This window comes from Heterocephalus glaber, unplaced genomic scaffold (assembly GCF_053883595.1).
Source record: "Heterocephalus glaber isolate CG9 unplaced genomic scaffold, H.glaber_assembly_v1.0 deba00001547, whole genome shotgun sequence".
Lineage (NCBI taxonomy): Eukaryota > Metazoa > Chordata > Mammalia > Rodentia > Bathyergidae > Heterocephalus > Heterocephalus glaber.
In genome coordinates this window covers 2,453,563-2,525,651 of record NW_028258340.1, presented here as the reverse complement: position 1 = coordinate 2,525,651, position 72,089 = coordinate 2,453,563, and the positions used below count along the sequence as shown (strand labels likewise).

General features: G+C 37.3%; 1 long non-coding RNA gene and 1 pseudogene across 2 annotated transcripts; one reads left to right on the top strand and one right to left on the bottom strand.

The window, feature by feature from the left end:
• Nucleotides 1-32,043: 32,043 nt before the first annotated feature.
• Nucleotides 32,044-33,155, bottom strand: LOC101708214 (RNA polymerase II subunit A C-terminal domain phosphatase SSU72 pseudogene; annotated as a pseudogene).
• Nucleotides 33,156-33,234: 79 nt separating this feature from the next.
• LOC110347055 (uncharacterized) lies at nucleotides 33,235-47,627 on the top strand. 2 transcript variants are annotated; one of them, XR_002391409.2, is made up of 3 exons: nucleotides 33,235-33,300; nucleotides 41,052-41,104; nucleotides 47,406-47,627. It is a non-coding gene; the product is annotated as an uncharacterized LOC110347055 (long non-coding RNA). The 2 variants fall into 2 exon arrangements; XR_015442457.1 differs by lacking the exon at nucleotides 47,406-47,627 and adding an exon at nucleotides 41,256-41,345.
• Nucleotides 47,628-72,089: the final 24,462 nt, after the last annotated feature.

The window sequence follows — 72,089 nt, the reverse complement described above, 5'->3', positions numbered from 1 at the left end:
GAAGAGGAAAGAAAAGAAAAAGAAAAAGAAAAAGTGCCCTTTAAAAAAATCTGGGGTCTGTGAAGCCACACCAGATAATCTAATAATATGATATATGCTGGTGATTTTGGTTCACACAGTATCAGCTTGTCACATGGGTGGACAACCCGGTCCATGTGCTGGAGCCCCAGTAGTTCTGTGAGTCCTACTAGCTAATTATCCAATCTGAGGCTGGTCTTAGGGACCTGCAAATTAGCAACTGGTGTCAGAAATGTGTGGTCTCAGGAACCCTTCTCTAATTTTCCTCTCCTCTAGCTAAACTAAAACACTGCAACATGGGGAAATTGGTGAAGTCCCCTCCTGTCATAGGTTGGGTTCCCTAGGCAACAAATTTTGAAGCTCTGAGATCTGTGTGCCGGCAGTTTAGTGGGGAAATGCTCTAGGAACAATCCTTGTGAGGGAGCAAGAGCAGCAAAATTGAACAGAGTTGAACTGTGAGTCAATTATAATAGGAGCCAGTCCCATGAGAAGCTCTGGAGCTGGAATGGCCCTTTGGAGTTGTTGAGAATTGAGGCAGGTGGACTGGGCCTTTATATGAACACTCTCCTCTCTCTTCATCCCCAACCAATCCATTATAAGACATAGGTTATACCCAGGGGGTGTGTATGATCTTTGTGGAGGCAGAAACTATCAGTTTAAGAGAAGGGCCTGGGGAGGGACACAGCTGCATCAGCAGCAGCCAACACTTCTATCAGCTGGGGAAATGAGCACCTCAGGCATGAAAAGAGGATCTGAATGTTGCACCAGATTATTCATTACACTCCCTTTTTAATTTTCTTTAGGTTCTACTGTGTGACTGTCAGGGCTAGAGCCAACTTAACTGGCTTTTACTTTGTGAGATAAAGGTCATAAAACATGGCATATGTGACTGTCTGATTTGGAAGACCTCATGTAAAATTATATGTCTCTACAAAATGAAATACTCAAGGAAAGACTGTTTCAATTTGCCTCTCTACCCTTAGCTGGCAGACAGGAAAAAGATGATGGAAGTCTGTGGAGAGTGAAAGCAATAAACACCAATTCTAGTTGAAGCACAATTGCACATGAATATAGGACATCACTAAAACTGTCATGTGTGTTTGTGGGGAAAATAGTCCGTCATTTTAGAAAAGTTCACATGCATCAGATGCTGTCCATGCCCTATCTGTATCACCTCTGCCCATGCTGGAAATTATCGCCAGAACGTTTTCTCCATATAGTTTGCTGTGCCTTTCTATCTGAGGGTGTGTGTTCTCTACTTTGACCATCACCTTAGAAATCTAGAAGTACTAGTTTTGATGCCTTGGGAGTGATCCTCAATTGATGTGGGATAGAAATTGGTGAATACATACTCCAGCTTCCTTCAGAGTGGTTTTTTTTTTTTTTTTCAGCACTGGGGGTTGAACCCAGGACTTTCACAGTGAGCTACATCTCAGCCCTTTTTATATTTTTTACTTTGAGACAAAGTGTCACTAGGTTGCTAAATTGCCCTGGCTGGGCTTGAACTTGTGATCCTCCTGCCTTAGCCTCCCAGAGTGCTGGGATTAGAGGCATGCACCACAATACCTGGTTGTGTTTTGTATTTTACTTCTATTGGATACTACTTTTCTAAATAGGCTCTCAGAAAATCCCCAGGATTTAAGTTTAGCTGTCCAGAGGTGTAACAAGCTCATTAGCAAAGTTTTTGTTGATATCCTCCTTTCCCTGTCTCATTTCCTTTCTCATTGTTTATTCTGGGATCAACTCCTGTTGTAGTTTGGATCTGAAATGTTCCCCAGAGGCCCATAAGGCTTGGTCGCTAGCCTGTGGCACTATTGGGAAGAGATGGAACTTTCAAGAGTTGGGGACAAGTGGGAGAAGATTAGGTCATTTGAGGCAAACCCTTAAAGGGTATATTGGCACACAGGCCCTTTCTGTCTCTCTCTTTTCTTCAGGGCCACCACAAGATGAGCAGATTTGCTTCGCCATGTACTCCCTGTGATAATGTTCTACCTTACACAGGCCCTAAAGCAGTGGAGCCAGCTGATCACCGACTGAAACTGTGATCCAAATTGTTTTTCTTCCTTTTAAGTTGATTATCTCAGGTATTTTTTCACAGTGATAGAAAGCTGACTAACACATTTTCCTAATAAAATACATGTGCCAAAACCCCTGATTGAAAGTTGGCCTCCATGGAAAGGTGGGAGTGAGATGAACACTGAAGACAAGTGAGCTACTCTTCTATAACAGGAACCTGGAAGATACTTGGTGTTACTAATGTTGCGATCCTCTCCCCCTCTTCCCATGAAAAACCTCTATGACTCCCTAATTCACGTACAATAAAGTCCATGAAACTCAGCATGGCAATGAGAATCATTATCATTTGCCCAGTATATCGCTCACCTGGAAAGTCTTGCTGGACTGTGCATCTTTACGTCTCCTTGTTCTTAGGCATCCTTTTCTCCAGTCCTGAAATTTTCTTCTCCTCTTTTTCCCTTTCTTTCTTCTGACAAACTCTTAATTATGTTTCAAAATGCAGCTCAGATGTTAATCATTATGTTAGATAATAATTTTTTTTTGTACTGGAGATCAAACTCAGGACCTTGTGCTTGCCAGGCAAGCACTGTGTCACTGAGCTACATCACCGGCCCTTAAGCATTATGTTAGATACTTCTAGAGTATCTAAGGTCCTGGTATTTTACCTCTTGATAATCCCACAATTCCCTAATCTATATGTTAAAGCATACCAAGCCATATTGTAACTATCGGTTTGAGTCTAACTCCTACATTCTACCTACTATATTCTCTTAATAACAGTGTGTCCAGTAACACAGAGAATGTCTTGCACATAAGTGCTGCTTAATGAAATGTGGACTGAAGTGTCGTGTCTGATAAGCCTTATAACAGGACTTCTAGAAGCTATAGCTGGAAGAGATGGTAGGATGTGGGGATGTGGAGGGGGCAGTGCATGGGGTGAAAATATTCACCACAATATAAATTTATGCTAATCTCAAAATCAACATAAATTTTGCATTTTATTCTAAAATCTATCTTTGTCTTTTAGTTATAAAAATATTTTAAACTAACATTAGGGAAACAGTACAATTTCCTTCATACTTACATCATTAACTAATGGGAAATATGCTACTGAGTTAATTCCAAAACAAAAACAAAAATAAAGAAAAACAAAAAACAGTGCTGAGCTGAAGTAAGCTGAAATTACCTTGAAGATTCAGTATTAGGCAAATCTGAAATGCCTAAACAGGTATAGTATGTTGAGAGCCTGGATGCACATAAGTAAATGGATATAAATGGTGACAGCTTCCTTTCTCTTTCTTCCCTCCCCTTTCCTTCCCTCCCTTTCCCTATGAGGGTATGTTTAGTATAGGACCTTATAGAACTGTGTTCCATATTCTTTCCTATCATCTTTTGTGCTATTGTTCTCATGTTCTCTATTGTAGATGGTATAAACATACAATGCAGTTTTTATTTTTCTTCAGATAGCCTTTTGAACAATTAAAAATAGAAAACAAAATTTTTTACTTTCATATGATTCATGCTCTTTGTGTATATTCAAATTGCTTTGTGTAGATTCATTTATTTGTATGGATTTGAGTTTCAGACTGATATCATATTGTTTTTTTCCTTATCATTTTTGTACAGTAGGTCTTCTTGTTATAAATTCCTTTAGATTTTGTTTGCCTGAAAATATCTTTTTGAAAGATATTGTTGCTGAGTTGACATTTTCCCTCTGACACTTTAAATGTCATTTCAGTTTTCTGACTTGAATGTTTTCTGATGAGAAGTCTGATGTACTTCTTTGTTTCTATGTATACAATACTCATCATTTCTTTCAAGACTCTACCTTTGTTTTCAGTAGTTTGAATGCAGCATGCTTAGGATTTGTTTCATTTTGCTGTTTCTTATTCTGCTTGGAGTTCTCTGAGTTCCATGAATCATTGTTTTTTATTAATAATTAATTTTGGAAAATTCTTGGCCATAATTTCTTTTGTCTCATTCTTTTTATCTCCTTTGGGATTCCTATTACATATATATTTCAATTACAATATCAAAAGTACATGATATTGCCCTATAGTTTGGGGATATTCTATTCATTTTCACTCTTTTTTTTCTTCTCTGTGGTTCAGTATAATTTCTGTTGCTGTATCTTCAAGTTCACTGATTCTTTCCTTGGCTGTGTCAATTGATGAGATGAAGCAAAAACATTCTTTATCTCTGCATTTTTTTCTTTGTTTCTAATATTTCAATTTTATTGTTTAACATACTTTTCTCTGCTGTATTACCCAACTGATTGTGAATGCTATCCACTTTCTTCCCTAAAATCTTTAACATGTATAGTTATTTTAAAATACTCAGTCAGATGATTTCAACATTTTTATCTTATCTGAATCTAGTTCTGGTGATTATTTAATCTTCTGGGTGTGTGTTACTTTATTCCTGACTTTTTGCATGCATTTCAATATTTCATGACACCTGGACATGTTATGTACAGACTGAAGTAGCTTTTCTGTGTGAACATGTGTGTGCTTTCGTTTTTCTATGCTGTTATCAAGTTCATGGCCTTGTATTAATCTAGTTAGGAGTTGGGTTTGGATTGTGCTTTGTTGTTGCTGTGCTTACCCTCAATGGACCACAGGCTTAAAATTCCTGTAGAGATAACTTGTTTGTAGGGTGGGAGGTGGGCATGGTTATTTACCAGAACAGTGTCTATCTGATTCTGTGCTTAAGTCTTTGTTCTGTTCCTCAAAAAGAGTTTCTGTACACTCTTGTTTCACCCATATACCTCTCTTGGCAGTGTTCTATTGCTAATTGTTATGAAAAGTTTCTTAGTTTTGTGGTAGGGCACATTATCTCTTATTCAGATGAAAGCTCTGTCTCAGGCATTCTTCATTTCTCTAGAGCTCATGGATGTGGCCTTCTCCATTCTTTTGCCACTCACCTGGCTTCAGTTTTGGGCTCAGTCCTTAACCCTGCCCTCCTCTTGGCAGTAGATTCCTTCCTCTTTCCTTCATTTTTAAAAATTTATTTATTTGTTTATGATAGTGGGGTTTGAACCTAGGGCCTTCACACTGAGCAATATCCTCAGCCCTTTTTATTTTTTTATTTTGAGACAGATGCTCACTAACTCACTAACTTGCTCAGGCTGGGCTCAAATTTGTGATCCTCCTGCCTCAGCCTCCCAGAGTGCTGGGATTACAGGTGTGCACCAGCAAGTCTTGCTTTCCTTCTTCACAAGTGACATCTCACCTCATTTGTTTGTCATATTTAAGCCACAAAGACATTTTTTACTCCCTTTCTTGTCTCTTATAGCCAATCAATTATTAAATCTTAATTCTCTCTATAATACCCAGTAGACTGTTGCCTCTTTTAATGTGAAGATCTGATCTGTTTAATTCATCTGTGTATCATCAGGATGTGCCTGAAAAATCACAGCTACTCATACATAATTTCTGAATGAAGGAGTAAGTGAATTTCTGACACTGTTACCACCCTATATTTCTGTAGCCACTACAATGGTTAGACCCTCTCATGCTTTTCCCCAGAATTTCCATGAGCTTGAGTGGCATTCCGGTTGTCACTCTCTCCTTCAATGTGCTTTGTAGCTTCATTTGGTAGCTACCTTAACCTTTTCCCTCTTGGTGTTCCTTCTTTCCTTCCTTACGTTTTTATTGTGAAATGTTTCAGAGTCTCAGTAAAGAGATATGCCCACCACTCAGATAGATGTTTCATATCTTATTATTTTGCCATATTTATTTTAGATTTTTGAAATCTAAAATAGATCTCATTGAAACAGCTCCCATTCTATCCCTTATGCTGTTCTCCTTCCCTTTCCAAAGGTGGCCACCATAATGAATTCAGTATTTATATTTTAATGGATTTTTTATAATATAGATGCTCCTCAGTGAGGCTGTATCCAGATAAAGACATTGCAAACTGAGAATATCATAAGTTTAAAATGCATTTAATGTACTCAATCCATCAAGCATCATGACTTATCAATACTGTTCAGTGACGGCAAACCTTTTAGAGCTTTCAATGATACAAACAGCCTGCTGTGGCACGTGTGGCATAGGTTCATCACCACTGCAGTGTAGGTTAATTCCTTTTGTGATCACGTGACTAACTAGGAGCTGTAGCTAGTCAGCATAGCAAGAGAAGATCAGACCACATATTGCTAGCCCAAGAAAAGACCAAAATTCAAAAATCAAATTATTGTTTTCTACTGGATGTGTATCTTTCATGCCATGATAAAGTTAAAAAATCATTTAAGTCAAGAATCATCTGTATATGAACCCACAGACATGTTTCAAACTGTTGTATTAATTATCATTTTCTGTGTATCTTTCTAGAACTTGCTTTTGCTACTCAACATGATGATTTTAGATTTATTCATGAGAATCCATGTAGCTGTACTTAAATTATTTTACCACAGTACAAGATTCCATTTAATGATTATAAAACAATTTCTCTCCTTTCCTTTGGTGGACAATTGTTTCCAATTTTTCAGTTGAAAAATTACTGAAAAAAATTTATTACATATGCTTCTTTGCACATAGTTTAGATTTTCAGTGGCATACTTATATGTAAATGGAATCGCTAGACTGAAGGATTTGCTTATTTTTCACCTGTAAATTGAACTCCTGAGAAATTATATTAGTTTTTATCCATCACTAGAATATATTTCGCCCTTGCACCATGTTCTCAAAAATTCAATATTCTCATAGAAAAAGGTTTTTCACATCTTATAGTCCTGAGAAGGCTATTGTTTATGCTATTTAATAGCTACTTTTTGATCACTAGTGAGGTTGATCATATTTTTCATATTTATTGGCAATTTAGGATTCCTCATCTGTGAATCTACTGTTTGCCTTCTGTCCATTTCTCCATTGGACTTGCCATTTTTTATAATTGATTTTTTATTTACAAGAATATTTATAGATTGTTGATAGTCCTAATTACTAGTAAGTGTTGTAAGTATATATCTTGTGTGACTTATATTTAGCTATCTTTGTGTGTCTTTTGACATAATGGTTTAAATATTAATGTAGACAAATTTATCTGTCTTTCCTTTATAACTTATGCTCTTTGGGTAATGCTAAAATAATTCTTCCTTATCCTAAGATCATGAAATTATATTTCTTTGTATCTTTTTGCAAGTTTTAAAGCTTTCCTTTTTCATATTTAGTTATTCAATCCACCTATAATTCATTTTATAGGTGACATATGAATATAATTTTTTTCAATTCTATGTGGATAACCAATTGTTCCACACCATTTATTTCTACCCTGTTCCTGCTGAACTGTAATGCTACGTTTGTCATAGAGCATATTTCTGCACTCAGCATGTGTCTATTTGTAGGCTAACTATTCAGCTGCATTGGTCTATTTGTCCATAGCTATACCAATGATAGTCTCAATCAATGTAGCTTTGTTAAAAACCTTGATATCTTGTAGGACAGATTCTTTCTTCAAATTGTCTTAGATATTCTTAGCCTTTGGCTTTTCCATGTAAATTTTAGAACCAGCTCAAGTTCCATTAAAGAAAACATGCTAAGACAGGTGTAGGATGCATGCCTGTAATCCCAGCTACTTGGGAGGCTGAGGCAAGAGGAGTATAAGTTTTATTTTAGCCTGGGCAATTTAGCAACTTAGCAATACTCTGTCTTAAAAAATAAATAAAAAGGTCTAGGAATGTAATTCAGTGGGAAGGCTCTGGGTTCAGTCCCCAGTACAGTAAATTTAAACCCTTCTTTGTATGTTTATTTAAGTTTGTTGTTGGCTGCATATAACAGAACTTATGTAATTTGTCAAATATCACTACTAAAAAAACTCAACCTACCACCCGACTGACCAGGCATAAAACTACGCTAAGATAATGAGATATTGAATATTTAGAGAAAGACTGACTTCTTTAAAATATCGCACCTTACAATTGAAAAACTGTCTCTTCATTTATTCTCATTTTCTTTTGTATCTTTCATAATGTTTAACAAGGGTAACCTTGCTGAATTTTCTTATTAATTCTAGTAGCATGTAAAGTATCTTGATTTTTTTGTGAAAAATAATCATATTTTCTGAAAACAAGGACATATTGATCTTTTTTCTTGTCAATTCACATATATGCATATATAATGCGTGATCAAAATATAATGAATGCTTAAATTTTTAAAAAATTATTAAAACAACAAAAAAAGGAAAAAAATTATTACAGTAAAAGCCATATTGTTATTAATTTCTCTAAAAGTACTCCTCACTTCAAACACACTTATCCTTCTTGCCACTTTCTGAAGCAGTTCTGGAAATCCTTTCAGAGATGTACTTATGGGATATGATCAAATATGCAGGAATGCTGCTGTTGAGTGCCATCCAATGGAAAGGCCAACTTTTAAAAACATTACGGTGTGTTCTCATCCATCTTACTCACTAGATATGGCACCCTGCAACTTCTGGCTCTTCCACAAAGTCAAATGACCATGAAAAGTAAATGTTTTGAATTGATTCAAGGAAATTGAGGCAGCCACAACAGGGCAACTAAAGACACTCATGAAAGAGGACTTGCAGAACTGCATAAGAAAGTAGCAAAGATGATGAGATGTGTATTTGAAGCAAGAGGAAGTATATAGAGGGAGATTGATGACAATTGTCTTTTATTGTAATTTTAAAAAATTTAAACATTCACTAGATTTTTCAATTATTCCTTGTATTATATCATCACAAGGAAACTTTCATGTAATCCTTTATAGTTACACCCTCCCCCCAACTCTAACCTCTAATAAACATTAGTTTCTTTTCCATGTCTATCAGCCTATCATTTTGAAAATCTGTGTGTGTGACATGCATCTCATATGGTGTACAACCTTTTGAAATGACTCTTTTTAAACTCAATATAAGGTCTTAAGGGTCACTGAAGTTGTTACATGCATGTATTAACAATTTGTTCTTTTTTCATTGCTGAGTAGTTTTCTGTTTCATGGATATATTACAGTAAGCTATGTATTTTGGGGCTTCAATGTCTCTTGTTTTATGTAATTATATCTGTTTTTAATAACTGAATTTAATCCATTTTATGCTATATTATGATTGTTAACATATTTTTACTTATTTCAGCCATCTATTTGTAACCATTTTATTTGGAAAAGTTTTTTTGTTTTTTTTTTTTACCGTGGTTTGACTTTTCATTGATCTCTCTTGCTTTCTCCTGGATTAACTTTATTATGTTTCTATTTTACCTCAGTTTTGTTGAAGTGATAGATTTTATTTGTCCTTTTAGGTAGTTATCTTTTTAAAAAATGTGCTTACTTGAATAGATTCTCCTCCCAAAATTCTAAAATTACTCAATAAGTCTCTCTTCCTTTTGAAAACAACATGGAACTTAGTACATGTTAGTTACTATTTGGAGCAGAGTGGTGTTCAAATACTGCCTGTCATTTATACATTGTATGGTTGTAAGTAAGGAATATGCTTACATTGTTGTATTTGAAAAGATGATGATAATGATAGTAATTATGATGGTGATTGTGATGATGACATTTAACTTACGGGATTTTTTGAGAATGAAAATGAATTATTACATGTAAAACTCTCACTGATATATATGTATGCAGTAAATACTATAAATATGAATCAATATTATGATAAATAATCACTTTCCTCTCTATCGCTACTATTACATTATCTAGAATTTTAGTTTTCTTTTGCTTAAGAAAAAACAACAAGTTTGAACAGTGCATTGTTTCTCTTGTGTGAGAAACCCAAAGTATAAATAAGGAGCAAAATGGAGGATAGATATTAGGAAGTAGCAAGAACTTTTCAAATGGGAAGGGGAATAAGAGATGAGGGAGGGAAGAGGGAAGGAAGGAAAAAGGGATTTAAAAGAAAAAAATTGAAGGAAAAAATGGAAATAGGGCTTTTATAAATGAGGAGAGGAAGAAGGGTTGAAGGGAGGAGAGGGAAAGGGGACAAAAAAGGGAATTAAGATGTGTTATGCACATGTACACATCCTGCATGATGAATGTGATCAATATATACTGCAAACAAGTGCTGATAAAAATTGCTATCAGTAATACAAAGTAAAAAAAAAAGTTATTTTTGCAGTAGCCAAAGTATTCTATCAATTTTGATACCCACCTTTGTTTCTTCCATTTTATGCATACTTGATTTTCTTTTCATTTTTGAGTAATAATTAGGCTGGATATCAAATCAAGATAGCTGGGTGTGGTGGCACATGCCTTGTATAATCCTGGCACATGGGAGGCTGAGGCAGGAAGATTTTGAGTTTCAGACCAATGGGGACTGCATATCAAGATATCTCAAAAGCAAAACAAAACAAAACAAAAAGGCCAATACTTATTTTAACTTAGTCCTTTAAAGATATCATTTTTTTTCTTGTTTGTTTGTTTTTTGGTACTGGGCATCGAACTCGGGACCTTGCACTTGCAAGGCAGGCAGCGGCACCTCTGAGCTAAATCCCTGGCCCAGTAATCATTTCTTTTTCTAAATACTTGCTCATTTTCCAATTTAGGATCTGTGTCTTTTTTTTTCCAGTTCTGGAAAGTTCGTAATTCTTAGATAATCAAAATATAACTTCTTGTGTAATTCTATTGTCTTCTTTGGGAACACCCATTAGTCTTATGTTGAACTCTTTCAGTCTATTTTTAATGCTTTTAAATGCATTTTAATTTTTAAAGATTATCTTTCTCTTTGTTGGTTTTTAGTGAATTTTTCTAATTCACTTATGCTTTGAAAATTTCAGTCTAGATTTTATATTTTCTATTGAGTATTTTTATTTCAATGATCATATCTGTAATATAATGGTTTTAAAAAATCTTTGCACTGAAACAGTGGCACACACCTGTAATCCCACCTACTTGGGAAGTTGAGGCAGAAGGATTACAAATTTGAAGCCAGTCTCTGCATCTTAGTGAGATCCTATCTCAAAATTTTAAAAGGGGGACTGGAAATATAGCTTGTTGGTAAAGAGCTCTGTTATTTGATCCCTAGTATGATGGGAACAAAGCTTGCCTGTTGCTTCATTTTTAGATTTTGCTTTATTACTATTTTTAATAGTACTTATTCATATTTTTGGCTCTTTGCATATCCAAAATCTGCTTATTTTGGTGTATTTATCATATTATTCTGTAAATTAAATTCTTTGTCATGAATTCTTTTTCCAATGGTTGGTTTTATTGATTGTCTTGGTATTGTATTTCTCCATGGGTTGGGGATGTTCTTCAGACTCATTTCTAGTGTTTCTAATTGGCTTTTAGTTTTGTTTGTTTTCTTTGTGTTGCATTTCCCCCCTTGTTTTGTCCCTCTGTGTTTGTTTCAGTGTTTCCAATTAAGCCTGGTGACACTCAGTCCAGAACCAAGTCTTTTATTGGCCTTTTGAGACTCCGGCCCCTGGTGATACCCTACATGTTGCATACACACAGCTACAAAGGTAGCAACCAACTTGGAGCTGAAGGGGCCACCCACCTACCTATCTCAGGCTGCCGTTTGTCATAGCCATAACTCCAACCAGTCTTGGTTCCCTCATCTCCTTCCAAGAACAGGACATTCATTCAGTCCTTCATTTCATGTGGTAAGTCAAGCTCCAGTTACCCAGATCCTTAAGAAAACATTCAATGCCCTTTACCTCACAGGAGCTGAACTCTAGGTTTCTCAGACTCAAAGCTCAGGCACCTGGCTTTCATTGCTATCACTGCTTTGTATTTTTATTCCACTTCTGATCTAGAGTGATACTCGTTTTGTTTTTGAGCCCAGGTACATGTATACTTTTGGTTCTGTTTTCATATTTCATCTTTTATTGAAATGTTCTTGGGGCAAGTGAGATAAACTACCTTTATTTAATTTTTCACTTAATATTTCTAAGAATCACATTAGTATTTCTGCTTAAAATCTTCAGTTTCCAGAAAATAAAACTTAGCTAGCACTTAAGACCTTCCAGGAATGCAAAGGTATGTTCCCTACCTTTCTGGTTTATGTTTTGTGTCATGCTATTGTCTTCTGTCTTTTCTTCTTATCTCCATCACTACATATCCAACTGTTCCTCACTCTTCAAGTTTATCTCAAATGCTACTTCCTTTTGGAAGCTACCCCTGGCTTTCCCACATGGATACAATGACTTCTAGCTGTGAATTCCAATAGTTTGCTTGTTAACACCTCTGTTCCAACTCATCAGTATCTACTCTCTCCTCTTACTGATCACTGCTTATTTTTAAAATCAGCCTTGATGTGCCATTTCCTATTGCCACAATTGTGCAATTGCCTGGCTATCTCTCTTCTTCTTTTTTTTTTTTTTCCAGTACTGAGAATTGAACCCAGGGCCTTTGCACCAGACTACATCCCCAGGCTTTTAAAATAATTTTGTGTTTAGAGACAAGGTCTTGCTAAATTGCCCAGGCTGCGTTCAAACTTGCATTCTTCCTGCCTCAGCCTCCCAGAGTGCTGGGATTAAGGTGTGTAACACCACGTCTGGCCAGCTTTCTCTCTTCCTTTTCCTATTTGTTCCCATCCTTAAATTAAGCCAGATAGTTTGAATTCGTGTACCTAGTCCTGAGGTCCTTTAAGTTGGTAACTTGACATCAAGTATACAGGACATAGAAATTACCTTCTTGGCAAGGCTCATTTTGACTATGTCTTGGAACTTATCACTTCTTGCATGATGTTAATTAGTGCACAATGTTTAGCATGTAGTCTGAATGTTTGTTGAATATGTCTGCTTGGGGAAGGGTCCCTTTTAAGGTTAATATCCTAACCTGGTAAGAAATGTATTTATTAGTCCATAACTGAGTTAGGGCATTTTGAAAAATATGAAAAAGAAAAAACATAAAATGTCAAGATTCTTTTTGTTTTGTTATTGGGAGGTGGTTTTGGGGAGTATTGAGCCCAGGGTCTCACACATACTAGACATGTGCTCTGTTGCTGAACTCTACCCCTAGTCCTTTAAAACTTTTATTTTGAGACAGTTTCTCACTAGTTGTCCTTGAACTTGCAGTTCTCTTGCCTCAGCCTCATGAGTTGCTGGGATCACAGGTATGTGCCACTACACCCAGCTAAAATCTTTTTATAGAGTAGGGTGCTGGTCTTCCTCCCTGCCTTTTTTCTTTTTACAACGGACCAACAATAGATTAAGCAGCAGCAGACTCTTCTGCACTATCAACTGATAGTAATTTTCTGAGACTTTAGTTTTTATCAATATCATGCTATAAAATGTAGTTCTTTTCTGTTGAATACACAGGCTTCTACTCTGGCCTTGAAAGACATCACAACAATAACTTCTTAGCTGGCTTAGTGCATTTAAGTATGTGTAACAGCACTAGGAAGAAATAATCTCTTGTGCTTTAAAATCCAGGCAAATGGAAAAATGTCTGTGGGGAATTAGATGAACAAATCACAGGTATAAAGAAAGGAGTCTTCTTATTTTTATTTTTAAAAACTGATTTGCCTAACATTCAATCCAGGATCTAGTAACTTCTCAGCTTCTTCATCATCAAGCTACTACATTTCTCACTTAAATTCCTGCACTCTCCTAGCTGGTCTCCTGGTTGCACCATTGCCTCTACCCCATTACAGCTTATAGTTGACACTGAAGTCAGATGATTTGGTAATGTCATTTCTCTGCTCAAAACCCTTCATTGGTTTCCCATTTTAGAGTAAAATCTAAAGTTTACATTATGGTTCTCAAAGCCCTGCATAGTCCGAGAGCAGGAACTTTGATTTGCTCTGTGCTGTATGTTTTAGGATTACACTTTGACAAATACTTGTTAAATGATTGGCTTCAGGTACAATTACTTTTGTACCAGCAGGATCAGCTTCAGCCCCACATAAGCATGTACTGGGCTCTAACTTCCTTTCTAATGATATCTATGGTTACTGAGATCTGACATGGTCCTTTCATTTCTCTCCATGAGTGTGTAAGCTTTTCAAGAGTGTGTAAGCTTTTCAAGGGCAGGAACTAGGTCTTGTGTCACTGGCTGATGTGCAAAGGCCTAAGACTATAGGAGAAGAGTGATCTATAGATTAAAATGGTAGAGCAGTCATAAGCCCCTGCAATCCTTTTCCATCCCTCATGATCCACTTGTCTGCCCGACATAGGGGAACGTTAGTCACATGTCTTGTTAAAAACACTGCTGGGTTTCTAAGGCCAGAGAATTTCAGTGTGAAATTCATGGTCATATACCATCTCCTTTATTGTGGGATTTATAGGTAAGTCCATTTTTAAAGTATTTCTCCATAAAAAAGAATAGGTAATAGAGAGTAAAAGAAAATCACATAGATAAATTCTTTTTTTTCCTGAAGACTTGATCAGAACATTTAGAAGGATGTGAAGGGTAATCAATCATTCTTTCATCTGTTTGCAGCAATCAGTCTTTTGAGCCTTTTTTTAAACTTGATTTATTTAAGTGGTTTATTCATTTATTCCTGAAGGATAGAAGCAAAATAACATTTTAAAAAAAGGACTGTATCTTGAGAATTTGTGTGACAGCGTTTCAGAAAGCAGGCTTTTGAAAGGTTCACAAGAACATTGTACAAGTAATCCTGTTAAGAAATTCTTTGTTAAGGAAAGCTTAAAAATAAAATCTTTGGACTTTTTAACTGATTTGACCAAAACTTCAGAAAAGCTGGCATTGCTATTAATATTAAAGAAGATATTCTAGTAAGGAAAGTGAAGACATAAAAAACCCATATTTTTTCTCCCCGTGGAATTTTGGTGACGGCAAATCTGTACATTAGCATACATAATAAAATGTCTTCCTTCCCTTTTTTTTGAGACAGGGTCTTTCTATGTAGTCCCAGGCTGACCTTGAACTTGCTGTGTTGCCTAGGCTGGCCTTGAACTTGTGATCTTCCTGCCTCGTCTCCCCAGTGCTGGGATTATAGATGTGTGCCACCATACCTGGCTCTTCCTTCTATTTCTTACAAGGCCAATGTCAAGAATGATATAAAGGGACGGATATATAGGAGGCTCCTGCAATTTAAGGTCTAACATCACTGTTGACTCATACAGCTATCATGCTACAAGGGCAATCAATAGGAGTGGTAAAAACCATGGTGATCCGTACAATAAAAAATAACTTGGTAAACTTGCTCCCTAAATGCCTTATTTGCACTAATGTTGTTAATGGGAACAGAAAAGCATTAAATAAGGCCTTGCAGGTGTTGTCTCAAGGGGTTGGTAATTAATTTACACAATGAAGCACCAACATACCTTTTCATGGGTAATTACAATATTGAACCACCAATGAAACCTGGCAATATTTTAAATCTTTTAAGTTTCTACCAGATGTGCAAGCTTTAGAATAATTCTTCTCAATTTCTTACCAACAAATGCATGCTGTTTGTTTTATTAATTTCAATTGAATTTCTGGGTTTAAAGTGAAAAGAAGTTGAGTGGCAATAAAATAGTAACCATAAAAATAAATCATTGCTTATTTCATGTCTGTAAGTAAGTATTTGGTCATCATAAAGCCTGAGCTACCAGCCTCTCAACTCATACCTCCTCAATTGCATTGAATATCTGAAATTTAGCACTGAAAGGACTCCAGGAAACAAATATAGAGTCTTTCCCTGAGAAAACTGCAAAACAGAAAAAATGGCCTTAATGGTTTTTCCACACACTGATTTCTTTTTGAGTTGGGGATGCCATTTCCCAGGTCTGACCTTTCTTTTTACCCAGCCTTTGGCCATATAAGAAAGATCACTACAATCTCTCACTCTCCCTCGTGTTAAATTTTATGGGCTCCCTTCCAGTTAGGATGGAGTCACTTGACATCACAGGAATACAGTTGAATAGTTTGGCTACCTACATCTTGTACATTTCTTTCCGAAGTATTCATTCTACCTCTTTCCTGGGTCACATAATCAGTATTAAGCATTAAACTACCATTAAAAAGTGAAATAGAAAATACCAGAATAGTAGTATGTAGTAAGATAAATATTATTTCAAGATTTCGTGTACACTCCTGTGTGCATGTGCATGCTCATGTGTGTGCACACACACATGCACAGAGTATATGTCTGTTGGATCACCATGCTTCTTTTTTAGATATCGAAGAGTGAACCCAGGGGAGCTTAACCACTCAGTTACATCCCCAGTCCTTTAAGACAGGATGCTACTAAGATGCCCAGGCTGGCCTTGAACTTGTGATTCTCCTGCCTCAGCCTCCTGAGTAGCTAGGATTACAGGCATGCACTATCAGCTCCAGCTAAGATCCTTTTATAGAGTGTTGGCCATTCTTCCTGCCTCACCATACATTTAATGTACTCTCTCTTATGAGTCATGATCAAAAATTTTAAAATCATTGACCTAGAGTAGTTTTCCTTAAAGTGTGGCTTAAAATGGAATATTATCCAGCCATAAAGAACAAAAGGATGGAATTGGAAAACATCATGTTAAACAAAATATGACAGACTCAGAAAGTCGAATATCATGTTCTCTCTCATATGAAGAATCTAGAAAAAATTTTAAAAAGGTGACATAAAAGTAGAAGGGAGACTATCAGAGATGAGGAAAGGGATGGGGGAAGGGAAGGAGAGTAATGGGGGAGAAAAATGGCCAAAGTATGTTGTATGCATTTGCGAATATGCCAAAATAAAGCCTACTATTCTGTATAATTCACATGCCCTAATAAAATAGTACATTATGGCTACTTTTTTCTTTTCTTTCTTTTTCTTTTTTCCCTTTCCCTCTCCCTCTCCTCTCTCTGTCTCTCTGTCTCTCTTTCTCCCCCAGGGGTGTCCTATGGGAGAAAATAAAAAGTACTGTATGGTCTGAGATTTTTTAGCTCCATCTCAGATTTTTTGAACAGTTCAATTGAACAATGGTTCAAAATGTCCTCATTTAATCTGAAATATTAATCTCTGTTAAAATGCTAATGAGGAAGGCCTTACTCCAGAATAATCAAATCAAAGTCCCTGGAGGATTGTCCAAATGATCCCAATGTACACTCAAGATTGAGAATTGCTGGTATCTACAGTGGTCTTTGGAAACAGATACTGGGAGTTATGAATCAAGGAGAAAAAAGAAAGTAGAATTTATATGTGCCATTTTTCTCATCTATGCCAGTGGTTCTCAAAATTTAGTGTCCATCAGAATCACCTTGAGGGCTCAGATATCTTAAAACACAGATAGGTGGACCCCACCCACAGACTTTCTGATTCAGTAGGTTTAAGATGAGGCCCAGGAATTCATGTATTTAACAAGTTCCCACATGAGCTGGATTATGCCAATCTATGGACCACATGTTGAGAACCATTGATTTGTACAAGGGACCAACCATATTAAAGTGAAAAGGGTATTTTAAGACACACTGCTAACCACAAACAAGTAGGATTTATTCCAAGTGTCAAGCTGGTTCAACATTTGAAAATTAAGGTAATCTATCACATCAACTAGCCAAAGAAGAAAAATTATATGATCACATCCACAAATGCAAGAAAAAGCATTTGACAAAATTGTCCTTTGTGATAAAAATTCTAATCAATCTTTTCAAGGAAGAAGTTTAAGCTGTTGATCTGAAATCTTTCTTCTTTTTTAATGTAGGTGTTTACAGCTCTGAATTTCACTCTAGACAGAGTTTTGCTGCACATGAGTTTTTGTTTTTGTTTTTGTTTTGTATGTCTGTGCTTTCAACTTTATTCATTTCAATGTATTTTCTAATTTTCCTTGTGTTTTTTTTTCTTTGACCCACTGGTTATTAAAGAGTATTTTAGTTTCATTTCTACATAATTATGAATTTCCCCAACCTTTTTCTGTTACGGATTTCTAACTTCACTCCATTATGGTCAGAGAATGTGCTTTGTATGATTTCAATCCTTTTAAATTTATTAACATTTGTTTTTAGGCCTAACATATGGTCTATCCTGGAGAGTGTTGTCATGAGCACTTAAAAACAATACGTACTCTGCCACTGTTGGGTACCATGTTCTAAGACATTTTTTGGATCCAGATGGCTTGTAATGTTGCTAAGTTTTCTATTTCTTGATGATCTTCTGTTTAGTTGTTCTGTCCATCACTGAAAGTGAGGTCTTAGAGTCTCCAACTATTAATGTGATTTGTCGATTTCTATTTCTCCCTTCAGTTCTGTCAGCATTTATTTCATGTATTTTGAGGGTTCTGTTAAGTGCATAAAGGTTTTTAATTGTTATAACTTCCTGGTGGATAGATCCCTTTGCCATTATGCTATGTCCTTTTTTTGTAGTAAAAATTTTGTCTTAAAGTCTATTTTTTCTGGTATTAATATAGCCCCTTCAGTTCTCTTGTGCTTACCAGTTTAATGAAATACATTCCATTTTTAAATTTTAAATGAATTTGTGTCTGTAAATCTACAGTGTATATCTCTTATATGCACCATATAGTTGGATTATTATTTTTTTCCACTACTAGGTATTGGACCCAGGACCTCTACACTGAGCTACATCCCCAGCCCTTTTTTATTTCATTTTATAATTTTGAGACAGTGTCTCACTAAATCACTAAATTGCCCAGGCTGGGATTGAATTTGTGATCCTTCTGCCTCAGCCTCCCAGAGTGCTGGAATTATAGGCACGCACACCACGCTTATCTAGATTACATTTTTAAAATCAGTTCTGCTAACATTTGCCTTTTAATTAAATAATTTAATCCACTTACTTCTAATGCAATGACTGATAAAATTATGTCTTATTTTACTATTTGTTTTCTATGTATCTTGCTTTTTTTGTTTCTTTGTTTCTCCATTGCAGCCTTCTTTTGTGTTACATAGAAACATATTATACTCTTTTAAATCATTTACCATTTCTTTTCCTATATATTTTTCAGTAATTTTTAGTGGTTGCTCAGAGGGTTTTCAATAACACCGTAATTTATAACAATCTAGTTCAGATTAATGTTAATTTAATTTCAATAGTTAATAAAAACTTTGGTCCTATATGCCATCATTCCTTCTCCTTTATTTTGTTATTGTCACAAATTATATCTTTATGCATTAAATCTTTGTTGTATATTTACATCTTTATAAAAATTTATACATATCTAACAACATAAATTTATATGTACTGCGTTATGAGTTGTCTTTTAAATAATATAAGGGAAATGGAATTATGACACAAAAATATATTTATACTATCTTTTATATTTACCTATGTAGTTACCTTTATCAGTGTTCTTTATTTATTTAGGTGAATTCTAGGTATTTTTCATCCTGAAGGACTCCTTTAGCAAATTTTTTTAGTGCAGGTCTGCTTAAGGCAAACTCTCTCAGTTTGTGTTTAGTGGGAATGTCCTAATTACTCCTATATTTTTAATGATAGTTTAGCCAGAAATAGGAATATTGCTTTAGAATGTCTTGCCAATGGAAATCTTTCTTTTTGAAGGTAAATTTGATAACTTCCACTGTATGCTTTTGACCTCATTGTCAGAAAGCAAATAGCTGAATATCCTTGGAGTTGTTTCTTCATCCTCTACTCTGTTCCATTGATCCATATGTCTGTTTTTGTGCCAGTACCATGGTGTTGTTATCATTGTAGCTTTGTAATATAGCTTCAAATCTGAGACTGTGATGCTTCCTGATTTGCTCTTGTTATCTAAGATTGCTTTTGCTATTCTGGGTCTCTTCTGGTTCCATATGAATTTTAGGATTGTTTTCTCTAGTTCTGTGAGGAATGCTTTCAGTATTTTGATTGGAATTGCATTAAAATTGTATATCAGTTTTGGAAAATGTGACACTTATACACAATGGAGTACTACGTTACAACAAAAACTTAAATCATTTGTGGGAAAATGGATGCTCCTTGAGACCATAATATTAAGTGAAATAAATCAGACACACAAGCTTAAATATCACATGGTTTCTCTTTTATGAAAATTCAAAATATACACAAAGAGCAAAACAAAAATTACATAATAGGAAGGGAGATAGACCTTTTTCAAATGGGGAGGGGATCGAGAGATAGAGTAAAGGAGGAGGGAAGAAAGGAGATGATAAAAGAATTGTTATGTTATGTACATGTACCAACTCTCCACAAGGAAGTAATCATAATGTACTGCAAACATGCCCTAATAAAAAATAAAAATTGGAAAAAACTTAACCTGAAACATGCCAACAAATTCTTGATTTGAATTTAGGCTACTTCTAAGTCTTACACATTCTTCCTAAAGTAAATGATGGAAACTTTTATTAAAAAATTACCTGCAAAGAGTTGATAAACTAATTCAACTACAACTGAAATTTGAGCCATTTTAACATAAAATATCTATGAATTTTTCATAGAGTGTTTATATAATGACACAAACATGAACAGATCTAAAGTGGGATGTGGGTTTGATTTCAAAATCTTTTATAAATTTTTTTGTCAGAATATTCATGTGTGTGTTTGTTAAAAATAACTTTCCTTATTTGGTATTTGATCATGCTTTGTACTTTTAATTAACAGTGAAGGGAGAATTGGCCTAAAATTGATCAGATTAGTGGCATGTGGGTGGGATCCTGGCAGCATCCCAATGTTCACATGAAAAAGAAATGCAAACCCTGGTGAGAAATATGCCTTCTTACATTTAGAACTTGGACACATGTCATAGCTGGAACCTGTGAGAGACACAATGTACAGGATGTACTGCATTTGTATCCTCTGTACTTTCAGCACCTCCACAACATGATTCTCTCTGTGCAAAATGGTGACATGAATTCTACTGCCAATGTCTTGATTTTAGATGAAAATAGAAGCTCTAAGGACACCCGCTGAGTCCTTTATCCTCAGATTTCTAAGCCAGAAATTGCCTTCATATTTCATTTGTGGAATTCTAAAATTTTTAATCTAGCATCATAAAAGAAACAGAGGAAGTGTTCTGAGTATAATTTCAGACTCCCACTGTGCACGGTCCCTCTGCTTAGAAAGTGAACCATCAAATCATCATACAGTGAGTTAACACTCACAGTCGTAGTCTCCCATATGCTTCAAATATGACACACAGCATCGTTGTAGTTACGCATAAGGGAAATCTGCACAAAGGAAGCCCATTGCACAGTATTACATGCATACTGTGCCATAGTAGAAGAGATGATTAAGAAGCTGTGTGTTTTGCGTATGTGGGATTATGATGACATATATTTTCATGGAATGGTGCTGGCTCTCTAACTCAGTGTATAAGCTCTGATGTGGTCTCATTTCTTAATAGTTCAAGGCATAAGTAAGCTCAGTTTTGACTATGCAGAAACTCAAAAGCATTCATTTATACAAGTACCAAATATCAATTGAGCAACTCACCATGAGCCAAGATAGATTTGACAAAACATTTCATACCCAGTGAAGACTACATTTTTTTTTTTTTTTTTGGTACTGGGAATTGAACTTGGAGCCTTGCGCTTGAGACGAAGGCGGTGGAACCACTGAGCTAAATCCCCGGCCCTCAGTGAAGACTACATTTTGAAGTCCTCTTTACAATACAAGAAGTAGTTTTATGCAGATGAAATTTGTAATTGAAGAATAGTAGAACTCATCATTTATACATATTAGTGTGTTGTTCTCTTGCTAAATCTGCAACAAGACTTTAAAGAATTAATGGCATATAGATAAAATACAGAAATTCCTTCTGACAAGGAGAACAGTGTGAGTAGAGACATAAAGGACCAAGTAGAAAACAGTAAGAAGGAAGCCAGATGTCTCCAAACAAAATAATTGAAGATCTCATCTGATAAATAAATGGGGTATCTTCTATATAAACTTAAATGAAAAATAAAATTCAAGCATAAGATTGTCACATTATACCAGTAGGCCTCTTCTCCAGAAATATAATCTGACAATTTGATCAAATTGACATTGCACATAAAATCATTTTGAAATTTCTCTAAGTGCTTTAACAAATCCATTATTTATTCTGATTGCTTTCACTTACCCCATCAAAGGAAGCACGAATAATGAGACCAAGAATTAAACGAGTGTTTTGGCCACTTTTTGGCTATATCTCTTTGAAACTGGTATATTTTCTGAAGTTTTCTTATTTTTCCTTTCCTTCTCTTATTTTTTCTTTTCCTTTCCTATCCATCCAACAGATTATTTTAATGAGTGGCTTATTTTTTCCAGGTAGTGTTCTTTAGCCTAAGGCTGTAGCAGTAAACAAGTTTCCTCCCCTTGTGTAGTTTACATTGTAGTGGGAGGAAGAAAGCAGCTTATTAGTTGATACACACTATGGAGTTAAATTAAATAGAGAAAGAGATTAAGAAATGTGTATGTGGAGCAGGGAAGGGGAATTATAACTTTAAAATGTTGCTTCATTGAGAAGGTAACAAAACCTTAAAAGAGTGGTCTATTTAGATATCTAGAAGAGTGTTCTAGACAGAGAGAATGACCAGTAAAAGGTACTGGGTCAAGATTACGCTTGGCATGTTCAAGGAACAGCAAACCAGGCATTGTAGTAAGAGTGGACGTGAGAGGAGGGAGTTGAAGTCAAAGAGAAGTATTGTGTGTGTATGTGTGTGTGTGTGTGCAGTGTCTGTGTCCAGAAAGGGATACAGATGACATAGGCCTTTGGATACCTTTATTCTGAGATGAGAAGCCATTGTTCATTTTGTTTTTGCCATGGTTCTACTTGCTAATGCAATTGACAAAAAAGACTTACATGTTGTAAATGATGGTAACATAAACAGAAGCACCCCAACTAGTAATATTGGGTAAATATAGGGCTTTGATTTGAACACAGTGCATTGATATCTGTGACCTGTCCTAATCTTTTCAGAGTGCCTATAAAGCTATTTCAGTCAGTTTCTAGTTTTATTTATTTTTTCCTTATTTTAAAAATTATTTTTTTGTGGTACTGAGGATTGAACCCAGGGCCTTTGCACATAGCTACATTCTCAGTCCTTATTTTTATTATTTATTTAGAGACAGGATCTTGCTAAGTCTAAATTGCCCAGGCTGGGTTTGAACTTTCAATCCTCCTGCCTCAGATTCCCAAAGTGATGGGATTACAGGCATGCATCACCACATCCTGCTAGTTTGTAGTTGTTCATCCAATGTTTCCATGGGGGAGGGTTAGCCTGGCACTTCCTAATCTGTCATGCTGCTGATGTTATTTTGTTTGATAAGTTTTGTTTTGTTTGTGGTACTTGGGATAAACCCAGGGGGTACTCTATCACTGACATACATCCCTATCCCTTCTTATTTTATTTTCAGCCAGGATCTTGCTAAGTTGCTCAAACTGGCCTCAAACTTCTGATCCTTCTGCTTCAGCCTCTTGAGTAGCTGGGATTACAGGTACGGGCTACCGTGTCTGTCTCCTTGGTGAGCATTAACAATATACATGTAAGAATTCAATTAGAAGATTTGTAGCTTTTATTTTAAAATAAATATAGTTTCAAAAGAATTTACAACAATAGTACAGTTCTTTGTGCTTTTTGTTCAGCTTTCCTCCAAGGTAACATCCTACATAATTATAGTCCAATTATCAACACCAGAAAGTTGACATTTGCATAATACTGTCAACTAGACTATAGATCTTACTTAAATTTCACTGTTTTACATTCACCCATTTCTGTGTGTGTTTATAAATTTGTGATAAAATGAGATCACAATCAGAATACAGAAATGTTCTATTTCCCCAAAGAACTCTTTTATGCTACCCTTTATAATTGTACCCACCCCTTCTTCCTAACCCCTGGCAATCACTTACATATCTGTTCTCCATCTCTATGATTTTGTTATTTCAATAATGTTACATAAGTGTAATTATTTAGTGTATAATATTTTGATATTTTCTTTTTCACTCAGCATAATGCCCTTGCTCCATCCAAATTACATCATAGCTCAGTAGTTTTTTCCTTTGTGTTGCTAAGTAGCAAACCACTGTATGGACATACTGCAGTTTGTTTATGAATTTACCTGTTAAAGGACATTCAGAAGGGCCAGGGACGTAGCTCAGTGGCATTGCACCTACCTGGCAAGCACAAGGTCCTGAATGCAATTTCCAGTGCGGGGAAAAAAAAGACATTCAGAAATTTCTACTTTAATTGTTTATCCTTTAATCAATGTTTGTATTTTGCACGCAAGTCAATTTGCAGAACATTCAAGTAAATAGTTGACCTTTTGCATAAGTATTCAGCTGCCCATGTTTATTTGGGGAGAATGTGTATAGTGGTACTCCCTTGGAGTATAATTACTGTATCAAATCTCTTTGTTACTACATATTGTTGCACATATGTCATACATTCAAAATATAAACAAGTACCATGACAGGGATTGTAAAGGAAAAAAAAACCCCACAGAATTTGAGTTATTTTAATCATGCCATTCTATACACTACAGAGTTTTATTTGTGTTTTAATTTTAAAACAATGAAAAAGGGCTGGGGGTGTGGCTTAGTGGTAGAATGTTTGCCTAATATGCATGAGGTTCTGGGTTCAATCCTGGATCTATAAAAAAGAGAAAGAAAAAAGAAAAGAAATGTTGCAAACTGCAAAAGTGTAATACTTTCATTTGATAAGTACAAATAAAGTTAAAACATCAAATATTCTCCTGAATTTAAATAATATTTTAAATGAATTGCTATTGTTATTATTATTACCGTTATGCTTTAAGTATTGGGGATTGAGCCCAGGGCCTTCACACTACGCTACAACCCCAGCACTTTTTACATTTTTTTTTTAGATAGACTCCCCGTTAGTTGCTAAACTGCACAGGGTGGGATTGAACTTGTGATCCTTCTGTCTCAGCCTCCCAGATTGTTGGCATTACTAGTGTGTGCCATCACACCTGGTGAATCTCCTCTTTAAAATGGTTGTTTAGGGATGGGGATTTAGCTCAGTGGTTCTGCTGCCTGTCTTCCGAGAGCAAGGTTCCAAGTTCGATCCCTGGTACCAAAAAAAAAAAAAAGGTTGTTTAAAACAAATTAGTGAATCAATATACTAATGATTATTACTAGATCATTGTTACTAAAATTAATTTTGTCACACAAAGGAGTGAGATGTCAAGAAATACTCACTCTGGGTGCCAGTGTGGGGACATGTCACTGATACTAACATTTGAGCTAAAATATATTCAGTAGTTAAAGAATGACATTCTCACACAATACTCAAACTCACTCCTAGAGAAATCCTCATCTTCTTGAGTGTTAAAATGCTATCCATCCTGCATCAGGGTTGTGACAGTGATCCTTCAACTGCATCAAATTCTAAAACAGGATGCCAGAAAACCCATGGAAAATTTGCATAAGAGGTAGCAAGCAAAAGCTGCTTTGCTCTACTCACCTCATTACTTGCATGGGGTAAGTGTAAGATTTCTTGAGAATCCGAGGTAGTCTTCAGTCATGTCAGATTCAATGGTCTCTTTTAAAATCAATATTTTATAACATTCCTTTTTAATGTCTTGAAGTGGAATTTATAAATAATATAAGCCACCTATCTACAAAATTTCAAAAATAAAGAAATGTAATCCTAATATGAAGGAGAAATAAAAACAATTTCTAATAAAATAACCATTTAAATATGTAAATGCTTTGGCATGACCACACTAGATGACACAGTGAATCAAATGCTTGCAACTAATTACTACAATGAATAAGTCTGCATTGAAGTATTTGACTATAATATGACTGTAGTAGGACTGTAGTATGAGTCAGCTTCTCTTCTTTCTGCTTAGTCATTTGAAATAAGAACTAAGTGCCTCCTTTTGTATACAAAGTGCCTCCCTCTATATGCACATAAAACTTCCATGCCTACAACAGCTGCTAATGAAAAGTCTGACACGAGTGTGTCATATTGGTCATTTATATATTGCAAGTGGTGTGCCAGAGAAATAATTTTCTGAAATAGTGCACAACTCTTGGTAAATTTCTGAAAAAAGCAGTGTATAATTATCCTCTGATTTATATTTCTAGAGTTTGCAATTTTAGATTTCTTTTTCTTTTTTGGGGGGGTAGTATGGGGGATTGAAATCAGGACCTTGCGCTTTCGAGGCAGGCGGTAGCACCACTGAGCTAAATCCCTGGTCCTGAAATTTTAGAAAATTTAGTGTGTAGTAAACCAGGGTAAAAATTAGTTTGTATTTGTATGTTTTTCATGTTTACGTGAATGTCCACAAGGACATCTGAATGTCTCATAGTACCTGGAACAAGGGTTCACTTACCAGCAGAAACCATGGATTCCTTGACCTTATTTAGCCAAGGCCAATGAATCTTACCTCCAATCACTGCAACAACCAAAAATGTCTCAAGAATTTCCAAATGACCCTCAGGGAGTGAGAACCAAAACTTTAGCTTTTCCTGGACCTTGTCATATCTAAAAGTTATCAAATAAGCTATGGGCTCAGTCCAGGGTTTTATTCATATCTGCAAAGTAGTTGGACAAAAGAGACAAAAGTGGGAGTGAGGAGGGAAAGGGGATATAAAAGCATTTAAGATGTGTCATGTACATATACCACATATCCACCATGAATGTAAACATTATATGTTGCAAACTTGAACTAATAATAATAATATAACAATAATAATGAAAATGGGGAGAGGGGATCTAAAGACAGAGGAAGGGAGGGAGGCAGTTGGGAGGGGAGGGGAAGGGAAATAAAAAGAATCAAGATATGTTAAGTACATGTGCTTACTCCCTAAGATGAATGTAAACTTCATGTACTGCTAACATGTACTAATAAAATAAAATAAATTAAGAAAGAATAAAGTTGCTTTCTGCTTGCACTCTATAAGTTTAGCTGGTTCAATGAATATCTGTTGTATTAATAATGATGCTAGCAACACTAGAACAAGGATCTATAAACAGTAAGTACAAAGATTCTAAGACAGAAATAAACTTATCATTTTTTGTTTGTTTGTTAAAGACAAGGTCTTGCTGTGTAGTTTAGGCTGGCCTTGAACTCACTATGGAGCCCAGGCTAGCTTTAATCTCGTGGAGATCCTCCTGTCTCAGCCTCCTGAGTGCTGAGAATATAGGCGTGCATCACCATACCTGGTTAAACTTCCTATTTTTAAAGAATAGTAAAATGACAGGAGTATAAAAAGCAAGTGAAAGAGTGAAAAGATTTAAGATCATAGAGCAACTAGAAAGTGTAAGGCTTACTGGCCTTGGAAGAGTTTCAGTTTTATTTGAAATGCGATGAGAGGCAAGGAAACAACATAAACAGAATTGTGGAGTTTTAAATTTTTCTGGGTTTTTTGAGACAAGGGCTCACTATGCTGCCCAGGCTGGACTTGAATTCCTGGGCTCAAGTGATCCTCCTGCCTCAGCCTCCTAAGTAGCTGAGACTATAGGCACAGGTCACCATCCTGGATTCCTGATTAGTGTTTCTAAAAAACATAAAAACTGTACTGGTCTGGGAAGTATAGGTTGTCAGGAAATAATAATAATGACTGCAGGGATAAGACTTAAGAGGCTATTTTACTCTTCCAGATAAATAAAGGGTGAAACTAGAGTAGTAGCAGTAAAAAACTAAAACAGACTGAGGTGATTGTACTTGCAGATGAATGAGTGTGAATTGGAGGGGAAGGGAAACTATAATAATCTTGACTCACTGGGGAGACCATGATGCCTTTAATTGGGATGGGGGAACACTTGAGAATAGAATTTGATAGGCAACTTGAAAGACAACTATTTTCCCTTTTATCAATTATGTCTTATTAGGATTAAGACAAATGTGTTAAGTACATAGTTGAGGATTCCCAATTAGAAAATAGCCATCTTAGAATCTTCACCATCACTGTCATTGATTAATATCTTTATGCACAGACTGGCCTGAATCTAGCTTTCAACAATTTCCATCTGCAGTTCAAATCTAAATTTTGCCTCTCTTTTTTAAACCAGAATTTCATCATAAGTTCTTTATAAAACATTCATAAAGATAACTAATTCCACAAGAGATTATGAGAGTTGATTATTGAATGACTACACAATCCCCAGAAAATATTAAAACTGATATTTCAAGGACTGTTATTAAAATGGAAAAGTGTTTCTTGCTATCTTTGGGTTCATTATGAGAAAATCAACAATAATGTACTCATTCTCACTAAGTCTGGGGAGTAATTGTGGAACTCTCAGTGCTAGACACAAGTGCTGTTTAGGGTACTGTATGTGAGTGGGCATAACGATGAGCCAGATGGGCATGGTGCCTCTCCCAAATAAGCCCACAAGTAGTTGTCCATGCATAGATATGAAAACTGAAAGCAACCTGAATTAGCACCAAATTTAGCCAGAGTTGAAAAGAATGAAGGGGTCAAAATACTGTGCTTGTTCGAATTCTCTCAACTCCTTCAAGGTACCATGCTTTCTGGCAGAGATCAGATATCACTGCTTAAAAGTGACTTTTACCAGGCTCCTACTTCCCTCAACACGCCAATGTGTATACCCCCTCCCCGGCATTGCTAAAATGAATGTGCACATTAGCTTAGGTTCTGTGGGACAAAGGTAGGGAAATGAAAGGTCCACATTACAAAATAGGACCACAGTCTGATAGCCAAGGGCAAGGCACAGTATGAGGGCAATTTGGGGCTCAGTGTTGGAGAAGGGGACAACAATAGGCAGGCGATGCAAGCAGATGAGGGTACCAGAAGTCATTTTGCCTGTTAAACTATTTTTTTTAGGGCTGGCAATGGAGAGGTTAATTTGGGGAAAACAAGACTTTTGTTATGAGACCCTGTAAGGTACCAGAGCAATGAAAAGATTTTCCTCCTCTATTTTTTCCTTCTTGTTCCTTCATTGATCTACCCATCCTGCCCTCTGCTAGGTTCCTTCAGTGGTGGAGCAAGAGTAACCAAAAACAACCAAGGCAAACCATCTACTGGTGGCATCCACTGATTGAAATCTTTCCTAGTGGACCATTTGGGTTTCATACCTCATCTTGTCAGACAGGGAATGGAGCCTCAGGAAATCCTTTGATAAACTGGCTTTCTTTTGTCTAAATGCAAACAATAAGAGAGAACAGAGACTTCAAAGGGACTTGTAATCTATTATTAACCTCATTTGCAGGACAGCTTGCTTGGGCTGAGAAAATAAGCAGCATCTGTTCTGAGCTGTTACTCATAAGTATTAGGTTGGGTTGAGGAAGTGGCCATGTGGAAAGGGGGAGTAGACAAACTAACCAAGTAAGTTTTCCATTAATATTTTTTGAATTGTTTCTTTAGTTCTATGAGAAATTAATAACCTACTGGACTTTTGCAAGTTGTTGAAGGTCATGGTATGACTGATCATTAAAAATAAAGTGTTTGCCTCTGGTCAAAGTTCACACTGGGCTTGTATAGTCTCACAGAATATTGGACACAAAGGGCCCCTTCAGTTTTGAAAACCAAGTGAGTTTTTTGTGTATCCATGGGACCATGCATGCATTTGTTTTATTAGGCCTATGGCTGTCAATGTTATCTGTGTTCAGTCAGGGCTTAGTCGTCTATACAAAATTGGACAGGGGCATGTGCCTGGGAAGAGTTGGAGAGGACTCTTCTGTTTGTTTTATTTCACCACTTGTAGTATCTTGCGCACTCCCTCATGCACACGCAGTCTCTGGCCTCAAGCCCTGCTACATGTTTTTCCCTCTTCATTCTTACAGGTATTGACAGGTCCATACATGGATTCCCCAGGTTCCCTTAGTGTATCTCAGTACTGTCCTGGTTGATTTTACTTCCTCTGGTTTCTTCTCAGAAAAGCCCTATCATTACTTACTGTATGCTTACTGCATGCTCACTGCAGGTCAGGAACTGGGCTGAGCATTTCAGATGCATTATTTTTTATTTATTTATTTATTTGTTTGTTTATTTATTTATTTATTTAGGTACAGGGATCGAACTCAGGTCCTTGCACTTGCCCAGCAAGTGGCAAAACCACTGAGCTAAAACCCACGCCCGAGATGCATTATTTCATTAACTTCAAAATAACCTCATGAAGATACCTGATTTACAGATGGGAAAGCTGAAGCCTAGAGAACTTATTTAATATGCCCTGGGGACAGAGCTACTGTAGTTGAGGTAGAATCAGGGTTTGTACTCAAGACTGCCTAATCTCCAATCCTGAGATTAAAACCATCATAAGTGTGTAAGTTATTTTTCTCTTGTTGCTGAGACAAAATACCTGGCAGCAAAAGTTAAAGGGGAAAGGGTATATTTGGCTTACAGTTCATAGAGGTTTCAGTCCATAGTTAGCTGGCTCCAAGACAGGAATAGCAAATAGGATTCATAGAAGAGAAACAACATGGAATGCACAAGGTAGCAAAGGCAACAAGAGGGGCCTTCACTGTCTTTCTACTCTTTTATCCCATCCAGACTACCAGGATTAGGGTGGTCCTAAACCTAACACTCATGTGCATTGGTTTAGTAATCACACGCCCTTAATCCCAGCATCACACATTCCAGATTCAACTACCTCTGAGAAAGTCCTAACCTCATTGCATGAGGCTTTGGGGGAACAGCTAAACACAAACCATAACAATAATTTCTCTAGTTCACTTCTCACTTTGATTAGAGGGTTATCATTATAAAACACAGAAGTATTTTATTAATTCCTTTAAAGACTTTGATCACTTACCCTAGTACTATGCCTTTAAGCCAAATTAAGCCATTTGCCGCAGATACTCAGAATCTGTTTGTTATATGGGTAGGTGTCTTAGTTACTTTTCTCTTTGCTGGGACAAAATATCTGACACCCACAAGTTAAAGGAGGACAGGTTTATTTCAGTTCACAGTTTGTAGAGGTTTTAGTCCATAGTTGGCTGGCTCCAAGGCAGGGTGGCATGGCAGAGGGGCATTGCAGAGGAAAATCAGTCCACGGCATGGCAGGCAGAAAGCAGCAGCAGTAGGGAGCCTGCCTTCTTTCTGTCCTTTATATTCCATCCAGGATGCAAACCTATTGATTGATGCCACCCACATTCAAGGTGAGGCTTCCATTATCCAAACCCAGAACTATGTTCAACCCATTTAGTTATCACATATCTGAAATACCAGTATCACACACTCTAATCCAGCATCACACACAAAAGCCCCACCTATGAGCACATGAGGCTTGGGGGGTGGGATCTAGATACAGGCCATAATAGTAGGATATTACAACTTTTTTTTTTTTTTTAGTTTTTTGAGACAAGGTCTCACTACTAGTTCAGGCTGGCCTGGACCTCACGGCAATCCTCCTGCCTCTGCCTCCCAAGTGCTGGGATTACAGGGGTGTGCCACCACGCCCAATAGGATATTACAACTTTTAATAGCTCTAGTTTCTTATTCTATTTCAGTTTTTTCTAGGTCCCAATGTGTGGGATTTTTTTTCTCCACCTTCTCTCTTTCCTCTCTGTTTGGATTTCATGATTGTGTTAGCTTTCCATTGCAGTGACAAAACCTGAGATAATCAACCTTTAAAAGGAGGAAATATTTAATTTGGTTCACAATTTCAGAGGTTTTAGTCCATGGTTGTTGGTTCTGTTGTTTTGGGACCTGGAGTGAGGCAGAACGTCATAGTGAGGGACATGTAGTAGAGCAAAGCTTACCGCAGTCGGGGAGCAGAGAAAGGAAGGGGCATGCTGAGGTCCCAAAATCCCCTCCAAAGGCTCATCCCCAGTGACCTACCCCCCCCCATGCCCTGCCTCCTAAAAGTTCCATTACCTCCCAGTAGTGCCACAGGCTGATGACCAAGCCTTTAACAAATGGTCTTTGGGAGACATTTGAGATTCAAACAATAATAACAATTAAGCTCAGCTTTCTCAGATTGGACTCTTGACTTTAAGTATTTATGTGTTGTTCCTTCCTGTTCTTAATTTCTTCAATCAAATACCCCTTCATCCCTCCTTTGGTTTCTGGGATTCCACCTTGGCACTTGTGTCAATGTTCTAAATATGTCTACATCCCAAAATACAGCATCTTAAATTGACAATCTTGGCACTTTGACCCCAAACAAATTTTCTAGGCTTAATCTTACATCTTTCTAAGGGTTCATAAGCCTTTAAAAATGGTTTCTTAAGAGTCAGTTCTAGAAAATTCTTAGCAATCATATATTTATTAAACATACCTCCTACACTATTTCTCTTTTCTCCTTCTAAGACTCGAAAGTAAATGTAAGGATTTTTTGACAACCAGTAGGATTCATTTATCATATCAAGTTTTTTTCCTCATAAGTTATAGCTTGTTTTTTTCAGGTATTTGTACAATTGAGCTAGTTAGGGCACAAGACAAAGAAAACACAGGCAAAGATAAAGACCTATACATGTTATAGTGCACTATAAAAACATTTGTTTTGAAGGAAAAAACCCCTTATAACCAATATCCCACTTATAAATAAAAATGGGATGGTAAACATTTCCTTATTTTTAACCATATATTCATGTATATCTTTAAGCTTTGTATGCATAGTTTATTGATCTAATGCTACTCTTTCACTGGCAGGATCCCTATAAGTCAAAGACAAGTATCAGGAAGGAAAAAGTCCTAGCAAATCTCCAGATAGATTTGGAGGGTGGGCAGCAGTTCTCTTCAGTAGAAGCAAACAGTGTGCAGGAAGGTCTTGCTGGTCTTCTTCTCCATCTCCTTAAGCACCTCCTGGATCTCATTGTCCACGTCTTCAATGAGCTGGATATACTGGCAGAGTTTACAGATGAGGAACGACCCGAGGATGGCCTCTTCATAGTTGTCCTTGATGTCCACGTTGATCACATGCACTGGCTGGCAGGTGTCCTGTTCTCTGGAATTCAGATATTCTACCACCTGGTCATAGACTCGCTCTTCACAAGTGAGAATCAGATCAAACAAATCTGTGCAGTTCTGGAACCTTTCCGGCTGAGGCTTGATTCTCTTATTTCTGTCCAACATACCTAAAACGCCATTCTGTGTATAAAATTTCTTATTTTTCCTTGTAAGATCCTTGTATATCTGTTCATATGTTGTTTGGAAATCATAAATATTTGGCTTGTCAAGGATTTGTCCTGAAATCTTCACGTGAGTTCCTGTTCCAAAAGACCGGACGTTGAATCCTCGTTTGTGGAGGATGTGGTGTGCCTCCATGCTCCGGTTCTGATTGTTGGAGCACACTACCGCCACTTTTAGCGGTGACCCAGGCATGTTGCTGCGTGGACTGTAACGCTTCGGCCTCTAAGAGTTTCCACTCAGTTGCTGTGCTTTGATGCAAGCAAAGTGGAAGCTGTTATACTGTCAACTCCGGTGCTGAACAGTGGCAGCACTGCGCACCAGGAAGGGTGCCCCCTCATAATGAAGGGTGGCGTCACAAAGAGGCCCCACCCCTTTTGAGCCAGCCCCGGAGGAGGGCAGCCAGGCAACCAAACGACTCTTGCCCGGAGTTTGCGTGCTGGGCCCAGATTCCACTCCTGTGAAGCAAGATCTTCTGGGTAGGGTTCATTAGTGTCCCATCACAATGTAAACTGTAAACAAGGCTTTATCGTAGAACCCGCACATACTCTCCTTTTTACACTTTTTATCCTTTCTTTCCATCTTGCAGTCTGGATATTTTCTGACCTGTTTTCTGGTTCATATGTGTCCAATCTGCTAAGCCTACACACCAAATTCTTAATTTTATTTCTCAACTCCAGAATTTTCATTTTTAATCATGTCTTTTATTTTGTTTGTAGCAAACAACAATTATGTTTAAATTGTCTGTTAACTAGAATATCTGAAGCCTCTGTGGATATATTGCTGTATTTCTGTGGTCTGTTGTTTGTTTTGGCTTTTATTCGTGTCTTTTCTTCATCCCCTTACCTTCCCCTCCCTCTTCCCCTCCCTTTTCTCCTCCCTCTTTCCAATACCTTCTCCCTCCCTTTCTATCCTCTGCCCTTCCCCTTCCCCTTCCCTCCCCTCTCCTCTCTCTTTCCCCTTCTTTCCTCCTGCCTTTCTGTGTCTTCTCCCTTTCTCCTTCCTCCTCCTCCCCCCCTCCTCCTCCCCCCCCTCCTCCTCCCTCCCCTCCCCCCTCCCCCTCCTCCTCCTCTATACTGGCAACTGAACAGAGGGCCATGGCACTGAGCTACATTTCCAACCCTTTTTGTTTTTTGAGACAAGGTCTTGCTAAATTGTTGGAACTTGGGATTCTCCTGCCTCAGCCTCCCAGTGAGCTGAGATTACAGGCATATGCCATCATGCCTAGCTGTATCTTATTTTCTTTGATGCTTGCCTGGTTTTGTTTGTTTGTTTATTTGTTTTGAGCCTGGGTCCCACTATGCAGTTCAAACTGGCCTTAAATTTACTATGTAGCTCAGGCTGGCTTTGACCTCCTGGCGATCCTCCTGCTTCAGCATCCACAGTGCTGGAATTAAAGGTGTGTGCCACCACACCACGCCCATTGTCTGGTTCTCACTGTGTTCCAGACATTGTATTTGCAAAGATATTGCAAGAAGTATTTTTGAAGTGTAAATCAATGTTCTCCGCCAGATAGAATTTGTGTTTGAGTCCATCAAGGGCTTGCTGGCATTAGCGATCAGGGATCACTTTAGTCCAACTCCAGTGATTGAAATGATTGTTCATAGTTGAGCTAGTGAATCAACGATGGACATCTTCAAGTCCATTCTTCTACTAGAATAGTACACGAGTAAACAGTCCTATTCCTGAGAATCTATAGCCCATCTATCCTCTGTCCCATGTATGGCAAACCCAAGATTCAGATGTCTGTTACCCTAGTAACTGTGGACCTGTTAAAAAATGCCTTTCAAAATCTCAACTATTTAATATTCTCTATGAAGTATGAAAACATTCCCACTGTGATTGTCTTACTTTCTGGGACTTCTACCTTACCCCATACTGGCTCCATAATTTTCACTCATTTTTTTAGTTTTATGATGTCTTTATGGAGATAATTTTTATATTTTGTCTAACTTTCACAACTATCATCAATAGAAAGTTTGGTTTGATTTTTCTAGTCTGTGGTTACATGCACTGATAGTGACACCATATTCTATGAGCTTTTGGCTTACATTCATAGTTTCAGAGGTGCCACTCACCCTCTAAAATCCACATTGCAAACTAGAAACTATTGGCAACCCTGACATTTAAAAAATACAATTAAGCCCATGTTGAAATAATATATAAAAATCTATTTGTATATTAGCATACTAGTTACAGTGCACTATTTCCACTAACCCCTATCTTGTTTATAGCACAACCTTCCTTTTCCCTAATTGTATTATCTTTTACCCAAAGTTCTGGTTAGTGGAATAGTATTTTGTAGTGTTGCTTACTTGGTAACTAATTACCCACAGTGTTTAAGTCCCAGGGTGCAGCTTACAAAATATAAACACATTTGTGGAGTGCACATACAGCAAATTGAGATTTTTGTCAATGGTCACAGATCCAAAATGCACTGTAGGTCATTCTGCTTCAAGGGATTCTTGGGCTATGAGGATACTGGTGAAATGTGGAAGATGCACAACAATTAATCTTCATTAGAAATACATTTAAATCTGAGTTAGAGTAACAGTTGGAAGTCTGGAATGGGAAATGAGGCCATTAATGGAGATAGCAGAAAGTTTACTAAATTTGGAAAGTCAGTATCCTAAATGGCTTTGCCTCTAGGTAGATACTAGTTGTTTAGTATAAATAATTTGCAAGCACTTAAAAGCACATTTGGTTTAAAATCTAAAACTATTTATGAAAGTGCATTTGGATTATTTTATTTTACTATCTTTTAATTTCCTTGTAAATATTTATGATCAGTATTATACAATACATGAGAGTATTTTATCATAAAGAAAAACTATCTTACAAGTTAGTTTCTCTGTCTCCTTGGAATTTAGTCAAAACTGACTTCTATACTAAAGTACTTTCCTATTTTAGAAAAGCACAAAAGGTATAATAGATAATGTGAAACAGGAAGAAAAGGTGCAAGGGGGAAGGGGAAGTGGGAGGGGTGGGGAAAAGAAAGAAAGGAATGGAATTAATATGAGAAAAAGAAAAAATGGAAACAAAGTCTTTGTAGATAGGGAGGGGTGGAGGGGTTGAAGGGAGGGCAGGGGAATGGGGAAACAATAAGGACCAAGATGAATTGTATAAAGGTGCAAATTTCCAGTGATAAATGTCATTATATTGTATACCTTAAATGTACAAATAAAATCAATTTTTAAAAAGCACAATAACTTTTTTATAAAGGGAAAAACAAAGTTCTCCATCCCATTGTTGCTTCCCTTAATGTTTAGTTGGCACTAGCTAATCAAAAGTCAGTTATGGGCCAGGTGCAGTGGCACATGCTTATAATCTCAGCTGTTTGGAAGTCTGAGGGAGAAGAATCACAAGGTCAAAGCCAGTCTAGGTAATTTAAGCAAAACCTTGTCTGAAAGTAAAGTTTAACAAACGGGCTGGAGATGTAGCTCAGTGCTCCCTAGGTTCAATCCTCAATACCACAAAAATGAAAAAAATAAATTGTGGATTTCCCTAACAGCTCCTACATTTTTATTCCTAGAGAAAATCTTACCACACACAAATATTTGCCACTTGAAATGTAAGACCTCCAACCTCAACCGGATCATCAACTCTTCTTCCATTCCAATAGCAGCAGTTTTAAACTTCCATCATCTTTATTAAACAAACCTGCAATGCGAAACCTTCACTCTCAACAGATAGCTTTTCCTTTTACTTCAAAACCATCCTGAGGAATAAAGCAATTTTTACCCCGACAATTTTTGTCAATATTTTCCAAGTACTTTATTGTAGGAAATTTAAAATATACAAAACTGGAGGATGATATGACAAACCCTCATGTACATATGATCTAGCTTCAACTCTCAGCCGATGATGTTTCATTGACCACATCTTCTAAAAATGGAACTTCTAATCATTTTTCCTTGCTTTCTTCACATCAGTCTAAAAGAAATTTCCTTTCTACCCAAGGTTATTCTCTGCCTCAAGATCTGGATTGCATCCCTTCCAGCCTCTTCAAACTTTTGCTGTAATTAAAACACTTCCTTATTTATATAAACTGATTTCATTCAGTTTTTAAACATTTTCTAGGTAATCTATTTCCATATTAGGAAACACACACACACATACACACACACACACTACACACACACACACACACACACATATATCTCTTTAGCTAACATCCTGTCTTTCACCTTCCATTTTTAGCCAAGAATCTAGAAAGGGTATTCTACATTTGCTGTTTCTCTTATCTTATTACCTCTTACACTTTAATCCAAGCAAAAGGATTTCCTACCACACGCTTCTGCTAAAACTGCTCTCATTGAGTTCAGTGATGCTGTTTTGGTTAAATCTTCTCAACCATTCTCCTGGTAGCTTGCGAAGCATTTGATGATGTTGATCCCTTTCTGTAATCAGCAAAACTTCAAACATTTGCTTCTTCTTATTTCATAAGAATACTTTCTTTTGTATTTCTTCCTACATCTCTGGATTCTCTCAGTTTCCTTCTCTTTCAGTCCTTTTTGTCTTTTTCATGTGGTCATTCCCTGGGATATTTTTCTTATTTCTTTACTCTTTTTTCTTTATTAGTGTATGTTTACAATACATAATGTTACATTTGTATTGGGGAATTGGTACATATATATAACATATCTTGATCATTTTTGATGCCTTTACCTCCTACCTTCTCCCTCCCATCCTCAAACCCCTTCCCCAGCTCCAGAAAAATCTATCATTTACATTCTCTTGAAGCAATCTAACAACTGCTTATTCCATCACTATCTGCATAGTTTTTCCTCAAACATTTGGAATCTAATGGGACAATGACACATTAGGACAAATAATTTTTAATTAAGATATTAATTTCTATTTGTATTTTATAAATGCAAAACTAAAGCATACTTCTTATGAAATAGTGGTGATAGTTTCATAATGGAGAAAGTGATGAAAATCCTCTGTGACCTTTTTTCACTGTATATCTAGCTCAATGTTGGACTGTTTGCATTTTAGATCAAGTTCTTATATATCTGCCTCTTCTTCCTCCTCTTTATACTAATTTGGAAAGTCTTAACTCACAATTTTCAATTGTAGGAAGTATTTACTGTATCCGATAAATTTTGAGTATTTGGATTAAGCATAGAACCAGAAATTGTTAAGAGAATTCTAACTAAAAATACATATTTTGTCATATGCTAAACTGAATAGCACGTGGCAGAAAACATTGATGAATTATTTTATTTTGGGAAATGGCTCCGAATGTATTACTGATCTGTTCTTTGACTGTATTCCTTTGTGAAAATATTTCTTCATATTCTGATGTAGTACTTGGAGGTGATTGTAAAATATGTTCCAAGATATACCAATGACTTTATTTTCAGTACTGGGAATTGAACTCAGGGCCTTTGCATTGGTCTACATCCCCATCCCCTTTTTTACCTTTTATTTTGAGACAGGGTCTTGCTAAATCACACAGGCTAGGCTTAAACTTGTGATCCTCCTGCCTCAGCCTTTCAGAGTGCTAGGATTACAGGTTTGTGCCACCATGACTGGTATCTCTGTTGCAATTTTAAAGCATGGCCCCAGTGTTCCCTGATACTCCTACATTAGAAAGGCAAAATCTATATCCCTTCCCCTTAAATCTCTTACTACTTAACTTGTTGAATTTCACAGAAGTGATGTGCTAGTTTCTGAAACCAGGCCTTAAGAATTTGGCAGCTTCCACTTGTCTTTTGCAATGATAACTCATAACCAAATCACCTCATAGAAAGGACAGTATGGAAAGGAATTGATAGTCAATACCAACTTGCTAGCCATGTGAGTAAGCCTTCCTGAAAGTAGATTCACCAGCTCAGGTCAGGACATCTCAGCTGGTACCACACAGAGTGAAGACAAACTCCCAGTGCACACAGCCCAAATTTTACATTCATAAAATCAATGATAGTTGCCTTTTAAGCTAGTAAGTCTCATAGTAGTTCAGTATGAAGCAAGAAGTAACCATCTCCTTTCTTTGAAACTTCCTCCCTTCCTCTTTCTCCTCATTAATTTTGCTTGCTTGTCTCCAAATCTGTCACACAATCAACACATACTTTCTACTTCTCAGAATAGGATATGCTCAATATTGTTATTCTTTTTATAAGATAATAGATGACAGAAACTCTATTTTGTTAATTTCTGTTAAATTTAAGCAACTTCATGTTATTTTTCATAAAAGGTATTTGGACCACTCCCCAGACCTATTGAATCATATGTTCTAGAGTGGTACCAGAAAATTACAATTTTAATAAGCTTAACAGGTAAGTTTTACATATGCCAAAGTTTGAAAACTTTTCCATAGTGGTTACTTAAAATTCTTTTGGAATAAGGATTATTGTGAGATTTAAATTAAAAGAGACTAAATATTATGAAGCATTTAGCCTGGGATCTGGCATATAATAAGGGGTCATCAGCTATTACTATCATCACCAACATCATCATTGCTATTTTTAAAGATTATCTTTAGGATTAGGAGATATTGTTTTCACGTGTTTTATGCTGGTTTGCTTATTAAATGAAGTAGACAGTTGTTGCCTACAGTTTAGAATTCTCTTGGCTCCAGGCATCAGGTGGAGGGTTATCTCCAGGACAGCAGAGCAAATTCAGGTAAAACATTCATCAGGGTTTTTGCCCACCTTCCTGATACATGCTCTGGCAAATGGAGCAAATCACTGAAACTGGTTCTCTTCAGAAAACCCATGGACAAGGGATCTTTATATGTTTGGTAGAATAGGTCTCCAAGGAAATCCTAGCCGTGCTGCCATATTCCAACTTTGGGAATGTAAGAGACCTGGCATTCCACTTCATTATAAAAGCAAATACACTGGTTTATAGGCTGAAAACCTGAAAAGAGATTTGGATGGGCTGGTTGAAAATCATCAGTAGTTTTTAAGAAAATTAAACACATGCCACAATATATTTTTTCTCTGGATGTGGCTTTTGTGGGCATCTGTTTAGGTGGAAAACATTCAGACTAGATTATTGAATCTGAATTAGGCCAAGTGCTTAAAGAATGATATGCTTTGACATTCAAATTTATTAATTAACTAAGGGCTAGCGACAGCACATTTTCTTTCAGCCCTTGTTTAAAAATAACAACTCTCTACAGTGTTCTGTCTAATAAGAAAAATGAAATAAATACTCTGAATTGGTATGAACTACTCAACATCTCTGTGTCTCAGTTATCTGATTTTAGTACCTCAAAAGATTGTTGAAGATTACTTAATATATGAAAATGTACAGAATACTTTTTGGCTCATAGTAAGCACTAGATAAGCATTAGCTATTTTATTGTTCTTGTTATCTATTTTTATTATTATTATTATTATTATTATTATTACTTGTAAAGAAGATACATTAGTAAGTGTATTAGTCAGTATTCCCATCACTGAGACACAATACCTGACACCCATAACTTAAAGGAGGAAAGATTTAATATAGCTCACAGTTTCCGAAGATTCATTACATGGTTGGTAGGCCACAAGGCAAAAAACTCATGACAGAAAAGCATGGTAGAGCTTAGCTGCTTAGTTCATGGCAGCTAGGAAGCAGAGCACGGAAATGGCATCAGAGAGGAATGGAGGAGGTACACCTCTATGACCCACCCAGGCACATCCAGGAGCATGCTTTACTAATCCACTAAGCATTTTTTAATCCAATGACATTGACATATCAGGATTAATGGTTGTAGTAGGCAGTTTTTCTTTTGATACAGACCTATAGCTAAAGATGTAAGTAAAAGTGCAAAAATAGTCTGAGGACAGGACAACCTGGATGTTCCTTAAGGGTGAGATGAAGGTCTTTCCTGTTCACCTTTGGATCTTCAGAGGTACATGATTAAGTGCTCAATAAACTTCTGTTGAATAAATGATGGTTTCTTAAAAATAGATACTTGTTAATTACTTTCTTCTCATCTTTTGAATCTCTACATAGAGACTGAATGTGGCAAGAGTGGTGTTTAATTGATTATGGCTGATTAGATTCTGTATTATATTAATGTGACTATTTTTTTACTATAACAACATTTATTTTTGTTTCTTTCCCAGCTTTATTAAGGTATAATTGAGAAATTAAAATTGCATATATTTATGGTATGCAATATGTTTTGATATAGATTGTATACATTGTGGAATGCTTAAATCAAACTCACTAACATGTCTGTGACCTCACATGCTTATCATTTTTTATTTATTATTTCTTGCTAAAGGACCTTGATGGAGAAAAAAGGTAGATATGTGGAACCAGAAACCAAGAAAGAAGGTTTGTGTTTTATTTTTTTTTTGGTGTTGGGGATTGAATTGAGGGCCTCTTCCATGTTAGGCAAATTCTCTACCACTGAGCTATACCCCCAACCCGGAAATACACTTGATAAAAATAAAAAAGATCTTGACTGACCTGGGTGCAATTATAGGGATTACATCTACAGAAGACAATGATGCCCTGCCACCATCTCTTTTCTGGGAAAGAATGTGAGCACGTAATGGTGACACTCAGAGCCAGGTCAGTGCGTGGTATGATATCATTGAACTAAATATCAAACTTAATCATGAGATTACATCACTGGATGTTGAAAGTCCATGTAACTTCATTACCTAGTCACCCAAATATGAACATTTTTAATAAGTTCATTTTTATAAGTCCAGAGTTAGTTTATATTAAATTAAAGATTCCACAAATGAATAGGTATGAATAATAAATTCCTGAAACCTTTTGATAGGAGTAGGAGTTTTCAGCCTGTTCATCTGCCATGCTGCAGATAAGGAATATATTCATCCTGCTTCAGTTTCCTCAGCACGTCACTTAGGAGATGCTTTTACAGTGTTTATTTAGAAAGCCCTGGGCTAGATTCCAAAAAAAAAAAAAAATGTCACTGCTCTGTCCCAAGTTACAGTGGAGCTGCCTCCCTCCTCCTTTCGCCTCTGTTACCACTTTGATCTACTTATACAGGTCATTTTTGAGTGTCTTGAGATGTGGGCAGAAGAGGGGGAGATTGCTGGTAAAAATAAAGGGCTCTACCAATGGTTCTTTTCAAAGAAGATGGCCTGCAAAGAGGTGTACATAGACTTGCAAGTCCAAAAAAATTGTTCTATAAATCATCTTTCGAAGCTTACATACCTAAATGAAAAGAACGAAACAAAAATTAAGATAGAAAAAATATTTTCTTGCCTCCTGATTCAAAAAACCATGAGACATGAAGTATGATTTACTCTACTGGAGTGGATTATCAGAATAGTGAAGAAGTATGTGCATCTGTTAGCTTTTGCAGTATAAAAAACATCCTAGAACCTAATGCCTTAAAACAACCAAAAAAACTGGACATGGTGGTGCACATCTGTAATACTAGCACTTGGGAGGCTGAGGCAGGGGGATTGCCATGAGTTTGAGGTCAGCTTGACCTACATAGTGAGTTCAAGGCCAGCCTGAACTATATAGCAAGATCCTTTCTCAAAAAAGCCAAAAACAAATAAACAAATAAACACTTCACTCTGGATTCTGTGGACTGGGGTGACACTTCTGGTCTGGGTAGGCTCTGCTAAAATCTGCTTTCAGGTTGGCTGGAGGCAGGATGGCCTAGTTGGTGTTTGTCAGGATTTGGTAAAGGGGTCATTCGTTTCCACTGTTAGCCAGGCACCAGTTACCAGTGGCCTCTTGTCATTTAATGCTCTTCCATCTTTTCGGGTTATTTTTCTTGATCTCAAGTGAATTTGACCTTTGACCACTTTCTTTTTCTTTCTTTTGGTACCGGAGATCGAACTCGGGTCCTTGCGCTGTGCAGCAGGCGGCGAAACTGCTGAGCTAAATCCCCGGCCCCCACTTTCTTTTTCTTGATGGTCTTTTCTCCCTTGATTTTTGAGATACCACTTTGGCATCTTCCTCACAGACTTCTCTTCCGTGGCTAGTAAGTTGAATATTGGTGATGGCTAAGCTTTGTCTCTGGTTCTCTTTGCTGCTAATCCTGCATTGACTCTGAGTTCACTCACCCATCCTCATGGTTTCAATGACTCTTTATAGTCTGATGACTCTCAGTTCTATTTCTCAATCACAGACTTCTTATCTGAACCTCAGACTGCATCCTGGGCAGCTTTACTGTGACATCCCACAGACGCCTTAAACTCAACATGCTCTCAGACTCTTGTGTCCTCAGCTCAGTGAATTACTATGCACCCAAGTCATCAAAGCTAGAGAACTGAGAAACCACTTTCTCTCCCTTACTCCCTCCCCATCTGTTATGGCTTGTGTTTAGATGTCCAGCTAAAGCCTCATGCAGTCTGAGGTGGAGCTATTTTGGAGGTGGTTGAATCTAGAGTGTGTGATTGATTCACAGTGCACTGCTAGGCCTGAGGGCACTAGGATTAAGGGGATGAGTGCTATCTGCCCTAAGTAGTATGAATAAGATAAAAGAGGCAGAAAGATGCTGTTAAACCTTCTTGTTGCTTTTTCTGTCTTCTGCCGCCATGAACTATTGCCCCTCTGCCACCCTGTCTTGAAGCCAGCCAATTATGGAATGAAACCTCTACAATCTGTAAGTCAAATAAACCTTTTTTCCCCTTTAACTTTGGGTGTTGGGTGTTTTGTCTCAGCAACGAGAGAAAAGTAACTAACACACCATTCAGTAATCCAGGCGTGTTTTCTCTTAAAATGGTTCCCTGTCGGTCATTCCCCTGCTCTACTCAAGGAGATTGATTCCCCTCAAACTGCATCTTCTAGGATCTTACATCAGCCAGTTTCTAGCTGGGTTTTTCCAATGAAAGTCTCTGCTTTTAGACTCAAGAATGTGGACTTTTCCTTCCCACTGCTGTTGCTGCGTGCCTATTCCACCAAATTTAAGGTCAATACTCAACACTGAGGCTCTTTATTTGGTACCATTCTCTGTGGTAACCAGCTAGACACTTGTTAGGAAGCTGATTACATTCAAACTTTTCCTATCATAGAGAGGCCATACTTTATTCTTACTGTTATGAGTACAGATTTGCTTTCTCATCAGCATCATCTAAGAACTTCTGGAATTCCTAATTCACTATTATGTTACCACACAACAACAATACTTCTGTCCAAGGGACATACTTACAAGGAAAATACAATATTAAAATTAAAATTTGCTGTTTACAATTTACTCCATCAACCAGGAGTTGTTGGCTGATAAAATGGTAGAATGGACTAAGATTTAGTTATAATACCAAATACCAATACCAATCACATTTTGGGGGATTGCAATGTTGTTTCTCAGGACATGGTCTATGCTTTGAAGCAGTGACTGACATATGGTATGTTTCTCCCCTATGTAGAATGTATAGGTCTAGGAATTAAGGGGCAGAAGTATAAATGGCTTTTCTCACTATTATATCTAATAAGCCACACAAGAATTTTATTTCCTATCCACAATCTTCAGCCTTGCTGGTCTAGAGGTCTTTGTTTCGAAGGAATAAATGCTTCCTCACAGTCTCATTATAATTAAAATTGAGACTGTCACCTGGCATTTGGAGCTCCTCCAACAAGCAGAGGAGTGTGACTATATTGTCTGAGATGACTGATCATGATTAATAATGAGAAATTGGTTCACTGCTACATAATGAAAGCAAGGGGACTATTTTTGAAACCCATGAGATTCATGGGGATGTTCTTTTTGATACTTTCATTTCTGATAGGAAAAGTCAATTAAAGCCTATAGCAACCCAGTACATACAGGACTATAACTGTCACTGCAAAATGGAGATTTAAAAGTTAGATTTTTTTTCTTTTAGAGATAAGCAACTTCTCCAAACTTCCTTCTGCAGAACACACAACCAATACTCCTTACTCTCCTCAGCCTAAAAGAAGTAACAGAATATGCAGATGCTACCAGCCTCAGGAGGCTGGAGCTTGATTTCCTTTCCACTAGAAAGAGGAGAATGAGTTGGATATAGCTGGAAGTGATAAAGCAAGTGTGGAGATCTACATTGTCTCTCTGTGCTCCTCTTCTGCTGTCCCTTACTATCAAAGACCCATGCCCACCTATACAAATGAGTCCCTTCATCTCCTCAGAACTAGCTTTGAGTAAATCCTTTTTTTCCATTTTACCAAAATATATGGCCTCCTTTGATTTGGTCAGTGGCAAGCAAATGAACCTAAGCTTGTGAACCTAAGTGGCCGGTAACAGGACCACCAAAGATTCAGACCTTACAGAAATGAAAGATTGGATCATTTCACTGGCAAAATAAATACATCTAGTTAATGTTCGGGCTGAAAGGGAAAGATGGTATGTCGTAGAAGAGGAAAGTGATACATGTCAACTGTGGCCATATGACCAGTTATAGAAAAAGAATTATAGCAGTCAATAATTTTATGTATATATTAATCAACAATCTCTTTCATCCTATTTTGTATGAGGAATGTTGGTAATAATGACTTTGTAATTTAATTTATGGTTCACCAGACTACAGTTATGTTATCACACATATCTGATATTTATAGGAGGGATCATAATGCCTGGAAACCACAGATTTGGGATGGAATATTGATAAATCAGATGTTCTTCCACCCCTTTTTGGAGAGAGCTTGTAACCTGTATTATGGGTGGTTGTCTCATGTCTGACAGAAACATGAATTTCTGAAATATTGTATTCTCAGGGTTTACAAGGGAATAGATTTAATACAGGACACATAATTTATAGGATTATTTTATATTATTCACCCAAAAAGTCAAATTCAGAGGAGTGCAAGAGATCTATCCACACATTAGAGACCCAAAATATCCAGCCAAGGGCCTGGATCTCATGGCAGTGTCTTCCACAAGTCCAGCTAAAGGCCTAGAGCCCAAGGCAATGTATTATGGAAGTCTGTATCAAGGATCTGCACTGGGAAGGTCCAAAGGCCAGTGGTGGAAGCTAGAAAGTCTGCAACTGCAGGGTGAAGAATTTGTGCCACCAGGCTGAGAGATCTTCACTGGAGTGAGGAACCAACACTCAAGGTGAAGACCAGAGCTCCCCTGATGGGAACAGCAGCCATTCCCTGTGACAGGGAGGACCCAAGCTCCTCCGATGATGAGAACAGCCAAGTTCATATCAGGAAAACCAGCTACAATAAGCTTCTTCAGGAAAATCAACAGCATACAATCTTCCCTTCAGTTCTCCTTTTATGCCATTGGCAACAGTTCTCAAGTGGGTCTTCCACACCCAGAACCATGCTGACTCAGTTCAGCTGGGTATTCCAAGTTGACCATTAGTTAATCCACCACAATCTACCATCTGTAGACTCACAGAATACCTTATCCACCATCATGGAGTTCCACATAGCATTGCCCTCTGACCAAGAAACACATTTTATGGCCAAAGAAATGAGACAATGGGTTCATTCTCATGGAATTCACTGGTCTTATCATGTTCCTCACCATCCAGAAATGGCTGGATTGATAGAAAGGTGAAATGGTCTTTTGAAGACGCAGTTACAGTGCCAGCTAGGAGGCAATAGCTTGCAGGGCTGGGGCAAGGTTCATCAAAAGGCTGTATATGCTTTGAATCAGCACCCATTGTATGAGACCATGTCTCTCATAGCCAGGATTTATGGGTTCAGGAATCAAGGGGTGATCAACTACCAAAATTTTTGCTCCCTATTCTTGCAACCTTATGTTCTGCTGGCTTAGAAGTCTTAGTTCCAGAGAGGGGAACGCCTATACCAAGAAGTGCAACGATGATACCATTGAACTGGAAGCTAAGATTTTCCCCTGGTCATTTTGGTCTCTTTATGCCTCTAAGGAAACAAGCTAAAAAGGGAGTCACAGTGTTGTCAGGGGTGATTGATCAAGACTATCAAGGGGAATTTGGACTACTACTCCACAATGGAGGAAAGGGAGAACATACTGGGAGTACAGGAGATCCCTTAGGGTAGCTCTTAGTAGTACCATGCCCTGTTATTAAAGTCAGTGGGAAACTACAACAACCTAATCCAGACAGAATGACAAATGGTCCAGACCCTTCAGGAATGAAAGCATGGATCACTCTACCAAGGAAAGAACCAAGACCTGCTGAGGTGCTTGCTGAAGGCCAAGGGAATACAGAATGGGTAGTAAAAGAAGGTAGTTCTAAATACCAGCTATGACCCCATGATCAGCTACAGAAATGAGGATTTTAATTGTACTGTTTCTCTCCTAAAATGGTTCTAATGTAATATAATGTTGATAGATCTAATACTGGTTCTTAAGGATTGTTAAACCTATGTGATAATGTTCAAGTTATGAAATGTTAATAGCACCACCCAAAGAAAACTTGCCATCCATTCTGGGAAGGGAATTAGTGCATTTCTGTTTGTACACAGGATAGTTATAACATGTTAGGCATAATTATGAGTTTGTCTTTGTATCTTGGAGGCTGGGTTAAAGAAATGTATCTTGTTGCCAAATTGATAAGGGACTGATTGTGACGGTTGATTGTGTCAACTTGAAAAGTTGGTTAAGAGAAGCTTAACTAAATCAACTCAGCAATTCTGCACCCTAGGGTGTGGAGGACCCACCCTGGGCAGCACAGTGTTGCCTGGATGGTATAAAGGGGAAATGAGGAAGGACTGATCTGCTTCTGTTCCTTCGAAGGAGTTCCAGTCTTCAACTTGGACATCATTTCCTGGCTTCCAGTGAAGACTCTTCAGCTTCTGGCACAGATCCTTTAGCCTTCCATCGCAGACCCATTGGCCTCCTGATATGAACTCCAGCGGGACACTGCAGGGAGCTCCAGACCTTTGACTAAATCCTTTAGTCTCCAGTGCACAGACAGAGCCTCTGGACTCTTCCTCTTCTGATTCTGTGGGTGGCCATTACAAGCCAATCTTGAAAATTCATATATATTTGTATATCTTGTGTTATATCTGTTTCTCTAGTAAATACTGACTGACACATATGGCTATGAGGTGAGAATGGATGCTGAGTAGTTAAAAAGATGAATTATGTTAGTCCTGAGCCTGTTTGCCCTCAGATCTGTTTCATATCCTTTTCCAAGTCTACTCTGTATCTTAAACCCATAGGAGTCATGAAGGTTACATTCCCCAGGCTCTCAAGTCATCTGGCCTCCAACTAGACTTGGCTTTGGTAGGAGATTGGAAGGTTGGAAGGAGAAAGAAGCTAAGGTGCTTTTCACCCTGTCTCTCTGATGTGGGCAGATCTTTCAGCTGTGGCTACATCTGTGCCTTCATTTCTTGCCAGACAAGCTACTAAATTTCAGCTTCCACTGGGCAAGCCTGGCTTTAGTAACAGGGATGAAGCCCTTGACTTTCTAGCTGAGGGATAGCAAGAGCTTCTTATTGTTGTTGATCTCTAGGGTTCTTCACCATGGGTTTTTTTGACTCCCAGCTCCTCTCGACTGTGTAATCAACTCTGCATTAAATCTTCCAAGTGACAGGATCAAATTTCTGTTCTTTAATATGTCCTGTGACTGTTCCCTCCTTCCTACCTCTTACATCCACTGCCTTATATATGTCAGGATTTCACTGCCTTCATCCTCTTTTGGAGTCTTTTGCAAAGCAAAGTTTTTTATTTTAACGAAGTTCAATTCATCAATTTTTCTTTTTATGCATCATTTTTTGGTACCAAGTCTAAGAACTATTTGCCTAGCCCCAGATCCTAAAGATTTTATCCAATATTTTGTTCTAAACCTTGTACAGTTTTGCAATTTACATTTAAATTAATAATCCACTAAGTCAATTTTTATATAAGGTGTGAGACTTAGATTGAGGTTTGTTTACCTACAGATATTCAATTGCTCTAGCACCACTTGTTGAAAAGGCTATCGTTTCTCCACTGAATTACTTGTGCACCTTTGTCAAAAGTACAAAGTCTAGGAAAATTGCCCAGACTTGGAATAAAAAAGAGGACTGGCGGACTGAGCTCAGTGTGAAGTCTCTGGGCTCAATTTTCAGTACTGCCAAAAAAAAAACCAAAACTCAGGTGGACATATTTTTGTGACTACATTCTGTTCTGTGTGTTTATACTTTGTTATTATAACTGCATGATGTGTTGAAATCAGGTGGAGTGTTTCTTTCTACTTTATTCTTTCTTTTCAAAATAGTTCTAGCTATTCCAATTCATTTATACTTCCCTATAAATTTTAGAATAATCTTGTATGTAACTAGAAAAAATTTTTCTGGGACATTGATAGGAATTATATAAACCTATATATTAAAATGAGAAAAATTGAAATATTTACTATGAATATGATATGTCTTTCCTTTTATTTTTTTTTGTTAAATTCTTTTATTGGTACATTGTAGGTATACAATACAATTACATTTCTCACAGGGAATTGTACCTTTACGTAATGCATCTTGGTTCTTATTTTTTTCCCCATTCCTAGGCCTCCCTTCACCCCCTCCACCCTTCCCTATCTACAAAGACTTTATTTCCATTTTTTCCATTTCTCATCATTTTTCCTTTCCCTTCTTTCCTTTCCCCTGCCCCTCCCACTACCCCTACACCCTTTGGACCTTTTATTCCTATTTTACATTATCGATTATTCATTCTAATCATTGGTACATTTTAGGTATACAATATAATGACATTCATCATTGGAAATTTGCACCTTTACATAGTCTCTCTTGGTTGCTATTATTCACCCTTGCCCAGCCCTCCCTTCAACCCCTCCAGTCCTCCCTATTTACAAAGATTTTGTTCCTATTTTTCCATTTTCTCATATTAATCCCATTCCCTTCTATCCTTTCCCCTAGCCCTCCCACTTCCTTCCCCTTTGCCCCTTTTCTTCCCATTTCACATTACCAATTATACATTTTAGTCCTTATTTACACTTTCAGTTTCTCACACCAGAGAAACTACTCGGTATTTATACATGTGTGTCCTATTTATTTCACTTAAGAGTATTGTCTCAATGTGCATCCACATAGCTAGAAATGTTTCTAATTTCTCATTTTCTATGGCTGAGTAGTACTCCATTTTATAAAAAAACCACATTTTCTTTATCCAGTCTCCAGTTGATGGGCATTTGGGCTGTTTCCAAGTTTTAGCTATCACAAACTGCGCTGCTATGAACATGGGTGCACATATATCACTGTGGTATGATTCTTTTAATTCTTTGGGGAAGATCCCCATCAGGGGAATAGTGGGGTCCAATGGGACTTCCAGTCCTAGTTCTTTGAGGTATCTCCATACTGACTTCCACAGTGGCTGCACCAGTCTACACTCCCACCAGCAGTGGAGCAGTGTTCCTCTTTCCCCACATCCCCGCCAGCATTTGTTATTGGTTGATTTCATGGTAGCAGCCATTCTTTCTGGAGTGAGGTGGAATGTCAGCGCTGTTTTCATTTACATCTCTCGAATGACCAGTGATGTTGAACATTTTTTCATGTATTTATTTGCTATTACTACTTCCTTGTCTGAGAAGTGTCTGGCTGTTCATTTCAGATGCCCATTTTTGGATTGGGTCTTTAAATTTGAGAGGTCTGATCTTCTTAAGTTCTTTATAGATTGGAGATAGTAGACCTTTGTCTGAGGAAGAGCAGGTGAAGTTTTTTTTTACCACATTGTTGGTTGTCTCTTCACACTGCTGGTGGTTTCTCTTGCTGTGCAGAAGCATTTTAATAAGAAGAGATCCCACTTGTTGATTGTTTGGGCTAGTTCACGGGCAACTGCAGTTTTCTTCATAAAATCTTTTCCTACACCAATGTCTTCAAGAGTTCTACCTAACCTCTGTTCCAACTGGTTCAGAGTTTCTATTTTAATATTTAGATCTTTAATCCATTTTGATTTTAGTTTAGTGCATGGTGAGAGATATAGGTCTAGTTTTAATCTTTGGTAAGTTGAAGCCCAATTTTTCCAGCACCATTTATTAAAGAGGCTATCTTTCCTCCAGTGAGGGTGTTTGGCTCCTTTATCAAAGATGAGATGGCTGAGTGTGTCTAGCGTTGATTCTGAATCTTCTAATCTGTTCCACTGGTCCTCAGGTCTGTTTTGTTGCCAGTACCATGCTGATTTTATCACAGTAGCTTTGTAGTAGAGTTGCAGATTGGGGATTGTGATACCCCCTGTCATGTCTCTGTTACCTAGAATTGCTTTTGCTATTCTGGGTCTCTTCTTGCTCCAAATGAATTTTTGGATTGTTTTCTCGAGGTCTATGAAGTATGCTGCTGGGATCTCAATTGGAATTGCATTAAATCTATATAGCAGTTTTGGAAGTATGGCCATTTTCACTATATTAATCCTTCCTACCCAGGAGCAGGGGATGTCTGTCCATTTTCTGATATCATCTTCAATCTCTCTTTTCAGAGTGCCATAGTTTTCAGAGAAGAGGTCTTTGATTTCTTTCGTTAGGTTGATTCCTAGGTATTTCAGTGTTTTGGATGCTACTGTGAAAGGAATTATTTGCCCTATTTCTCTCTCAGTGAGTCTGTCATTCATGTAGAGGAAAGTTATTGATTTTTGTGTGTTGACCTTGTAACCCGCTACTTGACTGAATTTGGTTATTAAGTCTAGAAGACTTTTGGTGGAGTTCTTGGGGTCTTCTTTGTAGAGTATCATGTCATCTGCAAATAATGACAATTTGACTTCTTCATTTCCTATCTTTATCCCTTTTATTTCTTTCTCTTGTCTAATTGCTGTGGCTAATGTTTCCAGGACTATATTGAACAAGAGTGGTGATAGTGGACATTCTTGTCTTGTTCCTGATTTGAGTGTGAAGGATTTCAGTTTTTGACCATTTAGTATGATATTGGCTGTTGGTTTTTCATAGATGGCTTCTATCAGTTTGAGGTAGAGACCATCTATTCCAATTTTTTGTGGGGTCTTTATCATAAATGCATGTTGGATTTTGTCAAATGCTTTTTCTGCATCTATGGAGATAATCATATGGCTTTTGTCCTTGGCTCTATTGATATAGTGTATTACATTGATTGATTTGCATATGTTGAACCATCCCTGCATCCCTGGGATGAATCCCACTTGATCAGGGTGTATGATCTTCTTGATGATCTTCTGCATTCTGTTTGCCATTATCTTATTAAGGATTTTTGCATCTATGTTCATTAGTGAGATTGGCCTATAGTTCTCTTTTTCAGTTGGGTCTTTCTCTGCTTTGAGGATCAAGGTGATGTTTGCTTCCAGGAATGAATTTGGGAGTATTGCTTCCCTTTCAATTTCATTGAAAAGTTTAAACAGTAGTGGCAGGAGTTCCTCTCTAAATGTCTTGTAGAATTCAGCAGTGAAGCCATCAGGGCCTGGGCTGTTCTTAGTTGATAAGTTTTTAATTACATTTTCAATTTCATTGGTTGATATTGGGTTGTTCAGAGTTTTTAGGTCTTCTTCATTCAACTTTGGTAATTCCTATGTATCTAGGAATCTGTCCATTTCTTCTGTGTTGTCCATCTTATTGGTGTATAGGTTCTGGAAGAAGGTATTGATGATCCTCTGGATTTCTGCTGGTTTTGTTGTAATTTCACCCTTTTCATTCCCAATTGCATGGATTTGGGCCTTTTCTTTCCTTTTTTTGATAAGATTGGTTAAGGGTTTGTCAATTTTTTTGATTCTTTCGAAGAACCAACTCTTGGCTTCATTGATTTTTTGTATCATTCTCTTAGTCTCCATTGCATTGATTTCTCCTCTGATCTTTATAATTTCCTCCCTTGTATGAGCTTTGGGGTTGTCCTGCTCTTCTTTTTCTAGAAGCTTGAGGTTCAGCATCAGGTTGTTTAATTGGGCTTGTTCTGTTTTCCTAATATGCGTATTCACTGCTATGAATTTCCCTTGTAAGACTGCTTTCATTGTGTCCCACAGATTTCGATATGTTGTATTGTCATTGTCATTTAATTGAAGGAACTGTCTGATTTCTTCTTTAATTTCCTCTGTGACCCATTGGTTATTCAGAAGTGTGTCGTTCAACTTTCACGTGTTTATGAAATGTTTTTTTCTTTTGCTGTGGATCTGCAATTTCATCACACTATGGTCTGATAATATACAGGGGATAACTTCAATTCCTTTGCACTTACTTAAACATGTTCTATGTGTGAGTATGTGATCTATTTTGGAGAATGATCCATGTGCAGCTGAGAAGAATGTTTATTCTGATTTTGTGGGGTGGAAGACTCTTTAAACATCTGTTAAGTTCATTTGTTCAAGAGTTCGATTGAGTTCTAGTATTTCATTACTTATTTTTAGTCTAGTTGATCTATCTGTTTGTGACAGTGAGGTGTTGAGGTCCCCCACTACAATTGTATTAGTGCATGTATGACTTTTCATGTCCATTAGTATTTGTTTTATATGGTAGGGCGCACTAGTGTTTGGTGCATAGATATTTATGTCTGTCATCTCTTCCTGTTGGATTATTCCCTTTACAAGGATGTAGTGTCCTTCTTCGTCTCTTTTAATCAGTGTTGGTTTGAAATCTACTTGATCTGCAAAGAGGACCGCTACTCCTGCTTTTTTTCGGGTTCCTGTCACATGGAGTATTGTTTTCCACCCTTTAACTTTCAGTCTATGAGTTTCTTTCTGAATTAAGTGTGTTTCTTGTATGCAGCATATTGTTGAATTTTGCTTCTTGACCCATTCTGCCAGTCTATTTCTTTTGATTGGTGAATTGAGACCATTAACTTTGATGGTTATAACTGAAACATATTGACTTGTCATTGCCATGACTTTTTCTTTTTGTTGGGTTCTCCCCCTTTACATTTAATTTTTTGTCATGCCAGATGGATTCATTCTGCTTTGCTTCCTGGGGTTGTGATCCTCAATGTCTGTTCCTAGGATATTGTGTAAAATTCTTTGGAGTGCTGGTTTGGTATTCACGAAGTTCCTCAGGTGCTCTTTGTCATGAAAGTATCTTATTTCTCCATCCATTTTGAAAGATAGTTCTGCAGGGTCCATCAATCTGGGTTGGAGGCTGTTTTCTTTTCGGGCTTGGAATATGTCAGTCCAAGCTCTTCTTGCCTTGATGGTTTGTGTTGAGAAGTCTGCTGTGATTCTGATGGGCTTTCCTTTGTATGTGATTTGTTTCTTTTCTCTAACTGCTTGTAGAACTTTGTTCTTCTGTTGAGTTTCTGGAATCTTAACAATTATATGCCTATGTGTAGATTTTTTTTGATCAAGGCTATTTGGAGTCCTATATGCCTCACTTATCTGTATGTCAAGTTCTTTTCCCCTGCTTGGGAAGTTTTCTGCCATTATTTCTGTGAAGAGATTTTTTTATGTCATGTGCACTCTCTCCTGTTTCTTCATTGAGCCCAATCAGTCTTATGTTATTCTTCTTTGCATCATGTCGCAGCTGCTGGATTGATTTCTCATGGTCTCTTATAATTTTGAAGCAATTTTTCTTTTCCTGGTCACTAATTGCAATCTTATCTTCTATATCTGAAATTCTGTCCTCACATTGGCTCATTCTGCTGTGTAGACTTTCAATGGAGTTTTTCATGTCCTGGAAATCTATTTGCATCTGTTTTATGGATTCCATTTGTTTCCTATGTTGGGATTCCATCATGTTCCTCAGCTCCTCTCTAGTTTTATTAATCATGTCTTGCACTAGGGGCACAATTTCTCCTGTTGTCTGAGAAATTATTTCTGATTTCATTTTTTCCAGATCCCCTTTTGTAGCCAGTTCAGTGGGTCCAGGTGATTGAGTATCAGAGTGTTCCATCTCATTTCCCTTTGGGGTTGCTGTAGGTGATCTGGAAGTCTGGTTTTCAGACTTATTTATGTGTTTTCCCATTTTGACTGGGGTGGTGGGCTTTTGGCGCCTGCATGGATTACCTCCTCTGAGCTGGGAGAGGTGGGACAGGGGCCGGGAGCAGTGGTAGGGATGGTGACCCAAAAGCCCTTTCCTCTGGGCTGGGAGCAGCAGGAGGGATGGTGGCCTGGAAGCCCCTTCCTCTGGGCCAGGAGTGGTGGGAAAGGAGGTGGCCCAAAAGCCCTTTTCTCTGGGCTGGGAGCAGCGGGAGGGATGGTGACCAGGAAACCCCTTCCTCTGGACCAGGAGCAGTGGGACGGCAGCTCAGAAGCCCCTACCTCTGGGCCGGGAGTGGTGCGACTCAGTACCGTGGTCTGGTGGTCTGGTGTCCTCTTTGTCTTTGTAATGTGGATTCAGGTGGCTGTACAGAGGAGCTGGGGGGGGGTTCCAGTGGATTGCTGCCGGGGCACGGGCTGATTGGATGTGCTCCGTGTGCCCTGTCTTTCCTTTTATTGAGGTCCTCTTTGGGTTTTGTTCACAGCATTTTATACTTTTCAGCATGTAATTCCTGTGTATATTTGGAGATTTTCTTTTTGTCTTTCTGGTGTATCTAGATTAATTGCATCCTGGTTAGAGAAAATATTCTATATTATTTCGGCTCTTTTAAATTTGTTGATGTTTGTTTTATAGCCCAAGATGTGTTCTATTTTGATATCCAGAAGGTCCCTGACTTGAGTTTGTTTGACAAATAATTTTGTTTTGTTTTGTTTTTTGAGATAGGGTCCCTGTATGCCATTCAGGTTGGCCTTGAACTCACTATGTCGCCCACACTGGCCTCACCATATAATTTTTTTACTTTATAATGTTGCAGAAGTGATGCACATTCAGTAGAAATTGTATTTCAGATTTTGAAGTGTTATCTTTTCACAGGGTAGCAGTATGTTTTCACAATCCTCTCTCATGATGCTGGACAGAGGCAGTGAGCCAGTTACCAGTCAGTCATGTGATCAGGAAAAGAAACTGCTGATGCTTTATAATGTGCCATATCTCTAAGCTATGATGTTTGGTAGGTTAGATATAGTAAATGCATTTTGACTCACAATATTTTCAACTTATGATGGTTTGTTGAGACATAAGCCCTTCACGAGTCAAGGAGCCTCTATATATTCCATGGGCTTAAAAAGAATGCGTGTCTTGCTGTTGTTGGAAGGAATGTTCTGTAAATGTCCAATAGTTTTTTTTTTTTTTTTTGGTTGATGGTGTTGTAGAGTTCTGTAGCCTTCCTGATTTTCTGTGTGGTTGTTTTATCAGCCACCAAGATAAGAATGTTAAAATCTCCAACTATAATTTTGAACTTGATTCTTTTTCCTTTCAGCTCTATCACTTTTTTTTTTTTTTTTGGTACCGGGGATCGAACTCAGGTCCTTGCATTTGCGCAGCAGGCAGCGAAACCACTGAGCTAAATCCCTGGCCCAACTCTATCACTTTTTGATTCATGTATTATCAGCTTCTCTTGTTCAGTGCATGCACATTTAATTTGTTTTTCTGGTTGAATTAACCTTTTTATCATTATATAATGTCACTCTGTTTTTAGTAATTATATTTGATCTGGAGTCACTTTATCTGATATTAATATAGCCACTTCAGCATTTTTGTATCAAGGCTTACGTTATTTCTTTTTGCATTCTTTACTTTCAACCTACCTCTGTTACTGAATTTATTTATTTATTTAATTTTTTTTTGGTACTGGGGATCAAACTCTGGACCTTGCGCTTTCGAGGCAGGTGCCGTCTGTTACTGAATTTAAATTGAGTTTCTTGTGAAGAGAATACTCCTGGGCTGTGTTTCTATTTAACCCTTATTGCCCACATCTGCCCTTTGATATAGTTTCACAATTTATGTTCAAGTTATGTGTCAATGCTTAATTAATATGATAATTTATATTTTTTCTGTTAGTTTCCACTGGTTTTCATTCCTCTGTGTGTGTGTGTGTTTGTGTGTTACTTGAACAGTTTTAAGGATTCCATCTTGATTTACTTATAGCATATTTAAGTGTATGTCACTTTATAATTTTTGCCATGATTGGTCTATATTAATATGTGACTTGTAGGAGTCTACTTATATCAACATTTTAACATGAGTGAAATGTGGAAATTTCACTTCTTATCATGTTCTTCTACCTTTACCACCTTTAAAAAACATTGCCTTGAGCATCATGTAATGCTATAACTTTTGTTCCAATCATCAAATATGATTTATGAAACTCATGAAGGAAATCATAGTCTATTTTATTACCATATTCCTGCTTTTTTGGTTGCTCCTGATGATCTATAATTCCTTCTTTTATCAATTCCTTTCTGTTTGAAGAATTTCTTTTACCCAGTTTTTTATGGGTAGAACTTCTAGCAACAAATTCTCTTAGTTTTCTTTTATCTGAGATTGTTTTTACTTGATCTTCATTCCTGATAGAGTATTTTACTGGATATCAAATTCACATTTGACACTTCTTTTCTTTCAGCAGTTCTTTCTGGCCTCTGTGGCTTCATAGGAAAGCAATTCTCTGTCATTCAAATTGGTATTTCTGTGCAGGTAATGTGCCTGCTTTTTTTCTTTGTCTTTAGTTTTCAAAAGTTTAATTATAAGTTTCATAGCATAGACTTCTTTGGGATTATGCTATTTTTGATTTACTCAACCTTTTAATATTTTTACCAAATTTGGGGAGTTTTCAGACATCATTTCATGATATCTCACATTTAATTAAGCTTTGCATACTGGTTTATCTTTGACTCTCAGAACACAGTACCAAACCTGAAACACAATTGATGCTTTCCATGTACTTAACAAAAGAATAAATTGTTCTGTGAGTCTCAGAATAAATAAATCTTTGAATAGGTGTGATGGTCAGCTATAAGTTGGGGTTTCAGGTCACTTGATTAGAATAATTCTTTTTCTTAAAGAGTTGACCTAATTTTGTCTATTTATAGCTTGTAATCACAGGTGAAATGCAGTTTCTCAAGGAGCTAATCATCTCTTTTGTCCTTAGTTATTTGGGTCTTCACATTCCTGAAACACCTAATCTCATGTATTGAGGAGAAGAATGAAAGTGATGAGGGAGGTCATAAGAAGTGTTGAAATTTTGGAGATCAAGAGAAAGAGTTCAAAGAGGGAAGGGAGCAGTCCTGGGAGGCTGAAATTGCTAAGACCCTATTTTGACATCTACCCTATTTTTCTCCCATCATTTGTATCCATTAAAAATCATCAATGGATAAATATGTATTCTTAGATGTGCATTTGGATAGAAAATTAAATATGTTCTCAGATGTTCAGAAGGACAGCATTCCTGCCACTGTATCCCAGCAGTTACTCCTACTTGTCATTCACAAAACTGAAAAGTAGTGCTTAGAGCATCCATTTCGCCTTAGGTTGGAAACAGCAACACACTTGCATTTAATTTCTGCACAAGTAGTGAGGCAAAGGGATGGTCAATAGATTCTGCCAGAGGCAGAAGCATGTTTACTATGATGGTTTATTGGAAAAAATCTCTTCTTTGTGCTAAATGTATCACTTAGCTATATGTATTTCACAGGTTTTCTTATTCTCTCTTCCTTCCTCTTTTCTTCTCCTTCTCCTCCCTCCCTTCCTCTCCTCTTCCTCCTCCTACTTTTCTTATCTCTCTTCTTGTCAACTAAATGCTGTTTTCATACACAGTATGTATGAAAAGCTTTTAATGTTTGTTAAATGACTATAAATGCAACTATAAATTTAATCAAAGTGTATTTAGACAAGAGCTATACATTGTTAAATGAATGAGTCAAGTAATAGATATGTATATTGGTGAATACAATCTAATGTAATTTTCCTCAATGGCTGCTGGATTGATTTATAATCCTAGCTGTGGTAAGTTTTTCAGAGCATAGACAGAAACCTGTGGTCCTTTACCACTTGGGACCAGTTAAACATTCCTGCTTCATGACCATTTTTCAAATGATTTGGGGGAGTTTAATTGGGTTTCAGCAGTGTCAAAACTGGCATCCCCTGGGAAGACTGTGGCCATTACTGCCCACAGAGTAGCCTGAACCTGGATCCAGGTCCACATAGGTCTTTTCCATACTTCTAAGGCTACTTCAGGGACAAAAGTGACCTTAAGGCAGTTGAGTGTGGATATGTGGTCAGTTTCAGGCTTTGTCCACAAGAATAAATTGCAGCCTAGAGTTTTAGCCATGTTTTGAGGATGTCCAGAGGGCCTTTCATGTTTACCATAATTCTAGGTGAGAGAGCCAGGGATAAAGGAAAGCCACAACCACAGTGGGAATAGGGTTATTTAGAACTGAAATATGTAATGTTTATAGAAAGAGCGAGGTTATTTTGTGTTCTCATTAAGTGGTCTCCAAAGTTGTTGGTTTGGTTAATGTGCTTATTTGGATGAAATATTAATCATATGCTATTTTGTCTTCTACATTGGCCAAAAAGTGTTGTACTGGTGCTTTTACATTTGCTTTATATACCCATTGCTTAGTGAATTAGGGTTGCTCCAGGGATTTACATGCTTAATTAAAAGGAGTAATCACTTTTGTTGGTGTTATAAATTAAACTCTTTCTAGTTATTCATTTGGAGTTGGTGTTTATTTTTTCAGGTATTAACTTTATCTTTTTAAGTATCAAGTATATCAGTTTTTAACATTATAGTTTCTAGATTTTGAAATTTAAAAGACTCACCCCTGAGGCTATCAAATAATTTCTCCATGTTTTATTCTAGCACTTATAATATTTTAATTACATCTTTGATCTATTTGGAATTTATGTAATTGGATGGTACGACGTAATAGACCAAAAGTTATTATTTTCCACATGATTACCAAGTTTTTCCAAAACTATTTGTTGAATATCCATTTTTTAGCACTGCTCTAAGAGGCTGCCTACATCATATATTAAATTGTAAATAGTTTGGTCTGCTGTATTTTCTCTTCTGCTTCATTCATCTATCATAATATCTGTGCACTAATATCACACTGTTCTATTGTTGAGATCCTACAAAATGATTTTATGATTGGTACAGAAGGAGGTCTTTACCCTCTTTATTGAATTTTCCCCATTACTCTAGTTAATTTATTTTTCCACAGGAGCTTTAGAGTGACCTTGTCTTATTCCTATCCACATCACCAAAAATAAGTAAATAAAATTTGCTTCAATTTATATTGCTATCATATTAATTTATGAATAAACTTGGAGAGAATTTATGTCTTTTGTAAATTGAGTCTTCCTACCCAAGAATGAGTTGCTTTTCCAATTGTTTCTTTTGTATACTTCAAAAATGTCTTAAATTGTTTGTCATGTAAATATTGGATAACAGTCACTTAACATAATTCTATCTTTTTTCAATGCTATTTTTGCTACTGTAAAAGTAGCCCATTCCTTCATTATCAGTTCTAATTTTTATTTAAGCACAAAATGTTTATATGTTAAAATCTTATAAGCTTTCTTATAAGCTTTCTCCAGTAGGAAACTTCTGATGTATTGTAATTCTCAGTGATAATTCAGCATAATTTTGAATTGACTGCAGAGGCCAAATATCAAGATCTCAAGACCAGAAAGAAACAAAGTTAAAGACATAAAAATGAATATCACCCTCTGGAAGAGCAAGCAGGAAGAGAGAAATCTAGTGTGTTAGATGAAGATAGTTCAAAAATCTGGAGTCCATTGAGCATGGTGATGCTGATCACAGAAGAAAATAGGCTGACAGGGTGAAGGTGGGGCAGGGCTATTAGGGTGAGAGGTTATGCTCAGTCATGTTTAAGGAAAAGAGACTGAGCTGAAGGTAGCTTGGTGGACAAGGAAGATAATGTCTACATGCGCAGGTGGGTCTTTTTTGGCTATTTCCTTCTGTCTGATATGCTTAAACTAATCTGCTGTCCTATTAAATGCATCTTTTAATTTACATATCCTATCTTAGCTTCTTTTCTCATTGTTGAGACAAAATACCTGACACCCACAAGTTCAAGGAAAGTTTATTTTGGCTCACAGTTTGTAGCAGTTTCAGTCTATAGTCAGCTGGTTCTAAAGCAGGGTGGCAGGGGCATTGCAGAAGAGAAACAGTCCATGGCAGATCAGTCAGGAGGCAGTGAAGCAGTGAACCTGCCTTCTTTCTGTCCCTTTATATTCCATTCAGGATACAAGCCTATTGATTGGTCCCACCCACACGCAGGATGGGTCTTCCATTATCCACACATAAAACTGTGCTAAACCAATTTAGTTATCACACCCCCTTAATCCCAGTATCACACATCCTAATCCAGCATCACACACCCATGATCCAGCCACCTCCCAAAAGCCTCACCTATGAGTGCACCAGGCTTTGTGGGGACATCTAGATACAAACCATAACATATCCTTTAATTAAAGCTGATCTCGAAAGTATTGTGTGCAATAAGAAGTGCTTCCTAAAGTGCCAATATGTATTAACTATTTGGTCTTAAAGATAGAGGGCACAAAGTGAATCTAAAATAGTTTTAAGGAGAGAAAAAAAGAAACAATTACAACTTTGATTTTAATTTTCCCTTAGAAGAAGTTATAGGAAATTTCCCACATTTTCTGTATATAAAACTTAGACATTTCAAATAAAGATAATTTAGGATGAGTTTTACCTGTGTTGTTGGACTGTCGGCTAGTTGACTTTTTAGATAGTGGTCATAAGGACACTTCCCTAACCATGTATTAAGAATAAGATCTTCATTCCCCTCCCACTAACAGATTGAGTTTTAGTTTCAAATAATTGCATATGCTGCATATTCTTTTTGTTTAAACATTTCTAAGGAAGCAGAGATGTGCGTTTGATTTAATTTCTTTGTCTGCACAACCAGTAAATCAGTAGTACCTAGGAATTCCATCTTGTCAAGCTTTTGTTTTAGAGGCTGGGTTTGTAGCTCAGTGGCAGAGCACTTGTCTAGCATATGCAAGGCCCTTGGTTCCATCCCAGCACCTCAAAAAAATTTTTATTCTAAGCAGAACTGAATATATTTTTCATAGAAAAAGTAACTTTTTTTTGGTACCGGAGACTGAACTCGGGACCTTGCACTTGTGAGGCAGGTGGCAGAACCACTGAGCTAAATCCCCGGCCTTGAAAAAGTAACCTTTGATTAGAGGTGGTGCAAAGTTTGGAGCATTTATTTTATTTTATTTTTTTACTGGAGCATTCATTTTTGTAACTATATAATGTTTTCAGTTTTTGCTGCTGAAAGGAAAAATTGTTCTGAAGAATCAAAAAAAGAAATAATTAGGACTGTAAGTGCCAGCATTTTTATGTCTTCTGTGCAGTGGTTGAAACACTCAGTATAAAATTTTAGATTAATCTGAAGTCTAGAATGAAATATACCAAAACACTAAAACAGTTTTTATGTTAAGATAGTAGATTTTTTTCTTTTCAAAATGTTTATAAATGTGCTTATCTTTAATAATGGAACCAATAAATGCAAATGTTAAACTAAGCAAAAATTTCACACAATGGGCTTCAAGACACATGTCCCTCAAGCACTCAAAGAGATCCAGAAAATTTTCATGAAGGAGGTGGAGAGTGTAGATGTATGCTTTGATACCGAGCTGAACAAAGCTGTCTGCACAAGAGAAAGAAGGAATGTCCCATAGAGTACCCATGTGTAGTTGTTCAGAAAAACATAATGAGCAAGCAAATTGAACAAAGAAGCTCTATGTTTTGGTTAATTATGTATCTATTACAACTTTCAAAAATTTTACAGATAGTTTGGATTAGAACTAATTGCCAACAAATGAAGTTACACACACAGACACACACACACACACACACACACACACACACACACAGACAGACACATGAAGGTGCAAAGGTGCCAGATGCCTAAGAAGATCCCATCTGCCCATTCATCTTTACATGGAAAGGGAATGGGTTTCATGAGACCAGCATATGCCACCTTTGCCAGTCAGAAATGCCAGTTTAAGGAGGAGAAATAGTGGAGAATGAGGCAAACACCCATAACAAAAAAAATCACCTTCCCTAAGGATAAATCAAGACTTGCTGAGGGCCTGTTAAATAGATGTGGCACAAATCAGGAGCCAACCTATAAAATCTTCAGAGATGGGGCTGGGAATATAGCTCGGTGGTAGAGTGCTTGCTGAGCATGCACAAAGCCCTGTATTCCATCCTCAGCAACACACACACACACACACACACAAAATCTGAAAGATGGCCCATGTGCTTCAGTTTCCTCAGCTATAAATGAATGAAGATAGAACTACACATATAACAGAGTTACAAAAATGATTACACTAGCTTCTGCTGCCCTGAACTGCCTTTCTGCCACCCTGCCTTGAAGCCAGCTGATTAAGTACTGAAACCTCTACAAACTGTAAGCCAAATAGACCTTTCCCCCTTTAACTTAAGGTGTTGGGTATTTTGTCTCAGCAAGGAGAGAAAAGTAACTAAGACAGAATTTGGTACCAGAGAAGTGGGGTTGTTGCTGTGACATTACCTGGCCATGTGGCTCAAGGGCCTTTGGAACTGGCTTGTGGGAAGGAGAAGAGTTAGGAAAGGTTTGGAGATGCCAGCTGAAGAAGTAGAGCTGCAGCAACTTAGACTATACTGTCTGGGAGATTCTGGTCAAAGCTAAGACCAGAAAGCCAGTAAAGATCAGGATCAGGAGATTTCTGCTGGGAAGGACTGCATTGGCTGTTGGACTCAGGTGATTTGTGCTATAACTTGGCAAAAAGTTTGTCTGCATTTTGCTCCTGTCCAGAGACTTTGCCTGAGACTGAAGTTAAAGGTGGTGGACTAATTAATCTTGCAGAAGAAATTTTAAGGCAGTCTAATGTTGAGGTGGTGGCATGGCTATAGTTGGGGGCTTTTAAACAGATTTATGTTGAGACTCAAGAGCAAAGAGCCTAGCAGAATGATTTAAGATGTTTTGAGTTTGGCCAGAAAGGAAACTCCAGTAAAGCTGTGGACTTCAAAGATGGAATAGAGGAGATCTTGATTTCTGAGAAGGAATGGGAGAATAGAAAAGATGGCCTGAGGGCATCACAAGAAGCAGCAGGACTCCACCCTTTGCAGCCTCAAGATTGCAAAAGTGAAAGATTTTCTTTCCTTTGAGAAGAGAGCCCAAGAGCACCATATTCCAGTACGGCAGCAGCCTGGAGAATTTGTTCTTTGGAATTGGATTCAGAGTGCTCAGCAATCCAGGCAGGAGACCCCTACAGCCAAGAGAGAAGGAAAACTAGCTACTGCTCCAGCTGGCAGCAGACCTTGGCATCATTCATGTGGTGCTGGTTTTAGGTGTGTGCAGAATGCAAGAGTTGTGGGGTCAGAAAGGCTTCCACCCAGATTTCAGAAGGCCTGGGAGGCCAGGCAGTGTGCCCCTGTGAGGGCAGTGAAGCTGTGAGTGTGAAGCTGAAGATGTAGTGGAGACCCGAGAAGTTTGGAGAACCCAGGAGCGTGGATCATCTGAGGAAAGCTGCAAGAAGGGAACAGAAATGGCCCAAGAGAGAAGCTGTGGGAGCTACAACCATCTGCAGTGCCATGGGGGCAGAGCCACCCATGCCCTTTGGAGTTCACAACTTGCCACAGATTGCTGGGGATGCTGGAAGTGGAACTGTAGGATTTAATATGTTTGCCCAGCTGGATTTTGAACTTGCTTTGGTCTCATTCCTGTGTATCTACCTATTTGTACCTTTTGGAATGCCCTCAACTGCCCTGCCACCCTGCCTTGGAGCCATCTGATTAAGGACTGAAATTTCTACACACTGTAAGCCAAATAAACCTTTCCCTCTTTAAAAAAAAAGATTACACTAAGGTAAGCTATGGGAAATACTCAGAAGAGAGCCTGGCACATAGTAGTTTCTACATGTGTTTGCTATTATTATTCTGCCAGGAGCCCTGATTTAATTATAATCTGTGCCTTCTAAGGGCAAGGCTGGCAGTGTTTGTGGAGGACAAGAGGATCATCCAACTACAGGGGAGGGAAAGAGCAGTTTTAGGACCACATCCTATACAGTTACTTTATTACTTTGTTCCAAATTAAGGAAGCTTCCAGCTTCCTGATAAGTTTAGAAAATTTATGGTGCTTATGGTAGGTGTTAGGACAGAACATGTAAAGAAGGAAGAAGGGCAGAGAGATGAATTGAACTGAATTTTGAAATGAATTTTGAAGACTTAGTCTCATATCTACCTTATTTTGACTAAAGCTTTGTTCAAATAAAGTCTCCATGCTTTTTTTTTTCACTCAGATTTTCCTTTCATTCCATTTATCTACCTTTTATAATTTTTTTTAAATGTGGGTTTGATCACTTTCACATCATATTTAACACAACTCACCCTAGATATCACTGTGCAGGTGACAAGATAGATCCATAGGACACTTACTGGCTCCTTCATAACAATTACGAAGCAGGCAGATGACCTCCATAGACCAAGTCACTACTCCCTTTTGTGGTTGTGGAACTACCAGGGGAAGCTATTAACAATGAATATCTTTGCATCTCATTGAGCTGTAAATTGTAAATGTCTCCTCAAATTCCTACTGATCCCCCTACATTTACCTCCTCTGAGCACTTTGTCTAAAAGATCCAACTAGTTAATGAGCTCCATGTTCCTTTTATTTCCTAAGAGAACAACGCAAACTCTATGAACCTTATTAGCACACCCATCCTTGCTAGAAAAATAAAGCAGTCTAATTTTAATCCATAATCCACAGCTAAGTACGTCTAAAATGCATAGCATTATAGCAATTAGTATTTACTCAAGATAATGAAGTCTTACTCTAGTTCATCCTTCCTTTTCTTCCTTCCTTGTTTCCAAGAAATAGCTGTTATGGGAATAGATAGGAGCAACATTTTTTTGTAAATAAATGTTTTATTTTAGAATAATTTTACATCTACAGTTTCATTGCAAAGGTAGTACAGAAAGTTCCCATATACTCAGATCCATTTTTCTCTATTAATGCCTTCCATTATTAAGGTGCATTTGCCACAGTTAATGAACCAATATTGACATATTAGTATTAAATAAAGAGAATTTTTCAGATTGTTTTTGCTTTTCCACAATGTCATTTTTCTGTTCCAATATCCATCAGGACACCACATTACATTTAGTCATTATGTCACCTTAGGACCTTCTTGGCTGTAACTATTTCTCAAGCTTGCTTTGTTTTTGATGACCTTGACAGTTTCGTGAGTCATGTATTTTGTAAAATATCCATCAATTGGGATTTGTCTTGTGTTTTCCCCACAATTAGACAGGGGAAGAAAACTATGGAGATAAAGTGCCCCTACCACCACATCGGATCAAAGGTTTGTACTATCAACATGACTTATCATTGTTGATATTAACATTTATCTCCTGGCTGAGGTGATGTTTGTCGCATTTCTCCACTGTAAAGCTACTCATTTATTCTTTCTCCATATGGTGCTCTTTACAGGTTACTAGATTCAACCCATACTAAAGAGTTAAGCTCTACACCTTTATAAAGAGTACCTACTTGAACTATTTGGAATTCTTCAGTACAGGAAATTTGTTCTCCCTCATTTACGTATTCAATAACATATCATTTTGGACTTATTTTGGACTTTGCTTTATAATCTAATACTGCTTCACTTACTTGTTTCTCAGTTGCTCTAGCTTTGGCTACTAATAGCTCTTTTAGTCAGTTAACTCCTGTATTCCTTTAGTGTATATTCATGTCATGATTGTTGTTTGTTAACACTTACATGTCTGACAATGCAAGATGCTCTAGATTCATCTTGTATATTTCCTATCCCAGTCCTAAAATCTATCATTTCTCCAAAGATCCACACTTCCTTTTGTTGGAGAATGGTATTAGAAACCAAGAGCTGAGTGCTACATATACTATTGACATGGAGGTATCGTTGCTTCTAGGCCCTTGTGATGTTGACAGACCAAGGAGATATATGTCTATATACAAACCATGTGTATATGTATATCTCCAAATATTTGTATTTGCACCTCTTTATGTCTCTATTAAGTTAAACATGAGTTCATATTCATCCATTACCACATGGATCATTCTGGCTTCTTTTCTTTGCCTATCTGTAGCTACCCACTCCAGCAGTGAGAAACCTGGCTCTTATCTTCCATTGTCCATGTACTTAGTTATATACATGTATAGTGGTCTCAGAATTATGACCCCATTCTCCATTGGGAAAAACTTTATCATTTATAGGTTAGTGCTTATGTATAGTTCTTTTTGCTTTTAGTCTTAGATTTCACTCATTTCCAAAACTACTTAAGTCAACACCCTATTTCTTTGTTGAGATTTGTAATAGATTGATTTGTCACATTCTGCATTCCAACCTGGAATTCTCCACTTCCTAAATGATGCTTTAAAAATTTGCACATATTAAGGTTCACTCTGTGTTCTAAAGTTCTATGGGCTTTGAAAAATGCTTAAGGTTTCGTATTCATCGTTATAGTATCACATAGAATAGTTTTACTGACTTAAACAATTCCCTGTGGTTACCCTATACAAGTCTCCTCAATTACCTGAAATATCTAACAACCACAATTTTTACTGTTTTTATACATTTTTTACTTTTCTAGAATACAGTGTAATTGTAACTATACAATATATTGGGTTTTGTTCAAACTGCTTTCACTTAGAAATTTGCTTTTAAGAGTTATACATATCTTTTTGTAGCTTGACAATTCAATTCACTTATCACCAAATAATATTTCGTTATATAAATGTGCCATGTTTATTCATTCACCTATTGAAAGACATCTTGGTTGCCTCTGGGAGCTGCTTTTGGGTTACTACGAATAGAGATGCTATAAGCTTTCATGTGTAATGTAAGATTTCAAAGCAGTTGGGCAAATAATTAGTTGTGCAATTACTGATCATATGGGAGTACTAGGCCTAGTTTTATAAGAAACTGACAACCTGTCTTCCAGAGAGGCTGTATATTTTACATTCCCACTAGTAATGAATGAGAATTCTTGTTACTCTGCATCCTGGTTATCAGTTGGTATTGTTAGGCTTTTTTTGTGTGTGTGCTTCAGCCTTTCAAATATGTACTGCATGTACTTGTATCTCTTTGATTTGCAATTCCTTGATGACAAACCATGTTGAGCATCTTTTCATATCCTTATTTTCTATCAGTTTATCTTCTTTGATGAAGTACCTCTTCGGACTTTTGCCTATTTTAAATTTAGTTGTTTCTTTTATTATTGAGTTGGGGTTTTTTTGTATTAAATTCTTTTATTGGTACATTGTAGGTATACAACACAATTACATTTCTCATTGGGAATTGTACCTTTACATAATGCATCTTGGTTCTTATTTTGTCCACATTCCTAGCCCTCCCTTCACGCCCTCCACCCTTCCCTATTTACAAAGACTTTATTTCCATTTTTTCCATTTCTCAGCATTTTTTCCTTTCTCTTCTTTCCTTTCCCCTGCCCCTCCCACTACCCCTACCCCTTTGGACCTTTTATTCCTATTTTACATTATCGATTATTCATTCTAATCATTGGTACATTTTAGATATACAATATAATGACATTCATCATTGGAAATTTGCACCTTTACATAGTCTCTCTTGGTTCTTATTTTCCACCCTTGCCCAGCCCTCCCTTCAACCCCTCCATTCCTCCCTATTTACAAAGATTTTGTTCCTATTTTTCCATTTTCTCATATTAATCCCATTCCCTTCTATCCTTTCCCCTAGCCCTCCCACTTCCTTCCCCTTTGCCCCTTTTCTTCCTATTTCACATTACCTATTATACATTTAGTCCTTACTTACACTTTCAGTTTCTCACACCAGAGAAACTGTTCGGTATTTACACATCTGTGTCCTATTTATGTCACTTAAGAGTATTGCCTCAATGTGCAACCACTTAGCTATAAATGTCTCTAATTTCTCATTTTTTATGGCTGAGTAGTACTCCATTTTATTAAAAAACCACATTTTCTTTATCCAGTCTCCAGTTGATGGACATTTGGGCTGTTTCCAAGTTTTAGCAATCACAAGCTGTGCTGCTATGAACATGGGTGCACATATATCACTGTGGTATGATTCTTTTAATTCTTTGGGGAAGATCCCCAGCAGGGGAATAGCGGGGTCAAATGGGACTTCCAGTCCTAGTTCTTTGAGGTATCTCCATACTGATTTCCACAGTGGTTGCACCAGTCTACACTCCCACCACCAGTGGAGCAGGGTTCCTCTTTCCCCACAGCCCCACCAGCATTTGTTATTGGTGGATATCATGATAGCAGCCATTCTTTCTGGAGTGAAGTGGAATCTCAGTGTTGTTTTCATTTGCATCTCTCGAATGACCAGTGATGTTGAACATTTTTTCATGTATTTATTTGCTATTTCTACTTCTTTGTCTGAGAAATGTCTGTTCATTTCAGATGCCCATTTTCAGATTGGGTCTTTAAATTTGGGAGGTCTGATCTTTTTAAGTTCTTTATAGATTGGAGATAGTAGACCTTTGTCTGAGGAAGAGCAGGTGAAGATTTTTTCCCACATTGTGGGTTGTCTCTTCACACTGCTGGTGGTTTCTCTTGCTGTGCAGAAGCCTTTTAATAAGAAGAGATCCCATTTGTTGATTGTTTGTGCTAGTTCACGGGCAACTGAGGTTTTGTTCATAAAATCTTTTCCTACACCGATGTCTTCAAGGGCGCTACCTAACCTCTGTTTCAACTGGTTCAGAGTTTCTATTTTAATATTTAGATCTTTAATCCATTTTGATTTTAGTTTAGTGCATGGTGAGAGATATAGGTCTAGTTTTAATCTTTGGCAAGTTGAAGCCCAGTTTTTCCAGCATCATTTATTAAAGAGGCTATCTTTCCTCCAGTGAGGGTGTTTGGCTCCTTTATCAAAGATGAGATGGCTGAGTGTGTCTAGCGTTGTTTCTGCATCTTCTAATCTGTTCCACTGGTCCTCAGGTCTGTTTTGTTGCCAGTACCATGCTGATTTTATCACAGTAGCTTTGTAGTAGAGTTGCAGGTTGGGGATTGTGATACCCCCTGCCATGTCTCTGTTACCTAGAATTGCTTTTGCTATTCTGGGTCTCTTCTTGCTCCAAATGAATTTTTGGATTGTTTTCTCGAGGTCTATGAAGTATGCTGCTGGGATCTCAATTGGAATTGCATTAAATCTATATAGCAGTTTTGGAAGTATGGCCATTTTCACTATATTAATCCTTCCTACCCAGGAGCAGGGGATGTCTGTCCATTTTCTGATATCATCTTCAATCTCTTTTCAGAGTGCTATAGTTTTCAGAGAAGAGGTCTTTGATTTCTTTCATTAGGATGATTCCTAGGTATTTCAGTGTTTTGGATGCTACTGTGAAAAGAGTTATTTGCCCTAGTTCTCTCTCAGTGAGTCTGTCATTGGTGTAGAGGAAAGCTATTGATTTTTGTGTGTTGACCTTGTAACCCGCTACTTGACTGAATTTGGTTATTAAGTCTAGAAGACTTTTGGTGGAGTTCTTGGGGTCTTCTATATAGAGTATCATTTCATCTGCAAATAATGGCAATTTGATTTCTTCATTTCCTATCTTTATTCCTTTTATTTCTTTCTCTTGTCTAATTGCTGTGGCTAATGTTTCCAGGACTATATTGAACAAGAGTGGTGATAGTGGACATTCTTGTCTTGTTCCTGATTTGAGTGTGAAGGATTTCAGTTTTTGACCATTTAGTATGATATTGGCTGTTGGTTTTTCATAGATGGCTTCTATCAGTTTGAAGTAGAGACCATCTATTCCAATTTTTTGTGGGGTCTTTATCATAAATGCATGTTGGATTTTGTCAAATGCTTTTTCTGCATCTATGGAGATAATCATATGGTTTTTGTCCTTGGCTCTATTGATATAGTGTATTACATTGATTGATTTGCATATATTGAACCATCCCTGCATCCCTGGGATGAATCCCACTTGATCAGGGTGTATGATCTTCTTGATGATCTTCTGCATTCTGTTTGCCAGTATCTTATTAAGGATTTTTGCATCTATGTTCATTAGTGAGATTGGCCTATAGTTCTCTTTTTCAGTTGGGTCTTTCTCTGCTTTGAGGATCAAGGTGATGCTTGCTTCCAGGAATGAATTTGGGAGCATTGATTCCCTTTCAATTTCATTGAAGAGTTTAAACAGTAGTGGCAGCAGTTCCTCTCTAAATGTCTTGTAGAATTCAGCAGTGAAGCCATCAGGGCCCGGGCTTTTCTTAGTTGATAAGTTTTTAATTACATTTTCAATTTCATTGGTTGATATTGGGTTGTTTAGAATTTTTAGGTCTTCTTCATTCAACTTTGGTAATTCATATGTATCTAGGAATCTGTCCATTTCTTCTGTGTTTTCCATCTTATTGGTGTATAGGTTCTGGAAGTAGGTATCGATGATCCTCTGGATTTCTGCTGGGTCTGTTGTAATTTCACCCTTTTCATTCCTAATTGCATGGATTTGGGCCTTTTCTTTCCTTTTTCTGACAAGGTTGGCTAAAGGTTTGTCAATTTTGTTGATCCTAATATGAGTATTCACTGCTATGAATTTCCCTTGTAAGACTGCTTTCATTGTGTCCCACAGATTCCAATATGTTGTGTTGTCATTGTCATTTAATTGAAGGAACTGTCTGATTTCTTCTTTAATTTCCTCTGTGACCCATTGGTTATTCAGAAGTGTGTTGTTCAATTTCCATGTGTTTATGAAATTTTTTGAGTTTCTTTTGCTATGGATCTCCAATTTCCTTGCATTATGGTCTGATAATATACAGGGGATAACTTCAGTTCCTTTGCACTTACTTAAACATGTTCTATGTGTGAGTATGTGGTCTATTTTGGGGAATGACCCATATGCAGCTGAGAAGAATGTGTATTCTGATTTTGTGGGGTGGAAGACTCTTTAAACATCTGTTAAGTTCATTTGTTCAAGAGTTCGATTGAGTTCTAGTATTTCATTACTTATTTTTAGTCTAGTTGATCTATCTATTTGTGACAGTGGGGTGTTGAGGTCCCCCACTACAATTGTATTAGTGCATGTATGACTTTTCATGTCCGTTAGTATTTGTTTTATATAGTTGGGTGCACTAGTGTTTGGTGCATAGATATTTATGATTGTCATCTCTTCCTCTCAGATTCTTCCCTTTACAAGGATGTAATGTTCTTCTTCGTCTCTCTTATTCAGTGTTGGTTTGAAATCTACTTGATCTGCCAAGAGGATAGCTACTCCTGCTTTTTTTCGGGTTCCTGTCACATGCGGTATTGTTTTCCACCCTTTAACTTTCAGTCTATGAGTTTCCTTTTGAATTAAGTGTGTTTCTTGTATGCAGCATATTGTTGGATTTTGCTTTTTGACCCATTCTGCCAGTCTATTTCATTTGATTGGTGAATTGAGACCATTAACTTTGATGGTTATAACTGAAACATACTGATTTGTCATTGCCATGACTTTTTCTTTTTGTTGGGCTCTCCCCCTTTACATTTAATTTCTTGTCATGCCAGATGGGTTCATTCTGCTTTGCTTCCTGGGGTTGTGTTCCTCAGTGTCTGTTCCTAGGATATTGTGTAAAATTCTTTGGAGTGCTGGTTTGGTATTCACGAAGTTCCTAAGGTGCTCTTTGTCATGAAAGTATCTTATTTCTCCATCC